At 41.6% G+C, this 72,089-nt stretch overlaps 1 protein-coding gene across 1 annotated transcript; it reads right to left on the bottom strand.

The window, feature by feature from the left end:
• Nucleotides 1-22,829: 22,829 nt before the first annotated feature.
• LOC140908806 (uncharacterized) lies at nt 22,830-42,886 on the bottom strand. The gene is made up of 3 exons (XM_073336678.1): nt 42,304-42,886; nt 41,507-41,716; nt 22,830-22,849 (listed from the first exon to the last, which is right to left on the bottom strand). Exons 1-3 carry the CDS (start codon nt 42,884-42,886, stop codon nt 22,830-22,832), a joined length of 813 nt encoding a protein of 270 aa, XP_073192779.1.
• Nucleotides 42,887-72,089: the final 29,203 nt, after the last annotated feature.

Here is a 72,089-nt window from a genome sequence, read left to right as displayed (position 1 = left end):
ATACTAAAAATATTGAATCAACTCCACCTTGCCAAAACAAGTGCCACATTTGACTAGCTATACTTCATGGGGTCATACTAGTTGTTCATTTCAAGCACCCTGCTATCCAACAGGGTTCATGAACACTATGTGGAGGCTGAAGGTGTCACAAATTTAAACATATGATTATTGGTCTGAAAAACTGTACGAGAAAAGTGCATTGACGTTCCAGTCACTGAGTCAAGAAGCCGTCATAGTATCGGGGTTCTGCTCAGTGATGCATGGAGCAGTGGGAGACTTTAGGTAGCCTTTTATGGCTCCCAGCCCTTAGGCTGGAATAGATTAAAGCAGCACAGGGGGTACTGTAATTGATGCCACCTAACAATGTTCTAGATCAGTGGTTCTCAAAGCCGGTCCGCCGCTTGTTCAGGGAAAGCCCCTGGCGCACCAGACCAGTTTGCTTACCTGCTGCGTCCGCAGGTTCGGCCGATCGCGGCTCCCACTGGCCGTGGTTCGCTGCTCCAGGCCAATGGGGGCTGCGGAAAAGGCGGCCAGCACATCCCTTGGCCCACGCCACTTCCCGCAGCCCCCATTGGCCTGGAGCAGCAAACCACGGCCAGTGGGAGCCGCGATTAGCCGAAGCTGCAGACGTGGCAGGTAAACAAACTGGTCCGGCGTGCCAGGGGCTTTCCCTGCACAAGCAGCGGACTGGCTTTGAGAACCACTGATCTAGAAGAAAGCACATGCCTTCTGGAAAGAACCAGAGTAGAGCATAGCTCAGCCACACCCCATCCCCAACATATCCCCTATGTTAGGAGCCCTGTACATATGCTGCACCATCTGAACTATCTCCTATTCTGATGATATATTCAGAATCAGATCTGGCAATTTTCCACTGCCTTTGAACTTCAAGGGTCCTGAACAAAACAGAACCTGGCCCTCCATGACCAACCACATAATGCAAATAATGAAGAGTGAATCATTTGTGAACAACCCATTGTCTGAAGGTTATTTGCCCAACTCATTTGGCAAATATTTGTAAGTGACAAATAAACCTGAAGAAAATCAGGATCAAGTCATGAACACCTCACTAAACAAAGAGGAGTTAGTTTGAGATGGTCAACATTTTTCATTTGAAATCTTTTTGATGAAAAAAATGTCTTATTTGTCAAAATGAACATTTCACTGGAAAATGTCTGCTTTTGGATACATTTTGTGGGGTTTTTGTCAATGAAATAAAACTAAAACTGAAATTTTGGTTAGTGGATTTTCAGTGAAATTCCAAAAAACTTTAAAAGAATTTTGACATAAAATTTTTCATCATTTTTGAGGGGGGGTGGGGAACAGGGACCAAAAACATCTTCCAAGCAATTCTAGTTAATATTATTAATAATAAACAGTTTGGCCAGCTCTAGTTGCAATAAACTGGTGTAGGCTCTATATAGCAACTAATGTATAGTTATCAAAATATAAACCATTCTAAATATGTGAGCTTTGCATCATCCCTTGAAAGGTTAATAAATCTAGGTGCTGATGGACTAAGGATGGGAATATATTCCAGAGGCATTCTATGACTCATTGAAAATAGCCTGTCATTTCCTTTCCTTGTTAACTAGAGAGCTGCTAGCTAGGGACACCTCCACTAATTGCCGTTATGACTCTGTCATATTGAGTGAGAAGAACTTGCAAATGTTAGGTAGACAAGTCCTAAATCTTTTAGTTTTTATAAATTATAACCAATAACTTACCCTACACCTAGAAATGAATAAGCAGCCTGTTCAGATTAGAGTCCTTTATATAAAGCACTGTTTAATTAATGAGCAACCACATTCTGCATTACATTAAGATTATGGATTCTCAGTGTTGCTCCATGTGAACAGTTGCAGTAGCCTAGTCTCAAGGTGGCAAATGTATGGATAATTGTAGCAAGGTAAATATCTGATAGAAAAATTGGCATTCCTCTTATCAGGTGCAGATGATAAACAGTGCTCCAGGCCAGAGCTTCTATGTTAGCACTGAGGATTGGCCAACTATTGAATACATTTCCCACAGTATGTTAAGTTTCCCACATGCATCAAAATGGTGGAAGTACTCTTTTTGTCAGGTGCACTGTTATAATCTTCATAACTCTTCTGGTTGCTTTTCCCAACCCGTACAACGTTACCTCAGTCTTATCTCAGTCGTTAAGCCTTCACCAGTTAGTCTGCATGGAAGCTCCAATTGCCATACCTCGGAAAAACTCTATCTTTGTTCAGCCATCTCATCACAGTGTGCAGAGTCAGATCTCCTCATGCTACATAATTTTCATCAGGCAGAACTTAAAAACGACTGCACTGAAGGCCTGTGACTCAAATGGATCTACAGGTTTAGCATTACCATAGGAGGAGGAATCAATAGGCGGACTATGGGCCAAATCTGGACTGCCAGACACCTTTTGAATGGATCCCAAAATCTTTTTATTTTCTTATTATCATCATTATTGTTATTATTTTTATTATTATTTTCTCTGGACCTTGACTATACTTTGACCAAGAAATTTGGACCTTTTTTCTGCCCTTCATGAAGCTAAATTTTCTGTATGCGATTTTCAAAAGCACCTAGGTGACTTAGGAGCAATAGTTACCTTGAAAGTCTATTGAATTTGGGCTCCTTAATCACAAAAGCACTTTTGAAAACCTTACTCCCCTGTTTCTCTCTTAAATGCACTCTACACAGCTTGTCTACATAGGGAAGTTATTACAGAAGAAGACAGGGAGTAAATTTAAAGCATTATAGCTATTTCAGAACAACTTCTTGTGCAGATATCGTCTCTTATCCCTTAATAAGAGTGTCCAAATGGGGAGTGTCATGGTCCCTTGGTGTGGGCTTTTGAGGGGCCCCAGCTTTTCCTGGCTGATCCTCCTTAGCTTGTCTTCAATCAGGTCAATTCCTGGACCCTCACCTCTAATTCAGGCTAGAAGTCCTTCAGTTTTAGGCTTACAGTCTGCTTTTGTTTCTTGGTTACTTTCCTGGAGGCAGCCTGGTGCAAGGCTGCCTCCTCTTGGCTGTCCCAGGCCTTTGTGCCTCCCCTTTCTTTTGTCTACTCTCCCCTTTTTAGCAAGCCTTGTTCCCTCCACTGGTTATAGCTGCGGGTGCCTGTCTCCTTGACTGGCAACTGTGTGGGGGTGTGGTCAAACTGCTTGATTGTAAACGTAAGAGGTTCTCCTCCCCTATCTGTCTATGCTCAGTATTGGGTTTTTAGACCCCATTACAGAAGTTATTCCTGAACAGCTCTAGTGGAATAGTTATTCTAGAATAGCTATTTCAGTCAATTTTGGTCAAGCTTTTAGTTTCTCCGGAGACCTCATCTCTCCCTTCCCCAACTCATCACCAGGTTGCTCTCTTCCCCCTACAGTGGGTGCAGTGAAGAAGGTTACTTACTTGAACAGCAGAGGTCAGCTTCATTACTCTCTTCTCTCTACATAACACCCAATGGAAGAAAGGAGATATTGTTGCAGCCCTTTCTTCCCTCTCCCACTTTCCTTGCAGGATGGAAAATGCAAGCATTTATTTTAATATTCCATTTTTCCTACAGGAATCTTTGCAACCTTTTTTCATCCACTCCCTGATTTAGAGAATGCTCTATTTACTCTGGTCAGCCAAGCAATAACCCTCATGTCATTTAAATCCTTCCTCACTTCCGCAGTGCTGACCACCATAAATTAGTCAATAAAACTCTTTCTCACTCTCATCTTAGTTACTTTGTTGTTGTAGTTTTGTTAAAAAAAAAAAACACAAATTCTCCAGAACCACCAAAACATTCACACCCAAAACTGAATAACCATGCGATCCCATTACTGCAAACCTCATCCTCCTATCTTTTTTCCCCTTGTCTTTGCCACACATGCTAATTGTGTCACATCTAAAATGTAGGCCCTGCTCCACTGACTTCATGGAGCCTGCATGGGTGTAAGTGTCTTCCCACTTGGACAAGACTGCAATGTCAGAATCCTGGACAGTAATCTTTTTGGGATAGAGGCTAGACTTTTCATGTCTGATGAATAGCACTCAAACTGGTTGGGAAATGACATTATGTGGTTATGTCAACCAAAAACCAGAAAATGCATTTATTATATTTTTTTTCAAACATTTCTATTTTTTCAAAAGGCCATTTTCTATTTGAAAGGGGAAGAAAAGCTTTTAATGGAAAATATTGACCGGCTTTATCTAACACACATTTTAGGAGTTTAAAATAATAAATATTGTTATCACCACTGACTTTTTTTAAGAGTAATATTGTTTTATTGCTTTATTGGATTTTACTTATTTTTAAATGCTTATATTTTACCTTTTATGTTGCCTCTAATTACAATTTTAAGCATTAGATATTCTGTTTTCATTCACATAGATTTAATAATTCAGAATGAGGAATAGATACACCCCCCCTGGAAAACATATTTATGTATTGTGACAGGGTCGGGCCAGATGGCTACAGGAGAGTGATAGAAGGCAGATATATTAGCCCCACGTTAAGTAGGTCCCTTTTCCCTGGGTAAGGTAACAGGGAAGGTTCCAGAACAATCAGGAACTTTCTAGAAACAATTAAGGCAGACAGGCTGATTAGAACACCTGCAGCCAATCAAGAAGCCACTAGAATCAATTAAGGCAGGCTAATCAGGGCATCTGGGTTTTAAAAAGGAGCTCACTTCAGTTTGTGGTGCGTTCGAGGAGGTGGGAGCAAGGGGCACAAGAAGCTGAGAGTGAGAAGGTGTACTACTGGAAGACTGAGTAGTACAAGCATTATCAGACATCAGGAGGGAGGTCCTGTGGTGAGAATAAAGAAGGTGTTGGGAGAAGGCCATGGGGAAGTAGCCCAGGGAGTTGTAGCTGTCACGCAGCTGTTACAGGAGCCACTGTAGACAGCTGAAATCCATAGGATCCTGGGCTGGAACCCGGAATAGATGGTTCCTCCCATCCCTCCATCCCCCCCAACTCCCTACTTGATACCAGAGGAGTTGACCTGGACTGTGGTTTCCACCAGAGGGGAAGGTCTCTGGCCTGTTCCCTGATCCACTATGTGGATCAGCAGAGACTGCGGGGATTGTTCTTCTTCCTTTCCCTATGCTGGCCAGTGATGAGGCTAACTGAGTGAACAGCAGATTTGAGCCACAAAAGCGGCCAACTGAGGGCTGCCGAGAACCTCTGAGGCGAGAAAATCCGCCAATAAGCGCAGGACCCACCAAGGCAGAGGAGGAACTTTGTTACAGTATCTAAGCCAAATTCTTTCTAAATAGTCTGGTTCTCCAGGTTTCCTAGAGGCATCAGTGCATTTGTAAGCATAAATCAAATTGTTATTCACACTTTTTCTCCTCATGAGCAGCTCAAGTGTTTTTATTGAATTCAGTCATGGATAAATGACAAATTATAAAAAGTAAGTAAATATTTTTTATAAAAGTTTTTTGCTGAGTGACTTAAATCACTTTAAGTTATGAATATGTGCTTTTATGTAGGGCTTTTTGGCTAAGAATAAACTAAAGTGTGTATTCAGTGAATCTGTTCTGTTTAACAACCTGCCAACAATGTTAATAAAGGTATTTATGACATTCAAGTGGACAGTTGAACATAATGCATTATAATTCTGACTGCTTAGGGGTAGGTATACGTTATGAAGAAAGTATGCGTGAAGGATAATTTGATTCTATTACATCCACAGTCTGTAACAAACAAATACAGCAGCCAGGCTGCTACATTTTGTAAAATCTTCTCAAAAAAATTTACCTTTTGCCCTATAAAACCAGAACACACCTTTGAAACAGAAGCTGTGACTTAAAACGACCATCACAATTCTAGGTTTTGTTTTCACAAAGAACTTGACAAGAGAAAAAGAATCAAATGACAGCTGTTCCTCTCTTCCCTCTGATATGTTTACAGAATCAGGCTCAAATGATATTAAGTTCAGTGTAACTTTTCCCTGCATAAGGACTGAAATATATAGTCTGTGATGGCAGAATTGTCAGTTGTACAACTGAATGGAAATTCCCTTGGAAAGATGGTTTGTGAGGTTTTCCTAAGTGACTACTTGGAACATGATGTAAAAGGTAGTATTTTTTAATGTAAGAGGGTTCTAGAAATTGTATAAACTGGGGATGTTGATATTCTGTGAGTATCTTCCTCTCTCATCCAAATACTTTGCTTACCCATCAATACTGGTGAGCAAACACAGCCAAATTCTTCAGTCACTTATAAACGTTTAATTTTCATTAAAGTACATGGGAGTTGTATGTACATACAGCTGTAGGCAGAATTTGGCCCACTGGTGATATATGATTCCCAAATGACCAATAAATTGGTGTCCGCTGGAAAAGAAGTGATTTTGAGACTGTACCATTATTGGTCATAATTTTCAGACAATACCCTAGCTTGCCCTGGGCCTTGTAAACATCTCCATTTTCAGATGTATTTATTTGGTTTCTAGGAAGTAAAAGGAAACTCAAAATTTAGGATTATAAATGCAAAAACAAATATGAAATTCCACTTTCTCCAGGTACCCTTAGAAGAGTTAATGTTCTTCACACAAAATAATATACAAACACATTGCAACATATTAAGGTTCAAATGTTGGACAACATTCAGAGGAAAAGACAAAGGTTCTATTCAGGAAAGCAGCTAAGCATGTGCTTATGTCCCATTGAAGCCAATGGGACTTAAACACATGCTTAAGTGCTTCACTGAATTTGGGTCAAAATGAGAGGGACCTAAAATGCTAATAAAGCAGAAGTCCCAGAATGATGTGGGATTACTATAGCATACAGCCAAAAGCCTTTTCTATAACCTCAGTTTCATGTTTAGGCTTTTGTGGTAGCAGTATTATTATAATAAGTTGAAATAAAATCAAAATGTTGAAAGATCGAGATAGGTAAAAATCTAAAATAAGGTACAGATCCTAAGTATGAATATACTCAACAGGCTGTCTACAGAACTGAAGAAAGCACAAATGTATTGACTGTGTCTGGAAATACCAAAAAAAAAAAAAATAAAGGGGGAAAAAAAAGTTGGGCAGCTGTATTCAACAGAGAGCGTTAGAAACAAAAAAGACAAAATACTGATGACCCAGATTATCATATTTCCCAGACCTTATCAGAAAATCAACAAAATCCCAACTTCTTGCCAGCAAACATTTCTATGTCTTTAATAAAATGAATCTTCTGCTGAAGAGGTACCTCTGTGTCTGAAGGGTGGTATCTGATTTTAACATCTATGCAATTCTATGCTGGTTAATGTAATGACAGTATGTGGCATAATTCCTCAGTTAAAAGTTTTTTTTGCGGGAGGGGGGGGAGTTTTGTGTGTGTGTGTCAGCTGGGACATCTGCTATCATGCAAAATGGCAGCTGTCCAACATGAACATTTGAAGTAGATTGGAGCATCAGGCATTTCTGGTGTCTGACTGATGCTAATTTATACTAATATATTTCTTCTGCCTTTTTTGGTTTTGGAAGGAATACGCTGAAGCAATGCTGTCACTATCCTCAGTAATCCACAGTAGAGAGCAAATAGATATTAAGCAGTGAGCAACAGTGCTGCAATAGTTTATGTCCAAACATTATCATCATAAGTTTGCTTATTATACTTCAGCATCAATTCCAGGTGCTATACATAAAATTGCATAACATCTTCTATTGTAACCCCGGTTTACAATCTCATAGATTTATAGACTTTACGGTTAAACAGGACCATCGTGATCATGTAGTCTGACCTCCTGCACATTGGAGGTCACAGAACCTCACCTACCCACTCCTGAAATAGACCCCTAACCTCTGATTGAATTACTGAAATCCTCAAATCATGGATTAAAGACATCAAGTTACAGAGAATTCACCATTTACACTATTTTAAATCTGCAAGTGATCTGTGACCCATGATGCAGAGGAAGACAAAACCCCCCAGGGTCTCAGCCAATCTGACCTGGGGGAAAAAGCCTTCCCAATCCCAAATATGGTGATCAGTTAGATCCTGAGCATGTAGGCAAGAACCCTGGCAGATACCTGGGAAAGAATTCTCTGTAGTAACTCAGAGCCCTCCCAATCTAGTGTCCCGTCTCCAGCAATTTAGGATTTTTGCAGTCACTCATAAATTACCTAACACTTCATCCTGTATGCTGAAATATTCCAGGTTTAGTGTCTACTTGAAGGGTTTTTCCCTTTTAACTTCAAGCAAAAAAAGTTGAGCTGTTGTACATCACAAGAAAAGAGTTTTAAAACAAAAATGTATATTTAATAGCCCTAGAGCCAAAACACCCAAGTTAAGCATCTGTTTAAGTGCCTTGCTGGAATGAGGCCAGAATTTGGACTGCACCCTTTAGGGAAATTCATGGTTTCTTAATGAGAAGGAAAATTGACTAGCAGAAAAACATCAGTGGTTTTCTGTAATTATTTCAAATTAATCCCATGAATTATTATTTATTGGTATTTTTGTAGCACCTAGGAACTTTCAATCCTGAATCATTGTACAAACAAGTCACAATAGAGACAATCCCTGCCTCAGTTTATAGGCTGCAGATAGGACAGATAAAATGGGATAGATGAACAAAACAGACAAATTGGATAGGGGAGGGTTGAGAAGATGAGGCATCTGAAAAACTAACAGTTGAGCAGAATGCAGAAGTCACAGGAAGATATCATTCTTTTTATTAGATTGAATACTAGAGCAACAGATCTTGGGAGAGTTCCTAGTATTTTATGCTAATATATACCCTGAATCCCTTTGTTTTTTAACGTCACTGTCACGCTCACAACTGTGAGTGCCTACCTCACAAGCGGACAGTGTCTAACCACATTGGCTTTTCACTGATGATGGTGAATAAAGAATGTACTTTTGAGTCTCTGACACAATGTACTTTTGAGTCCAGTCCTCACACACAATGGCCATTTGTTTTGGAATTAGCATTTTTCTGATAAAGTCCTTTGTTAGCATTCCATAAGGCTTCTTTGATGTCTGATGAGGTCTTTAGTCACAGGAGTATTCACAATGTAAATGTTTGCTATCACGTTATGTCAGGACACAGATAAGTATAAACAATGTATGTAACATCCCATTAGTTTTATGAAGTTTAGACACCCAATACACTTTTTTTTTCTCTCTCTCTCTCTTTTTCAGCACTCTGGAGAGTAGGAGATTTAACAATCACTTTGATCTATGCTAATATGCAAGTGAATTGGCCTGAATACACTCTGACATGACCTGATCTGCCAGTGTCATAATCATCATAATCTTTCATATATCAGTGTTCTGCAGCTTTTTCTAATTTAGATTGAATTTAGTAATTGTGTATTAAATTATCATAGGTGCACTCCTGTTTCTACAATTTCAAGCTCACCAGAGTGAAAATCACCTCTGGTGCTTTTCTTAAATTTGGAGACTCTTCGAACACACGGAGTCCAAGGATCATGACCATAGACACAATGACAAGTACAAAGTCTTATCTGTACTACAGATTTTATGAAAGCAATAAGTAAAGTTGCAATACCCAGGCATATAGAAATCCTACAAAAAGCCATGCAGTGACTAAGACTGTGGTCATACATCCTCAAAGATTTTCGAGGGTCTGGTGGATCTCTCAACAGACAATCATGCCAGAGGGATGGTTTCTGCTGGAGTTTTCCGTGGGGTCGTCCCATGGGGTTGTCCTGTGGGGTCTTCCCACTTCTACCCAACCAGAGAACCTCTTTTATATTGTTGTTCTGACCATACCTAATAACTTATGCATTTGCATGAGAGATTCAACCCTCTTTTCCTTATGTGTACTTCCATAACCCATGAATGTTGGGGTGTCCCATTTTTCATAAGTTGTTTCTTAGTTCCTCTTATTCTCACTAGCATCTATACACAACATGTACCCTGCAGTCAGGACAGGATATTCCATTATGGTATAATCAGGTGTCTCATGATCTTGGACAATATCTGGATGCTTATTGTAATCTAGTTTTTTGTAACTTTACCTATTGGCACATCTTTTACAGTAAACTTGTGACCTTACTGGCATACGGTTATTACTAGGTCATCCACTCATGTCAAGCATTCTTAAGCTTATGGCCTAATATGGCTAAGCTAAAATGTTACAGGTTTCAGCCCATAAGCCTTGCATTCCAGCCCTGCTTCACTTATATATCTAGTACACATTTGTCACTCCTAAATACTTGTAAATCTTATACTTCTACAATCCTACAATTTAAATCTATTTATTTTACATTAATTATATATGAAATAACTTATGAATTGACCATAAGACTACATAACACACTGATAAATGGGTGATAAAATGAATAAATTGGCTACTGTTCTTATGAGAAAACTCATTGCACAGTGGATACTCTAACCAAACAGCATATCATCTTTGTGAAGAAGAAGAAGAAGAAGAAGAACCTATGGTAAGGTTTGCTAATCTGGGCATAATTTATTGCCATTCCTTGTGCAAATAAAAAAAACCTGCCTGACAAAATAGCCAATAGTTCGTAAATTATGCAAGCAATTGCTTTTGCATTTTGGACTGCTTCATGCATATGCCCGATTTTAAAAACCAGATCCCTGGGGGCTACATCTGATTTCATTTACATCAGCGTAAATGATGCATCTGACGAAGTGGGTATTCACCCGTGAAAGCTTATGCTCCAATACGTCTGTTAGTCTATAAGGTGCCACATGACTCTTTGCCGCTTTTCCATGGATATCAGTGAAGCTACTCCTGATATATTTTGGCATGAAGCAGAATCTTCTCTATGAATTGGAATTATACATATCTTTAGCATATAAAGGTATATTCTGTGTATACAAAAATGGTTAAAAATATGTTATGCATTAAAATTGCTTAAGTAGGGGGGAAAAACCACCAGCCATGTGATGATCACAATACAGTCATGTTAACCTAACCATTCACACCTGCTCTTTGCAAAACAAAATACAATTAGGACTAACTGTTCCCCCTCCTAAGATTCATAAACCTACACAAGGCGGCTCTGCCCTGGGATGGGAACTCTGAATGGGATTCCAGGCTCTGAACTGAGATTAGATTTAATTACAGCAATTAATTATCTCAGTGGGGGCAGCACATGTATTCAGCATTACAAATTATCACAATTATGGATTGTGATACCCCTCTTCACCTTACTTCATAGGTCCTTTCCTTGACTTTAGTGGAACAACTCATGGCCCATGGAACTATTCAACATGAATAAGAGTCTCACAACTGGCCTTAATGCATGGCGGGGAGTGGGCGGGGTGTGTGTGTGTGTGTGTATAGAGTTATTTGATTTAAAATATTTGCACTGATTACAATAAAGTTTTATAATGGTGAAAGAAAATTAATTCTGCAAAACTGACAATTTATGATAGATTTCCATATACCTTAGCACAGGTTACTTGAACTTCATCACGCCGCTTTCAGATGTACTGAGTATGCCTTTAGATTGTAAGGTAGTCCCACAATAGACACTTTTTATATAAAAATCGTTAATTAAAAAAAGGAAGGCTGATAACCATTAGTTATTTTGAACATCCTGTGAAATGTTTCCCTCCTTTTCTTCCCCTTCTTTCCCCCAGAAATGAATATGGCCACAGTTCTTGTCACTGACTTAGTTAACCTGCTCTGCTGATCCTCTGCAGTAAAGCCCTTTAAGATTTCCTGCTGCTTGTGAATAAACTAACTCCATGTGTGAGTCAAGAACATGAGTAGCATGAAACAAATATCATGTGGCTCTCTTGATTACAGGGAAATCTAAGTGAATTCCTTTGAAAAGCTTCCTTGCGAGAGACGGCAGGAGAGCTCTGCAGTGAAAACATGAGGAATCTCATTGAAACAAGGTATTTATGTTCCCATTGAATACATAGCTCCGTTCCAAAACAGAGCAATTTTTTTCCATACCTCTTAATAATACATTCTGAATTAATTAGCTACACAATAATAAATGCAGCAGGAAATGGAGAAGAACCCACAGACTAAAAGAAATTAGCTTGGTTTCATTTGTCCTGTTATCACTTGCTCCTTTTTGAGTAACCTCCTTTACTAGTTGGTTGTAGTCTCTGAAACTGTCTCTCCAACAGAGAATTGAATGATTCCTAACTGAACTAGTGGGATAGAAATAGGTCATTGTGTCCATACTAACCCTGATGATTCATGTTCGGAACCACTGCAGGTTTGCCCCACCCCACCACTGGTGCCATTCCGAGCTGTTCCAGATGCAACACGAGGTGAGTACCGTTCTCAGATTTCCCGGCATTGGTACCAGAAGCAGATGTATAGTTTCTATGGTACATAGTGCACAATAGCATCTGTTCACACTTTATTGTTCTAAGTTTGTTATTTTGCCTACTTTAAATGACTTTGTCCAGCACAAGGAGCTACACTTGCCTTATGAAGGGCAGGGGGCATGCCCTACAAAAGGCACAGTGGATCCCTTAGATCTCCTGCTGGACCAACTCTGGAGCTAAATACATTATGAAGAGCACATCCTGCCAGAAGGGGAAGAGTCTGATTTTATCATTTTTCACTCAGTCTATATTTTTGTTTTTTTCATGTTGTTCTCTTTTATTGTCTTTGCTAGTTATGCTTATGGATGCTTTGTTTTCTAGCTGATCTAACTGATCTTTTCTCACTTGTGTACCCTCCTGAGAGTCAGACTTGGGAGTGTCTGAGTCCAGATCTGGCTAGCATGCATCCCTCCAGGCCCCTCCATGTGAACCATATAGTTCTACTCACTTTCCTTCCCCTACCTATTTTGGCAGAGCCCTGGTATCAGTCCTGGAGAGATGAAGAGAGGCAACACGTGAGTGCTGGTGCAATACAGGAAAGTAGATTAACTTGAGGGGAGAGAGAAGCTTTACTGTGAAGTCCATTGATTACCCTGCTTTGGGATTTTTTCTCTCTCTTTTTCAGCACTCTGGAGAGTAGGAGATACTGCTCAGAAAGGGTCTGAGTCTCCAGGGCAACCCTGACTAAAAGGAAACATTTGGGTGGGAATGACTCTATGCATGTGTATGTGTGCTGGTCTCCATGGGTGTATCAGTCTGTCCATGAATTAACCATCTTTTGTTGTTGCTGTTTGTATTTTCCAGATGATCCCCTGTAGGATCCTAACTAAAAAAGTTTTTAAATTGTTATTTCACAGTTTTATTGTTGCTCCGTTAGTTAGGGTGTCTGTTTTGGGAGGTTTATTAATTTCATTTTTGGAGGGGGTTATTGTGAATAATTTTTGAGTTTTATGTAGATGTCCAAAAAGCAGTGGTTTTCAGGGGTTTCTCTATTATATACATTTCTCATTGCAGTAGTATATGATTAACATATACTTACGCAGGCCAAAAGAGAATTTGAAGAGCAACTAGCAAAAGATACAAAAAGTAATAGCAATTTTTAAAGTATTTCAGAAGCAAGAAGCCTACCAAACAATCAGTGATTCCACTGGACAATCAAGGTTTTAAAGAAGCTCTCAAAGAAGACAAGGCTGTTGCGGAGAAGCTAAATTAATTCTTTTCATTGATCTTCACTGAAGAGAATGTGAGGGAGATTCCCACACTTTAGCCATTCTTTTTAGGTCACAGATCTGAAGGACTGTCCCACATTGAGGTGTCAGAAGAGGAGGTTTTAGATCAAATAGACAAATTAAACAGTAATGAGTCATCAGGACCAGATAGTATTCAACCAAGAGTTCTGAAGGAACTCAAATATGAAATTGCAGAACTACTAACTATGGTATGTAACCTATCATTTAAACCAGCCTCTGTACCAGATGACTGGAGGACAGCTAATGTAACACAGATTTTTAAAAAAGGCTCCAGAGGCGATCCTGGCTATTAAAGGCCAATAAGCCTAACTTCAGTACCAGGCAAAATAGTTGAAACTATAGTAAAGAACAGACTTATCAGACGCATAGATGAACATGATATGTTGGGGAAGAGTCAACATGGCTCACCTCACCAAACTATTGGAATTCTCTAAGGCAGTGGTTCCCAAATTGTTCCGCCGCTTGTGCAGGGAAAGCCCCTGCCAGGCTGGGCCGGGCCGGGCCGGTTTGTTTACCTGCTGCATCTGCAGGTTCGGCCGATTGTGGCTCCCAGTGGCTGCAGTTCGCTGCTCCAGGCCAATGGGAGCTGCTGGAAGCTGCAGCCAGTACGTCCCTTGGCCCGCGCTGCTTCCAGCAGCTCTCATTGGCCTGGAGCAGCGAACTGCGGCCACTGGGAGCCGTGATCGGCCAAACCTACAGAAGCAACAGGTAAACAAACCAGACTGGCCTGGCAGGGGCTTTCCCTGCACAAGCGGCGGAACAATTTTGGGAACCACTGCTCTAAGGGCATCAACAAACGTGGACAAGTTTGTTCCAGTTGACATAGCATACTTGGACTTTCAGAAAGCTTTTGACAAGGTCCCACACCAAAGATGCTTAAGCAAAATAAGCAGTCATGAGTTAAGATGGACAGTCCTCTGATGGATCAGTAGCTGGTTAAAAGACAGGAAACAAAGAGAGGAATAAGTGGTCAGTTTTCACAGAGGAGAGAGGTAAATAGCAGAGTTCCTCAAAGATCTGTACTGGGACCACTGCTGTTCAACGTATTCATAAATGATCTGGAAAAGGGGGATGAATAATGAGGTGCAATATTTGCTGATGATACAAAATTACTAAAGATAGTTAATCCAAAGCAGACTGTGAAGATCTACAAAGGGAGCTCACAAAACTGGGTGACTGGGCAACAAAGTGTCAGATGAAATTCAATGTTGATAAATGCCAAGTAATGCACATGGAAAACATAATCCCAACTATACATATAAAATGATGGTGTCTAAATTAGCTGTTACCACTCAAGGAAGAGCTCTTGGAGTCATCATGGATAGTTCTCTGAAAACATCAGCTCAACGTGCAGCAGCAGTCAAAAAAGCCAACAGAATGTTAGGAACCATTAGGAAAGGAATAGATAATTAAACAGAAAATATCATAATGCATCTACGTAAATCCATGGTACACCCACACTTTGAAAACTACATACTGTTCTGGTTGCCCCATCTCAAAAAAGATATGTTAGAATTGGAACAGCTACAAAGAAGGGCAACAAAAGTGATTACGGGTATGGAACAGCTTCCACCCAAGGAGAGATTAAAAACACTGGGACTGTTCAGTGTAGAAAAGAGTTGACTTAGGGGGGGATCTGATAGAGGTCTATAAAATCATGAATGATGTGGAGAAAGTGAATTGGGAAGTGTTATTAACCCCTTACACAACACAAGAATCAGGTGTCATTCAATGAAATTAATAGGTATCACATATAAAGCAAACAAAAAGAAGTAGTACTTCACACAATGCACAGCCAACCACTGGAACTTGGTGCCAGGGGATGTTGTGAAGGCCAAAAGTAAACTGAGTTCAAAAAAGAACTGGATAAGTTCATGGAGGATAGGTTCATCAACACGTATTAGACAAGATGGTCAGGGATGCAACCCCATGCTCTGGGCATCCCTAAACCTCTTACTGCCGAAAGCTGGGATCAGATGACATGGGATGAATCACTTGCTAATTGCCCTGTTCTGTTTTTCCCTCTGAGGCATCTGGTGCTGGCTACTGTCAAAAGACAGAATGCTGGTCTCGATGGACCATTGGCCTCACCCAGTATGGCCATTCTTTTACTGTAATAAGTAATCTCTTTGTAATGTCCCCTAGTGCCCTTCAACATGGTACAGTTTCAAACAGAACTATGTTAAAGCGCACTGGAGAACCTTTAGTGTACAGCAGCATGGTCTACACAGAGCAATTAATGTTCAACATGTTAGCGTGCTTTACAAATCATACCCCCGTAGTCAGCATTACTGCTCCGTGGAGACAAGCCCTTAGACACCAGTAACCATTTCTGCTGTTTTTCTGGTGTTTATTGGATAAACACAGATTTCTTTTTTGTTTGTTTTGTATCAGGCTTGTTTTATTAGTGTTTACTAGTTAAAACTGAAAAGCAGAAGCCCTATCTTCACTGCACAGGGATTCATGTTCAGAGGGTAAAGGACTGGGTAGAGCCAGGAACAGCTGAGCTCCATGTCAGTTGCTCTTGGGCCTGGCTTGAATGGGGCACTTCAGGGGCTAGGAGAGTAGAAACCAGCTCTGGGTTCTGCGTGCAGCTAGCCTGACAGGTGACAGAGCCAGTATTCTGAACAGTCCCAGTTGCCACTGAAGAATGGGCCAGAGCATTCTTGGATATCCCTGGGAGGACTTTTGGAATGGTTTGCGCTATTATGACAGCTTCAACCTGTCCACACTGTCACTAAACCAGGGCAGGCTGAAACAGTTCTTACTGTATTTAGTCCTACTGAAATAAAATCCAGTCTAACTAGTATACAGCATGCATGTAAACCATTGGAGGCATATTTGTATTGGTTGTTAGGGGGATTAGAACTGATCTTTGAATTGTATATTTCTCTAGTGTAGACAAGGTCTGATTGTGTGGATGTTGTCCACCAGCACAGAATTTGTTTCTGTTTGTCCCAATTTCAAAGTTTTACATTTCAGACAAGGGTAGGACAAAGTCATGTTAAGAATTGTAATATTTCTTGATCCAAGCTTGAACATGTACTGGTTGATAGCGTTTAAGCATTTTACTGGCAGGAAATCAGAGATCACCTCACCAGTGACAACTTTCATAAAGTAAGCATTCTCTTCTAGGGAATGTTCATCATGACTTCCTGGCATCAAGGCTGTAGTGATGACCAAATAGATATAACGTATAATCTGGCTGCCCCTCTAACTGCTGCTCCTAGCTCTACCGCTGTGGATGGTGTCCTGGCAACAGACCTTGTGCGTTCCCCTGCACAGGGGAGGAGGGCAGGCTTTAGAAGACAGCAATAAATCCATTAAACCCTCTCCGAATATTACCTATTTGTGTGAGCCATTATTGTTGATGCCATACAGATGTTTTGCAGTCACAAGTGGGAGGTGGTGGTGCTTGCAATTATAAATGATAAGAGCACAACAAAAGTTTCCTAGAGTTTTATCACACAACAGAGCCAGGAAAAAAAAAAATTGTCGCCACTGAGCAACATGAAAAAAATACTACTGTTTTAATACCTCCTAATTTCATTTTCTTCCCAGTAAAAGCTGGAGAATAGCGTGACATGTACTTTGGAGGATTTTCTTTTCTAATTTTATTACAATTGCTACTTAGTAATTGGATAGCAAGATAGAAAGAGAGATAAATATGACTATAAACACAGCAAAAGCAAATGAACTTCAGCATTGCTATGACACAGAACAATAACAATCTCCTGTTATTTATGGCATCAGCACTGCATTATCCCTCTGGACTATTACTGCAATAATGGACTATACATTTTACTTCAGCTTCAGTTACTTGAGTAATACATCAATATTTGCTACGACCGCCAAGATTTTCATAAAGACAAGCAGTGATAAATAAAGCACCCATTCCAGAAACATACATCAGGAGCATGGAGCTAAAAACTATGTGCTCCATTTCCAGCTGACTTAGAGGCACTTATTAAAAGGAATCCCAAAAGGAGGTGGTGCAAAAAAATGATAAATTGAATCAGAAGTTTAGGAACATGAGATATAATTAGAATGTTAAATCAGCTTGGGACTGTGTCTTAATATATAACTGTGATTGTCTAGTGTGCTATATGCGAAGAAGTGGAATCTCAACACTTTCCCACACGAGCAGTGGGGATAATGCAGTAGGGTGGAAGAGGAGAAGCGGGCTGCAGTTTGCAAGTATAGACCTGGGGGGTTTTAAAGCCACAGCCCATCCTAAATCCATTACATCCATTATACTATGCATCACATTCCTTCTAACAGATACATAGTGTCTCTGTGTGTATTATATTAGTATATAAATATATATCTTAGTAAGTGCAATTTTGCCTGATTCATGAAGATGGCCAAACTGATTCAGAGTAATTCAAATTCCTCCACACATAGGGCTGGTTGTTTACCTGCAGATAGATTTAGAGCTGGTTCTACTCTGTGCTTCAAGGGTTATGTGGAGGCAGAAGGGAATCCCCCTGTTCCTGGCTTTGTCAAGCAGCACCCCCTAGAGCTTTCCCTCCTCCGTGTCTGGTATAATAAAAGTTCCCCCTCCTGTTTCAATCTACTTTAACCACTGACTCTACTATATGTAGTATATTTTATTGCCTAGGGACAGCTCCATGTTTGATGAATGTTGCTGGTGTGAGTGACTGCAGGCTATTGAAAGACAGACATTTTCTAGTTTGCCTATGGCATATAAGTCCCTAAAGCAACATTTTCTCAGCAAAATTCTCTCAGTAGCCTCCTTTAGTATTTTTTCAATAGGGTGCCACCATGCCTTTGCTGAAGCATTGAGTAACTCAAAGGTTGAACTACTGCCAAAAAACTCCCAAAGAAACAATATGAGTCTGTGTCAATTGCTAAGATTTCCTTGGCTTTAAATATGTTTTCCTTTAAAAAAACCAGGCAAATAGCATCAAATGCTTTCTCATTCCATTTAGCATCTCTGACAACTCTCATTTGCTCTTTCCATGTAAAGCAAAAATCCCATTAATTTCAATTTGGAGTTTCAGAGGAAAATTGCAAGGATCTGTGGGAAGGGGAAGGAGCCCACATTACATTTGAGTAGAAACATTTTGACCTGCATTTGACCTGCAATTTGAGATCTCAGATCAAACATTAAATTTTAATGGTACATCCTGGGAGAACGAAATATTTCAGTTCCTACAATCTGTATACCAACTAAGCCAAGCACATAATGCATCTTCAGGCTTATGGAAACTAAAATCCTGACCCTGCACTCATTAAGTCAATAACAGTTTTGCCATTGGCTTCCTGGGGAGCAACATCAGACCCTAAATGCAGAAATCTTATTTTTAGTGCATTGCAGAGACTTTTTCCCCAGGCATGCCATTTCATGACACTATAAATTGGTGTAACTCCGCTGTTCTGTTACTATCAAAACAGAAGGGAGAAATAGAGATAAAACTAAGAAGCTGATAATACATCAAGAGCAGTCTTTTATTTAAAAATGTGTTAATCTCAAAAAGTTCAGGGGTTTTAGCCTCTGTTCTTATATATGGGACTATTTGTATGGAATGAGTCATATATCCATCAAATTCATACCCAAGAGACCGCTTCTCTGCAGGTACTACCAGAAATTAGAGATGAGCAATAATGCACAATCAATAATTTAGTCATACCATTTAGTTTGTTGCTAAGCTCATGGAATAGCCACAAATAGATCAAATATGTTTCTCATTTGGATACCTTTTTAAAATCTTTGTCTGTGGCTCAATCACAGATTATTCTAAATTTGAGCTAGATGAATAGCTTCAAAGATTATAAAACCCAAAGGTATCCTTGTGACCATCTATTCTAACCTCCTCCATAACATAGGCCTTAGGATTTCCCTGAATTAATTCCTGTTTGAACTAGAGCAGATCTTTTAGACAAATCATCCAATATTTCCAGTGACCGAGAATCCACCACACCCATGGGTCAATTCCAGTGTTTAATTACCAACACTGTTAAAAATGTGTGCTGCATTTCTAGTCTAAATTTGTCTAGCTTCAAGTACCTTGTTATATCTTTCTTTGCTAGGTTGAAGAGCCTTCTATTATCAAATTTCTGTCATCCCCCCCCCCCCCCCGCCTCCCATGTAGGTACTTATAAACCGTAATCAATCACACTTTAACCTTCTCTCTGATATGCTAAATAAGTTGAGCTCCTTGTGTCTTTCACTAAAAGGCATGTATTCCAATCTTTTAATCATTCTTGTGGCTCTTTTCTGAACCCTTTCAAATTTCTCAACATCCATTTTGGAGTATGGACACTAGAAATGGATGCAGTATCCCAACAGCAGTCACATTAGTACCAAAAACAGAAGAAATATAACTTCCCTACTCCTATTCTCCTGTTTATACATCCAAGGATCACATTAGTCCTTTTGCTCACAACGTTTCACTGGGAGCTCATGCTCAGCTGATTATACCCCACATCTTTTCTCAGAGCCACTGCTTCCCAATACAGAGTCCCCCACCCATCATTGCTTCATTACAATTGATCAGCTAAGTCACATGGTTTTGTCTGAGTTCCCGGAAGAAAGGAGCATGCAAGCATTTTTATACTGATGACTGAAATCCATTTTGAAATTTATTTTCTGTGACCATCCTGTCAGAAAACCAGAAGAGTTGAATGTTTTGTCAGAAGCAAACACAAATGGTGTAAAAATGGCCAAGGTTATTTCATTTTAAGTTAATATTCGTGCATGTTATTTGGCTTTATTAACTCAGCATGCAAATCAGTGATAACAACAAATTAAATCTAATCTCTTCAAGAAGGCAAACAAACTCAAGCCATCTCTGCTAAATCCAAAAACACTGAGTCCACTCTGTCACACTAGTGTCCTCATGCCTTCCACTTATTTTTTATAATGAATGAGTTGATGCAGAACTTAAATCCTTACTCATATAACCTCCTTAGGTACTTATTTGTTTATAAAAATCAGATTTCCTCATCTTCCAAAAGTTTATAATTTAATAGGAAACAACCCAAGCAAGAGGAGAAAACACTCTAATTCTGTCTTTTGATGTATAACAAGTGCATCTCATTATATGTATTATTAATTGGTTGATAATACAGACTTAGTTAAGTAACTATTACAGAATTATTTAATTTTCTCTCAGTATTCTCTCTAGAAAAAATGTTAAGGCCAAATTCTCAGCTGATATAAATCAGCATAGCTTCATTGCAGTAATTACAGCTACACCAGTACATACCAGCTGAGGATCTGGTCCAAAGAATTCATACATTCTGGTTGCTGACTATGCTGTTGCAGAGTAAGCTTGGTACTTCTTTCTGTTTCCATTTGGCTGCAATTTCACAGTGAAGAGTTATTAACAGATGAGAAATGTACCTCCAATTTTTATTTTCATAGTTCTCTTTCAGTGGGTGCCCTTGTAGGATAATCCAAAGGATACACAGCAAGTATGTACTTGTGTATTGTCAAGGCTGAAATGGTAAACTGCTGTAAAGTATGAATCAAGAAACACAATTTGACTGGCCCCTTCACCCAAACAGCTTGAGCTCCTGTAGACTTTCCTTTTTCCTCCTTTCACTTTTCCTAACTATTCTGGAGTGCAAAGCCTGACTCCCTGTCTTTGCCCATAGAGATGACATACTGAGAAATGAATTGAGAACATGCTGAGGCAAAATTTTCAGAGGCATATTTCACACAGAGATTTTCTGGGAATATTTATCAGGTTTCTGCTGAATGGTATTACTAATCTTTGGATCATGAAGATCTTAATTCACTCACTGCATTTTTACCATCAACTGCCTGCCTAGATAGAAAGGTCAGATAATGTATCTTCTGTATTCCCACCATCCCTTATGCTGTCAGATAATGGTAAGGGATCTCTCCCAGAAGCAGCAGCTGTAACATATCTGGAAGTAACTCTAATCATGATACAGTCAGGTTCCCAACATATTGTCATTGTTTTTTTTAAGATTTGGGGGCACAGTTGCAGTGCAGTTTGGGGAGTACCTCAAAGGAGAGGAAACAAACAGGACTGGGCATCTGGTCTCAGGAAGAAGAATTTTGATAGTGAGGGACTTGAGGACAATGTTATGCAGGGAATGTGTCCTCCCATAGAGCAGCAATAGGTGCAAGTAACACCCTGAATAAAGAGCAACACTTTTATGAGGGTAGGAGAAGAGCCAAATGTGCAGGAAGTCTACAGGGCAGTGTTGCATTGGGAGTTCTCCCCTGATGCCAGATATATGCCTCTAGCAGGGGGATGATGTGTAATGCACGATGCCACCATGGCGCTAATGGTAAGACCTAGCCTCACAGTGGCATCATGAAAATAGATATCGCACTGCATTGACTTCCCTGGAGCTACACTATTTTACATTAGCTGAGGATCTGGCCTATTATTTTTATTCAAATGGATATTGAGCAGGAGCAGCATGACCAATGCAAGTTCTGTTTTCAGGTGGTTACGTTTCTCAGAACAAATGTGAAACTTGCGATTTCCCTCCATCGTATCATGGCCGGCAAGGGCAAAGTTCTGGAGGGCTTATCTGAACAAAGTCCCTCTACAAACTGAAAATATGACTGATGTGGGTGTGTGGGGGGGTAAAGGGGTCAGGGCTGGGGTCTGGGAGGTGCAGGGGTCAGGGCAGAGGGCTGGGTGTGTGTGAGGGGGGTGCAGAGGTCAGTGCAGAGGGCTGGGGGCGTGGGCTGGGGTCATGGGGGTGCTCCAAGCCCCCTGTCCAGAGCGGCTCATGGCAGGGGGCTGGAGGGGATATGTCCTAATTCCACCCCACTTCCCCAAGGCCCCGTCCCCACCTCTTCTCCGCCTCCTCCCCGGAGCAGTGAGAGCACTCCAGCTCTGCTTCTTCCCCTCCCTCGCAAGGGCCATCAGCTGATTGGTGGCAGGGAAAGAGAGAAGGGGGGGCAGGAACCCAGCATGGCAGGGGAGGGGGGACCTTGGCTGCCCTGCAGCAGCAGCCAGCAGGACCAAGCTTCTTCACCCTGCCCCCGCGCGGAGGGCGAGTGGAAAAGAGCAGGCCGGGGCAGGCAGGACTTTTAATGGCACGCTGCTGCCTGCCGCGGTCCCGGCCTGGGTTCAGCAGTGGGCTGAGCAGGGCCAGGTGGCTGGGACCTGGCAGACACCAGTGTGCCGTTAAAAATCGGCTCGCGTGCCATCCTTGGCACGCGTGCCATAGGTTGCCAACCCCTGCACTATTCCCTGATGCAGCATGTGGTGAAGGCAAATAAAATGGGACTATTTTAGTTTTACATGCTGCTTTCTGCAGACTGTGTTATCAAAACAAACAAACAAAAAATTCAAAAACCTACTCATTTTCTCCAAGTGTAACCTAGAATACAAGCAAAACCAGTATTATTTAGAGTAATACTCATTTGCATTAACTCTAAAGAAGAATTAGTAAGAACTTTGAAATTCTGATTGTCTTGTTAAGAGTAAACACACAATTTAGATTCTTGAAGATCTAATTAATAAATCCCTGATTGACACATAATTGAAAGTGTGATCAGCTGAACATAGCTGCTGGTTGTGGTGTAGCTGAGCCATCCTAGTGGTACGGTACAATACATGGTATAAAACCGTCATCATAATATTTTAGTGGTTATATGAAATACAATTATGCAAGCAAATTCCCAACAGAACTGTCTGAAAGCAATTTCAAAGGTATTTTTATTAAAAGCTATTTTCTTCCAACTTGCTTATGTTATGGTGGGAAAAGCTTTATGCCTTGAAGGATTTCTGAATGAAAGGGACAATTGTAGGGTATGTCAAGCTTTCCTCAATTATTAAGAGCACATCTGACACTTCAGTGAGTTGGTTCTCTCCTCTCCTTCCCACTGAATAACCAAAAAATAAAAATAAACAAAGACTCAGGGGGATTTTCCTGTGTTTGATAACTGGAAAATATTGATCCATTTCACTTTCTGTGTAGACACCATGTTACTGTTCGCAAGAGTGACCTGAACTATATCTTCTGATCTCCAGTCTTACACCTTCTAATTAAAGGCCTGCTCCTGCAGGATGAATGGGAAGCCCTCATCTAACTTGAGTCTGGGACGCTCAGCATCTATCAGGAAGCATTCAGAACCTTGCACGATCCAACCCTAAACAAATAGATGTTAGCAGACAAAATTAAAAGCATCAAATCTCTTACTATTCTGATTAAAAAGTGGAGTTCATAGTTAAGGGACTGGGCTATCTTTCTATTTAGATTGTTCATCACTGTAGTAGTCATAAGCTCCTCTTTAAAATAAGCTCAAAGTAAGTTTAAAATGCTACAATTCTAATTTGGTGGCACTTTGCAGTCACTTTGCAGAGAAATTCATTCCTACATGGGGTGCAAGGCAGCAGAGAATCAGACCCCAAATGTGTAGTAGCAGCAAACGGGTATTTCTTGGAATGACTGGAATTGTATCATTATTATTTATTTGTATTGCTTTAAGCACGTAGAGGCCTCACCTGAGAGCAGTTGGTAGGCAGAGGTGGGCAAACTACGGCCCGCAGGACCATCCTGCCCAGCCCCTGAGCTCCCGGCCCGGGACGCTAGACCCCGGCCCCTCCCCTGCTTTCCCTCTTCCCCCGCAGCCACACTGCCGCGCGGGCAGCACCCTAGCCCACAGCTCCTCTCAGGCAGCACAGCGGCGTGGCTGGCTCTGGCATGGTAAGGGGGTCAGGGAGTTGGATAAGGGGCAGGGGGTCCCCAGGGGCAGTCAGAGGACAGGGAGCAGGGGGCAGTTGGATGGGGTGGAGGTTCTGGGGGTGGGCAGTCAGGGGACAGGGAGCAGGGAGAGTTGGATAAGGAGTGGGGTCCCGGGGAGTGGTTAGGGGCGGGAGTGTGGATAGGGGTTGTGGCAGTCAGGGGACAGGGAGTGGGGGGGTTGGATGTGGGGGGATCTTGGCGGCGGTTGGGGAGGTCCTGGGAGGGGGTGGTTGGGGTCAAGGAGCAGGGAGGGTTGGATGGGTTGGGGATTCCGAGGGGGGCAGGAAGTGGGAGGGGGTGGATAGGAGGCAGGGGCCAGGCTGTTTGGGGAGGCATAGTCTTCCCTACCTGGCCCTCCATACAGTTGCGTAACCCCAGTCTGGTCTTCAGGCCAAAAAGTTTGCCCACCCCTGTGGTAGGCACTGTACAAACACATAACGCTTCAAAAAGCTTCCAGTCTAAATGGACAAGACAGACAAAGGGATGGAGGGGAAACAGAGACACAGAGAGGTGAAGTGACTTGGTGAAGGTCACACAGCGAGTCAGCAGCAGAGTCAGAAACAGAATCCAGATCTCCTGACTCCCAGTCCTGGGCCCCACATCCATCAGAAGCATCGGAGCTGTCTGTTATGGGCGGTGTCACCTTTGTCAGTGTTGTACCGTTCAGGGTTTCCCTATACCAAGAGAATTCCTTGCTGGCTGCTTACGCACCCCTTGAGTGGCTAGGGTTGACAACAGTCCCTTATTACAAAGGACATCCTTTATTTTGTCATCTCTGTACAAGACCAGGAGTTGCTGAGTGCTGCAAAAAGAAGCAAAAAATACCCCTGGCAAATGTGTATGAGTACTGCTTATGATAATTAATTATATCAGGAGGAGGGGTGGGGCAGGGGTGCTAAGAAAATAGTCCCTTATTTTTGAAATACAATGTTGGCAACCCTAAGTGACACAGAGGGATTTAGTCAGTAGAGAATAGTGGAGAAGCCGGCCCTGAATTAATTTTAGAATTCCAAGGACCCAAATTATCACCTACTGGCAGTGAGTCAAACTATACTTGCCTCTGGCTGTACTCAAGTCACTCTGTTGTAAAAGCTGCACTTTCCGGGTTAATTGAAACCGTTTTCTCTGCCGGCAGAGAGATGGCGAGTGACAGCACTGGGATGTTGTGCGGCTGGACGCTAGTTATAGCAATTATGCTCTTGAGTAGTTTGGGTTTAAATAACTCTATCAGCCCCTGAAAAGTCAGTCTGTTGTGTGTCAAGTAAACTTTGTCCGCTTTGTCTGCTTTGTCCTCTTCGGCAATGCTTTTGTATTGCTTTTTTCTTTTTTTTTACATTATATGGTACATACAGACACATTGGGTCAGATTCCCTGGTAGTCTCTGGTTGCTGTGTGGTGCTCTGGCGATGTCAATGAGCTGTAAACCCAGTTAAACTGTCCAACTGAGCCAGGTTTATGATTATGCAAGGCACTGCATTTAGCCATATGGAATGGAAATCCATCCACCCCATGAAAAAACTCGTACTATGTGTTCCATTCTGTGCATCTGATGAAGTGGGCTGTAGCCCACGAAAGCTTATGCTCAATTAAATTGGTTAGTCTCTGTAGTGCCACAAGTCCTCCTGTTCTTTTTTTTATGTTTATGATTGTGTGCCACTGACGTAGCACAAAGCAGCCAGAGCATACCAATGAATCCTGATCCATTGTCATTGTGTATTATTCCAGACAAGATCTCATTTTCCATCAGCCTCAATTTGCAGAGTGAAAACTAAACAGTGATGAAGACAGAGCCCAAACATTTTACCTTGGTCACAGTATGTTTAATCCTTTTTCAAATCTGCACCAGGAAGGTGTTTGCTTCTTCAGACCCCAAATCCATCTTGCACCATCTGCACCTTCCCCAAGGTGATTGTGTGATATCCACAATAATATTTAGCATTATTATAGATTAGGGAATAGCTTAAACTCATTCTAATTACTGGGTCAAGATGATTAGTGCTTTAAATGCCTTTAGTCCTGAAGTATAAAGATCCAGCAAGACGACATGCCCATTTTTATGTCCTGTTTTATGTTTAGAATCTCCTAAATACAATTAGATAATTAGCACGGAAGGCCTTGCAGACAGTATTTCAGCAGAGTTTTAGCTATATTAATGATTACCCAGTGCTGTGCACAATGGTTTAATGAATCTATGATCCATAGAAAACAGGGCAATTTTTTGGCAGCATTCTCTAGCTCACTTTGGAATTGTGAACAGGGAAGTTAAACAGGGATTTCCAGCCTGTATATGGAAAGTGGATGGGGTAGACTGGGCCTTTTAGCTCATAGTCTAATGCCAGTGTTATTTTGCTAATAGTGATTGGGGGAATGGCATTCTTTTTGGATTACAAATGGAGAAGAATATGCAATATACAAGGGGCTTTTGATCATGGTGAGAAGTTGGGATGGGGGAAGATTGCCTGGTCTATTTATACATAGTAACAGGAAAGATATTGATCTTGGTCTTCTACACTCTGCACCAGATGAAGTGAGAGGGTCGGAACCTTGAGCACCAAAGGCAGAAAACAAAGTTTTATACAGGCAGGCTGAAGCATAAGTAATTTCTCCAAGACAATGCTGAGGTGCTGTGTTATAGGCCAAGAGAACCTTCCTATTAGCCTCCATTGAACCTGTTTAATTCTGCCCTAAGGAGCCATCCAGGGCAATTAAACTTGAGTACCTACAGTTCACAAGGGAATCAAGCACTACAAGGAATTGTCATCCTACTTCACTGAAAAGATCATGCACGTTTGGGAAGGCTTCTCAAACAACCTGAATTTGCCCAGAATCACATTCTGAGAGGTCCAGAATGTCTGCAAAATTCAAGCTGTTATTTAAGAAAACATTAAGTTCCTAGCTTTTAGGGTTTCTGGAAAATCTTCCGGGTATAAAATAGTAATAGTACCTGTAGACAGAGAGCATGGAGCAATAACTCAAAGAGAGATGCAAACTTCCCATATTCATCTCAATGAGAATTTAACCCTAGAGACTACTGATGACAACTTAAATGTCAAAAGAAAAGGAGTACTTGTGGCACCTTAGAGACTAACCAATTTATCTGAGCATAAGCTTCCGTGAGCTACAGCTCACTTCATCGGATGCATATAAATTCTAAGACTCCATTCCTGTTCTGTGATGCTTTGGCCGGGGACAGAACAGGAATGGAGTCTTAGAATTTATATGCATCTGATGAAGTGAGCTGTAGCTCACGAAAGCTTATTCTCAAATAAATTGGTTAGTCTCTAAGGTGCCACAAGTACTCCTTTTCTTTTTGCGAATACAGACTAACACGGCTGTTACTCTGAAACTTAAATGTCAACACTGTTCATAATTGTAGCAGAAATAACTAATTAATGTGCTTATATCCATTGTGATTGGATACTGCAGATGTTAGAAAAGAAAAAAACCTATTGAATATATTACTTAGTCCCCAGATTTGTTATCTCTCGGGAGAGACAGAGTATTCCTGAGACTGGGCAGAGTTGGAAAGGAAAGAACATCTGTGTGAGCTGATCAGTGGGTTGCTTCAGCAGCTGGGTGGGTTAGCTTGAGGAAGACATAGTTTGCAGGTAATTTTGCAAGCCTTGCTAGTCTCTGAAAAGGTGATTGAGGCTCTGCAAATCCTTTTCTTCACTTTTAACATCTGGTAAGCTGCTATTTTATGTAATTAAAAATATTAAACTTTGGAAGGGATTGAGAAATTTTACTTACAGCTGCTAGGGAAGGAGAATGGATGAACGGTCTTTGCGTGAGGTTGGGGCAGAATAGAGGTGAAAGGGAATTATGGCCTTTGTCTTTATGAAAGGGTGGGTAAAGTTGAGAGAAGGTTAGCATGGCTTGTTTGGAGGATGTTAGGAGAGGCTAGAAATAAATGACAAGTGCTTTTGCCACAATAAGTCCCTGTGCAGGGCAAATTTAATTGATGCGATGCAACATGATTATGACAACAGTACTGGCATCTGGAAGCCTGTCTGCACTAGAGCTCAGGTGAATTGGTGTTATCAATGGTGGAAAATGGGGGTAGGATATCATTGTTTACTTGACTTAGGATGGGTAAATCTATCCAAGTAAATTAAGAAATGAACCAAACTTTTAAGTGACTAATATCACAAGTGTCCCCATAATTCAAAAATGTAGTGAGACCAAGGGGATCTTATCCAGTTCCTCATAGTATTAACTTTGAGTTTAATGGAAGTGTCAACAGAGTGAAGTCTGTAGATTTGGCCTACTACATAGATAAATAGATAGATATAAACATTTAAAACTTCACAGCAAACCTAGTAAAAGAAGCATACATGATTATGACTGCCTGTTTTATTGCTTTTGTTGCCACTGTTGTGTTCTCTCTCTTACACTACAATTTCTCACCTTTGTATCTTTCTGCATCTTTTTTATTTCTAAAAAGCAGTGACACACATAAGCAGTTACTTTCAACATTGGTTTAGCTTACCTAAAAAGTGTCCAATTCTTTGATTCTTTGAACAGTAATCTTAGCCTCTCACTTGATTTCATTACCCACAAGTGCTTGTACAGTAGCATGCTTCCCATATAGTAACAGCATGTGTGGACTGTAATTCAAACAATAACAGTTATGGAAGTTTTATACAGATAGGAAAAGGGATTGTTAGACATAGATTGGCTTGTAATTATAATCCATTTTTGTACAAAGTTGTTTTAGCATTAACTAAAACTTGGGTTTTAGCATAAAAATTGTATGTAAGGGATGTTTTGTTTTTAATTTGAAAAATATTTGTTGATTGCAGAAAAATATTTTAAATGCTTGTTGTTGGGTTTTGGTTTTGCTGCTAGGGACTGAACAAAATCTTTGGAGGTTTCCAGTAACTAATCCTACTGTTGTTTAAAATGTACGGGAGATTTTTTTACTGTCTGACCATTTGATACTGAAGGGTTGTGTTTATAAAATTAAGAACTAGTACCATGAGGACTCATTGTGTAGTATTCTTGGGGCAGTGCTGCAAAATGCAATGTGAAGAGGAACATGTGAAAGGGCTGCTATTTTTAATGTGATTGGAGGATTAAATTTAACCAGTAGGAGAGGTTTTGAAAATGTAATTTGTCTCCCGTATCTTGAACCATATTCTAGCACACATGCAAAGTTAAGAGTTTGGATCTGAAATCCTGATGCTGCTGTTGGGTGGCCTGCAACTCCCTTATCATTTTCAATAAAGTTGGTGCTTAATTATTTAAAGAAGGTGACCTTGCAAACCAAAGAAATCTTGATAGCTGTTAAAAACAAATTGCTGCATTGTTTATTCTTCAGCAATAGAAAATCAAAAGTCAGCTTAAATATTTAAAGACCATATTCGTAAATTTATTTTAAAAATATTTGCACAGACAGGTCACGTTCTTTCTTCTCTGTGTTTGTGTATGTGTAATCCTAATGCAGACTATACAGAATTTTGTGTAAAAGAAAAAAATAATGGTTTAGTTTGCAGTTTCTAGAGAGATACACCGTGAATTTAATGTAGCAATAAAAGAACGAGCATGGGGTAAATACATTTGCATGCAGTCTGGGTTTTGTAGTTCAGATGGTTTCTATACATCAATATATAAAACAGTCTGTACACATCATTCAAATGATTATTTTTATTATTTGTTTTTATTGCCATAACATTTGGGAGCACTAGTCATGGAGCCCATTATGCTAGGTGTTGCACAACACAGAACAAAAAGATGAAGGTCAATTCAGGATCACAGATTTCTTAGGAAAAAAGCAGGACAACAAAAGCATAGTAGGAGTTCCTCTCATCAAAATGTATGGTGGCTGTCTTCCAAATATTCAGTTACACATTTCCCAGCACTTCTGTGGGTGTCGGAATGGCATGTCTCTGATTCAAATTAGTCATCCATTGCAGACTGTGACAGACATCTGGCATGTATTCTAAAGCATCTGTTACAAGTAGCCACTATACATATATATATATATATATATATATATTCTCTCTGGGGACCACTAAAATGTTAGCCGTGCAGAAGACAACTGGTGCATCATACATTCCAGGAGTCTTTTAAACAATTCCTGTATAGCATCAAATGTAATTCTTTAGAGGAAAGGTTACATTCCTTCCACAGTTCATTTTGTAATGGAAATAAAGAATAAGACAATAGAGTAAGACAGTATATCATTCAAAGCAATTTGGTTAATGCAAAAATATTTTTTTAAATGTTAGAAAGCCTTTGACCCAGCTCTCCCACATCCTGGGTGTGTGCACTAACTACCGGCATAAGGAGGGGCGAGGAGAAGGGAAAGAGCACCACCACCTCCTCCTCTGTGTCTGTGCTTGGCACCTCTCTCTCCTGCAGGGCCCAATCCTGTAGACATTTTCAGAGGCTGCCTCCTGGATCAGACACTGCTGACGAGATAGGAAGCTAGCTGGAGGATCCTTCCAGATCTTAGGCATTGAGCAATTTAGTGATGTCAACACTTAGACATGGCCACTGGCAGAAACTTCATAGTCTAGGGAATTTAGGTACCTACAGTATTAGGTGGCAGCTGAGAAGGGGTTTTGAGGATCTAAATTTTGGATTTAAATGCCTAAAGTGGCAGTTAGGCCCCTAAATCTCTTCGTGGATCCAGCCCTCAGTGTCTAAAATGAGTCAGTAGGATACCGAGCTGTTTTGAAAAACGGGATCTCTTTTGAGAGTCTGATTTTTAACTTTGTTTGAAAGGATTGCAGGGTCATTCATGTACAGATGCAAAAATTATAGACATGTAATCCATAATCCTCAAAGGTAAACCAAGCATTTATAAGTCAACAGTGGTATAAAGGCCATGCAGAACTGATGTGGAGGTATGCTAGACATATTTGCTAAAAGTTGAAGTATGAATGTTCAGTTTACATTTAAGGATTATGGATTACATTTCTATAATTGTATAGTATTTTAAGTCATAATTGTGATTCATTCTCCACAACGCATAGAATACAAGCAGTAAAAGAAAAAGCAGACAGAAACCGTTAAAATCTTGGATGCACAAATATTTTCTAATTTTTTTTGTTGGGATCGTAATTTTTCCCAGACTTAGACTTGATATTTTAAAAGAATATTGTATAATTGTACCAGCAGCTGAAAACTTAGAGTGCAGATAATAATTGAAATGAGCCTGTCTTTCAATGCAGAACAAAAACCTAACTACTTACAGCTAATTGGCAGCATTTATACTTTCTTCTCTGGCAACACACTCTGAAAATTACCATCATCTAACCCTTTAGGTATCATTACACTGCTTGCACCCACTTTGTTTTAAGTGTGAACCTCATTCCTAGGGGAACCATCATTTGTCCCATCGTAGGAAAAACTGCTGGTTTTCAGGACAGTCCTGGGCTCCAGGTCGGATGGCTAAGAAAAAAATCAATTCTTGGTGTTTGCTCAGCTCCAAGACACACAGTCATGGAGATCCTGTTACAGCTGTGCTGGCTGCCTGGGCCTGCACTGCCAGGGCCTAACTCAGCACACAACCTGCCGTCCACTCCATTCTAGCACAGGGAATGTGGCCCATAGCCTGCCTGCTATAGTGAAAGGTTTCAGAGTAACAGCTGTGTTAGTCTGTATTTGCAAAAAGAAAAGGAGTACTTGTGGCACCTTAGAGACTATGAAGTGAGCTGTAGCTCACAAAAGCTTATGCTCAAATAAATTGGTTAGTCTCTAAGGTGCCACAAGTACTCCTTTTCTTTTTGCTATAGTGAAGTTCATCCAGTGTCCACCTGGCACTGACTAAGCTGGGATCAACAGTTACCATTCTTCCCTTCTCAACTCAGCATCCCACATCTCCAATCTCAATTACCTCCTCCCTCCATTCTTCTTCCTCCAGACCTCCCAACCCAGCAGCATAAACTGCTTGTCACTACTGTGTAAACACCAGAGGACATCGGCCTGTATCCACCATGGCCAGCAAAGACTGAAGAACACCCATGGACTGCCCCTGCTGCTGCAGGTAGGGGGACACCTAATGGAACCTCCATCAGGTGCTGGGGAAGGAAATATGGTGGATCTAAAGGAGTTCAGTTGGAAAGGGTGAGGAATTTTGGAGAAGAAAGACTATGAAGTACGTGCTTTTTTGGAGTAAGGGAGGGGAATATTTTACTTGGGGAATTTAACGTGTATCACTGGAGGTGGAAAATGTTTGGAGGATTCTTTTGTTAAACATTTGCCAATACATCATCATCAGTTGATACAATAAGATCCTTAGTCACTGCCATGAACTTTTACTGTCACACATCTAGATTTGTTTGTTACTTGCATATGAATCTTAATCCTACTTGTGTACCTTGAAAAAATGTCTACAGTAGCAACCCTTCTCCTGCTGGCCAACTTTTCTGATCAATGGGGCCAGCCTGTCACCCCTGTTCCAGCCACTATGCATCACTTAGACTGTGTAGAGTGGCCAGTCTCTGGCCCCGACTGGTGTAAATTTCCACAGTGTTGGTGCGCTCTAAAATAAATTACCACTATGCTTTGACGGACTAGATTTGTACTGGTAAATGTCAGTAAACATTGATTTCACTATACACACACAAACTAATGAAAAAACATTCTCATCAATATTAACTGAAATGTACAGATAGGCAAAGTAAGAATAAAGCTGCTTGAGAACTTATGAGAGTTTGATTTAAGGATATTTACTTTGTATTTGTTGACATGTGATGTTGACAGTTTGTGTTTTAAAGGTTCTAAAGCTTTAACTTTTTGAATCTCAACATCTGTCATTAAATAAGTATTGTCTGACAGCCCCATAATTCCCCACAACTGTGAAAATTTAAAGAGATGCAAGTAATTTTAAAAATGCTTACAACTCATAATTTTGCACAACGGTGAAAATGTAAATTGATAAAAATGCTTAAAAATAAACAGCAACATTATCAATCAAAATTATATTTAAAAAAAATTCAAATTCTGCCACACATAGTTACATCTGACAACTCCATTCCCCCAATGGCCCAGGTAACATGCCAAGAGCAGGAGAGAGCATTTCATGGGAAGGTGTGGGGCAGAGTGTACCCATGGTGCACCAGTTCTCAATGGCATATGGTCCCTTGTGGACAATATCCAGCTGGCACAGATTAGATCAGAACTTCAGCTGCTTTAATTTATGCCAGGCCTGGGCAGTTTATGTTCTCTGATTGCTCCATCATTCTCCCTGTCTCCTGTATCGAGTGAATTTCTGTGCAGGGAAGAATCTGGAACTAAATATTTTGACTTTTCTAAACTGCTGATATTGTTTGTTAACATAAGAACTCCTGGTTCTGCCTGAAAAGAGCAACAATCTCTGTTTTCAGTCCTGACACGCTGCCTCTTTCCCTCACACTGACAGGTAATTTAGAAAGCTTTCCCTACCTTTTTTCTGTCTGCCACATAAATGAATACAGTCAAGAAGGATCAGAATGTCAGAACAACTAAACCAAGTGAGAGAAGGAAATGGCACTAGAAAAGGGAAGAGGGTTGAGGTTCTTTAGTCACCAAAGATGATCACCTGAAAGGCAAATCCCTAACTCGAGTGCTCTTCCTTATCCTGCAATATGACCTATTATCCGCATCTCACACTTTCTGACTTACAGTTCCATTTCTGGAGATCTGACAATCTTATAATTTTCTCATCAGTGTGATGTGCAAGAAACATTTATTTTTTTAAGTAAATTTTCTACATTCAAGAGAAATATAACCCAGCCGGAGTAGACAGACAGCAGGATTTCATAACTCGGATTTTTTCCTTTAAATATTTATTCACCAAAAATCTATTTTTAAGAATATGATTTTTATTTATTTTGATGCCCTGCCTCACCTTTTCTTTTTAGTTGCTGTCATGTTTTATGTTAACTTCTACAAGCAGGAAGCTGAAGTTATGTTAATGCAGGGCATGGGAACCAACATACTGCCTCTTCCTAATAAATATTGCAGATGGTTTGGGAATGGGGTAGTGATTAAAGCAAGAATTATAGGACCAGGCTACAGTCTATTTTAGCTGTCACACACCTCACAAAGATGTCTCCCTTGAGACAGATTTCACAAAGGTGATTCTTTAGTATTCTAATAAAAAGCAGGAAGCAATAGAGCAGTACACGACTGAAATACTCTACTAGTGTATGTTGCTGCAACGCAGAAATTGAAACAGTCAAGGCGTGGCGGGGGTGGGGCCTCGGAAGAAGGGGTGGAGTGGGGGTAGGGCCTGGGGCAGAGCAGAAGTTGAGCACCCCCTGTCACCTTGGGAAGTCGGCACCTCTGCCATATAGCTAACTGTACAGGTAGCTCTGTGACACAAACCATCTTGTTTCAGAAGACCTGACTTTCATGTGTCTATATTTAGGCGAGGATTTGCTCGTACATGACTAGGGCTGTCTATTTTAGTAATTATACTCTAAACAGATAGGTAGGACAGAGTGCCAAAAAGAGAGAGGGCCTGATTCTCTACTGCCTTGAACCATGTATAGTCTGACCTGTGGGTGTGGGTCACTACTGTTCAGATACAATAACATTCTACACCTGCTTTCCATTGGTGTAAACAGCTGAGCTTCATATGGTACAGATCAATGAAGAATCAGGCCCATGGCCACAAGCTGGGATGCGTTGACGTTAGTGCACTGGACTGGCAGTCAGCACACCAGAATTCTATTCCTGACTCTCTGTGTGACCTTGGCAGGTTGCTTGACCTCTCTATACCTCACGGTACTCATCTGTAGTATGGGTCTAATAAAAGTTATGTATCTTGCAGAAGTGGTGTGAGGCTTAATTAACATTGATAAAGCACTTGGAGATAGTCTTGAATGAAAGGCACTACACTGATGCAAAGTATTATTGTTAAATGGCTAAGCAGGAACATCATAATTACCAAAAATATTCCACATTGATTAAATAGACTGCATGTAAATTAACTACCAAAAGTACTGAATGTTATGGTATCATCTTATATGCATAGTTTACTATAATTTTCTTAGAAATCTACATATTCCTTTTAGATTTGATATAAGAAGAGCCTAAGGACATATTTACACCTTATGTAATTGTAATACACAGCAGCTACTATAATATAATATAATATATTTTCCTTTCAAATAATGGGGGAAGTGGCAAAAGGAGTTCTTGTTTGCCCACAGCTTCCTCTCTACATGAAACTCCCTTGCCTTGAGCCCAGTGTTCCCCTCCCTCCAACAGACTCAGGCTTAAGTCTTCTGAGGAGGTTTCTCAAAGATGTGTAACTTCCACTCCTGCTTTGATTTACTCTCTTCTGGGGTTGGTGGCTCCTTTCTTGCTCCTCAGGATCTAGTACTTAGTCTCTGCACCCATCTTGTGCCTTGAGGGTCAACCTGCTGATCTTATACCATCCCAGTCCTAGAAAAGTCTTTTGTGGTGGCTGTGAAAACTGTGGTCCACTGTACAGCTTGCTAAAAAAATTGTGTCTGAAATTTTTTTTCAGCAAAAATTGCAGATTCAGCTACACCAAAAAGTTTTGTATCAGTTCGACCAAATTGTTTGTGTTGAACCCCCACTCCTCAAAATTCAAAAAATGTCCAGACATTTTGTTTTGACAGTTTCAAGATGAAATGTTCCAATTTTTCAGTTCAAAGTGGCTTTTTGTTCAGAAATTGTCTTCAAATTATTTTTAAATGACACAATAAGCTCAAAATTGAAACAGAAAATAATGTTCGACCCAAATATTTTTTTTTACTTTTCAATTTGCCAAATGTTTTAAAAAATTCCATTTTCCATTTGACCCAAAACTATTTTTTTCTCCAGAATTTCCAGCAAATTTAAAAATCCGTTATTCACAGAGCTGTAACCTAGTGAGGCTAAATCACTTGCCTTGTGGTCTTGGGAAGAAGCCTATTAGCCAGAAGACCTTGGTTCTAAACCCAGTCCTGATATTAGGTTGCTGTTCAACATTGAGCATGTCAGTGAAAAATCATTTGTTAAATGGGGTGTGATGCAGTGTAAATCCCACACAGGTCAACAAAGAAGGGTTAACAGAAGTCCCATTAGCTTACCTTGTTGCACCTGAAGGGTTTGTCAGGCTCAATTTAGTATCAGATGCCACTGAGGAGGTCTGGGTGACTGCCATAAAGGAAGGAGTTCAGAGCAGTAGTAGGAGGAGATTCAGAGGTAAGGAGGTCCTGTGTCCTTTCTGTATGGAGCAGGCCCTGAAGAGAAACAGGATAAAAATCTTCTTCTATGTGGAGCGGCTAAAGAAGGACCCAGTTGTGAAAAGGTGCTATTTTTTTGCTTCATGTCACTTGGTGAAGACACAGGAAGTAAAGTAAAATCCCTTAAGTGGGGCAGAAACTTTTGTTGTTATTCACTACCTGTATTTTAACACTGGTGAAGGACATTTTTCAGGACTTTGATGCCCTTGATACACTAGAGGGACCTGTCTGGAGGAGATGGATAACAATGCCATAAGGGGTTCTCTGCAATGGTAAAACCGTTATGTGGAAATAACGATACTCACCCAATTCAAAGAGGCACTGTGACAAGTAAGCTAAATAATATTTTAGAAGTGAACGTAAGTCAGGAGTTCCTGGCTTCCAGCTGTCTGCTTGATTAAAAAGATCTGGTGCTCTCTAGGGACCAGCTGTCATCATTGTGTAAATTCAGTCCTGCACATTTTCAAGCAAAAGCGTCTTCCCTGTTTTGCACCTTTCAGTGTGAAGCAATTCCAGTCTTCTGATGTTTTGCAAAAATAATGGAAACCTGGTTGAAAACTCCATACTGTGTTTTTTCTCCACAGTGTTTCATCAATTTCATCCCACTGGAAATATCTTGGCTGTTCTGACAAGGGAAAGAGACCTGAAAGCACAAAAGGAGTTAGGCACCTAACTCTCAGTTTTGGGACACACCTGCTGAGCCTGGTAGGTGCTTAAATGCACTAGGTGTCGATGTTTTTGCAGTAAAAGTTCCCTGCCTGCCTATGTTTCTGCCTCTGGGCAAGTATACTGCTACCTCTCTAGACACCCGGTCACCTATCTCTTGCCTAAGCCACAGAGTGTGTCACAAAATGCGGATAGATAGGCATTTGGCCACCTAGTTTGCTTATGGGGCCTGATCCATACAGCCTTGAAAATTTGCAGCTATCCATGGACCATGTTTGTGGCTCAGATGCAGATATTAATTTTGTGTCCACACAGGGTTCTACAGATCCAGTAAGTGTTTTTGGGGGGAACCTACCAGATCAGGCCCCTTAGGGTATGTCTACACTACGAAATTAGGTCAAATTTATAGAAGTCGGTTTTTTAGAAATCGCTTTTATATATTCGAGTGTGTGTGTCCCCACAGAAAATGCTCTAAGTGCATTAAGTGCATTAACTCGGCGGAGCGCTTCCACAGTACCGAGGCAAGCGTCGACTTCCGGAGCGTTGCACTGTGGGTAGCTATCCCACAGTTCCCGCAGTCTCCGCTGCCCATTGGAATTCTGGGTTGATATCCCAATGCCTGATGGGGCTAAAACATTGTCGCGGGTGGTTCTGGGTACATATCGTCAGGCCCCCGTTCCCTCCCTCCCCCCGTGAAAGCAAGGGCAGACAATCATTTCGCGCCTTTTTTCCTGAGTTACCTGTGCAGACGCCATACCACGGCAAGCATGGAGCCCGCTCAGGTAACCGTCACCCTATGTCTCCTGGGTGCTGGCAGACGCGGTATGGCATTGCTACACAGGAGCAGCAACCCCTTGCCTTGTGGCAGCAGACGGTACAGTACGACTGGTAGCCGTCATCGTCATGTCTGAGGTGCTCCTGGTCGCCTCTGTGAGGTCGATCAGGAGCGCCTGGGCAGACATGGGCGCAGGGACTAAATTTGGAGTGACTTGAGCAGGTCATTCTCTTTAGTCCTGCAGTCAGTCCTATTGAACCGTCTTATGGTGAGCGGGCAGGCGATACGGACTGCTAGCAGTCGTACTGTACCATCTTCTGCCGAGCAGCCATGAGATGTGGATGGCATGCAGTCCTTCTGCACCGTCTGCTGCCAGCCAAAGATGTAAAAGATAGATGGAGTGGATCAAAACAAGAAATAGACCAGATTTGCTTCCCCCCCTCCCCTGTCTAGGGGACTCATTCTTCTAGATCACACTGCAGTCACTTACAGAGAAGGTGCAGCGAGGTAAATCTAGCCATGTATCAATCAGAGGCCAGGCTAACCTTCTTGTTCCAATAACGACAATAACTTAGGTGCACCATTTCTTATTGGAACCCTCCGTGAAGTCCTGCCTGAAATACTCCTTGATGTAAAGCCACCCCCTTTGTTGATTTTAGCTCCCTGAAGCCAACCCTGTAAGCGCCCCTCCCAGCGTCAGAGCAATGGCAAACAATCGGGCATCTGAGAGTGCTGTCCAGAGCACTCACAATGGAGCACTCTGATGGGGCTAAAACATTGTCGCGGGTGGTTCTGGGTACGTGTCGTCAGGCCCCCGTTCCCTCCCTCCCTCCGTGAAAGCAAGGGCAGACAATCATTTCGCGCCTTTTTTCATGAGTTACCTGTGCAGACACCATACCACGGCAAGCATGGAGCCAGCTCAGGTAACCGTCACCCTATGTCTCCTGGGTGCTGGCAGACGCGGTACGGCTTTGCTGCACAGTAGCAGCAACCCATTGCCTTCTGGCAGCAGATGGTGCAATACGATTGGTAGTCGTCCTCGTCGTGTCCGAGGTGCTCCTGGCCACGTCGGCTGGGAGCGCCTGGGCAGACATGGGCGCAGGGACTAAATTTGGAGTGACTTGACCAGGTCATTCTCTTTAGTCCTGCAGTCCTATTGAACCGTCTTATGGTGAGCGGGCAGGCGATACGGACTGCTAGCAGTCGTACTGTACCATCTTCTGCCAGGCAGGCAAGAGATGAGGATTGCTAGCAGTCGTATTGTACCATCTTATGCCAGGCAGGCAAGAGATGAAGATGGCTAGCAGTCGTACTGTACCATCTTCTGCCAAGCAGCCATGAGATGTGGATGGCATGCAGTCCTTCTGCACCGTCTGCTGCCAGCCAAAGATGTAAAAGATAGATGGAGTGGATCAGAACAAGAAATAGACCAGATTTGTTTTGTACTCATTTTCCTCCTCCCCTGTCTAGATCTCACTGCAGTCACTCACAGAGAAGGTGCAGCGAGGTAAATCTAGCCATGTATCAATCAGAGGCCAGGCTAACCTCCTTGTTCCAATAACAACGATAACTTAGGTGCACCATTTCTTATTGGAACCCTCCGTGCAGTCCTGCCTGAAATACTCCTTGATGTACAGGCACACCCTTTGTTGATTTTAGCTCCCTGAAGCCAACCCTGTAAGCCGTGTCGTCAGTCGCCCCTCCCTCCGTCAGAGCAACGGCAGACAATCGTTCCGCGCCTTTTTTCTGTGCGGACGCCATACCAAGGCAAGCATGGAGGCCGCTGAGCTCACTTTGGCAATTAGGAGCACATCAACCACCACACGCATTATCCAGCAGTATATGCAGCACCAGAACATGGCAACGCGATACCGGGCGAGGAGGCGACGTCAGCGCGGTCCCGTGAGTGATCAGGACATGGACACAGATTTCTCTGAAAGCATGGGCCCTGACAATGCATGCATCATGGTGCTAATGGGGCAGGTTCATGCTGTGGAACGCCGATTCTGGGCTCGGGAAACAAGCACAGACTGGTGGGACCGCATAGTGTTGCAGGTCTGGGACGATTCCCAGTGGCTGCGAAACTTTCGCATGCGTAAGGGCACTTTCATGGAACTTTGTGACTTGCTTTCCCCTGCCCTGAAGCGCATGAATACCAGGATGAGAGCAGCCCTCACAGTTGAGAAGCGAGTGGCGATAGCCCTGTGGAAGCTTGCAACGCCAGACAGCTACCGGTCAGTTGGGAATCAATTTGGAGTGGGCAAATCTACTGTGGGGGCTGCTGTGATGCAAGTAGCTCACGCAATCAAAGATCTGCTGATATCAAGGGTAGTGACCCTGGGAAATGTGCAGGTCATAGTGGATGGCTTTGCTGCAATGGGATTCCCTAACTGTGGTGGGGCTATAGACGGAACCCATATCCCTATCTTGGCACTGGAGCACCAAGCCGCCGAGTACATAAACCGCAAGGGGTACTTTTCGATAGAGCTGCAAGCTCTGGTGGATCACAAGGGATGTTTCACCAACATCAACGTGGGATGGCCAGGAAAGGTGCATGACGCTCGCATCTTCAGGAACTCTGGTCTGTTTCAAAAGCTGCAGGAAGGGACTTTATTCCCAGACCAGAAAATAACTGTTGGGGATGTTGAAATGCCTATATGTATCCTTGGGGACCCAGCCTACCCCTTAATGCCATGGCTCATGAAGCCGTACACAGGCAGCCTGGACAGTAGTCAGGAGCTGTTCAACTACAGGCTGAGCAAGCGCAGAATGGTGGTAGAATGTGCATTTGGACGTTTAAAGGCGCGCTGGCGCAGTTTACTGACTCGCTTAGACCTCAGCGAAACCAATATTCCCACTGTTATTACTGCTTGCTGTGTGCTCCACAATATCTGTGAGAGTAAGGGGGAGACGTTTATGGCGGGGTGGGAGGCTGAGGCAAATCGCCTAGCTGCTGGTTACGCGCAACCAGACACCAGGGCGGTTAGAAGAGCACAGGAGGGTGTGGTACGCATCAGAGAAGCTTTGAAAACCAGTTTCATGACTGGCCAGGCTACGGTGTGAAAGTTCTGTTTGTTTCTCCTTGATGAAACCCCCCGCCCCTTGGTTCACTCTACTTCCCTGTAAGCTAACCACCCTCCCCTCCTCCCTTTAATCACAGCTTGCAGAGGCAATAAAGTCATTGCTGCTTCACAGTCATGCATTCGTTATTCATTCATCACACAAATAGGGAGATGACTACCAAGGTATCCCAGGAGGGGTGGTGGAGGAGGGAAGGAAAATGCCACACAGCACTTTAAGCACAGCACTTTAAAAGTTTACAACTTTAAAATTTATTGAATGACAGCCTTCTTTTTTTTGGGCAATCCTCTGTGGTGGAGTGGCTGGTTGGCCGGAGGCCCCCCCACCGCGTTCTTGGGCGTCTGGGTGTGGAGGCTATGGAACTTGGGGAGGAGGGCGGTTGGTTACAGAGGGGCAGCAGTGGCAGTCTGTGCTCCAGCTGCCTTTGCTGCAGCTCAACCATACACTGGAGCATTCTGGTTTGGTCCTGCAGCAGCCTCAGCATTGAATCCTGCCTCCTCTCATCACGCTGCCGCCACATTTGAGCTTCAGCCCTGTCTTCAGCCCGCCACTTACTCTCTTCAGCCCGCCACTTACTCTCTTCAGCCCTCCACCTCTCCTCCCGGTCATTTTGTGCTTTCCTGCACTCTGACATTATTTGCCTCCACGCATTCGTCTGTGCTCTGTCAGTGTGGGAGGACAGCATGAGCTCGGAGAACATTTCATCGCGAGTGCGTTTTTTTTTCTTTCTAAGCTTCACTAGCCTCTGGGAAGGAGAAGATCCTGTGATCATTGAAACACATGCAGCTGGTGGAGAAAAAAAAAGGGACAGCGGTATTTAAAAAGACACATTTTATAAAACAGTCGCTACACTCTTTCAGGGTAAACCTTGCTGTTAACATTACATACATAGCACATGTGCTTTCGTTACAAGGTCACATTTTGCCTCCTCCCACCGCATGACTACCCCCTCAACCTTCCCCCCTCCCTGTGGCTAACAGCGGGGAACATTTCTGTTCAGCCACAGGCAAACAGCCCAGCAGGAACGGGCACCTCTGAGTGTCCCTGAAGAAAAGCACTCTATTTCAACCAGGTGACCATGAATTATATCTCACTCTCCTGAGGATAACACAGAGAGATAAAGAACGGATTTTGGTTGAATGCCAGCAAACATACACTGCAATGCTTTGTTCTACAGTGATTCCCGAGTACGTGTTACTGGCCTGGAGTGGTAAAGTGTCCTACCATGAAGGACGAAATAAGGCTGCCCTCCCCAGAAACCTTTTGCAAAGGCTTTAGGACTACATCTAGGAGAACCGCAAATGTTAGGGCAAAGTAATCTTTTCACATGCTTGCTTTTAAACCATGTATAGCATTTTAAAAGGTACACTCACCAGAGGTCCCTTCTCCACCTGCTGGGTCCAGGAGGCAGCCTTGGGTGGGTTCGGGGGGTACTGGCTCCAGGTCTAGGGTGAGAAACAGTTCCTGGCTGTCGGGAAAACCGGTTTCTCCGCTTGCTTGCTGTGAGCTATCTACAACCTCCTCATCATCATCATCTTCTTCGTCCCCAAAACCTGCTTCCGTATTGCCTCCATCTCCATTGAAGGAGTCAAACAACACGGCTGGGGTAGTGGTGGCTGAACCCCCTAAAATGGCATGCAGCTCATCATAGAAGCGGCATGTTTGGGGCTCTGACCCAGAGCGGCTGTTCGCCTCTCTGGTTTTCTGGTAGGCTTGCCTCAGCTCCTTCAGTTTCACGCGGCACTGCTTCGGGTCCCTGTTATGGCCTCTGTCCTTCATGCCCTGGGAGATTTTCACAAAGGTTTTGGCATTTCGAAAACTGGAACGGAGTTCTGATAGCACGGATTCCTCTCCCCAAACAGCGATCAGATCCCGTACCTCCCGTTCGGTCCATGCTGGAGCTCTTTTGCGATTCTGGGACTCCATCATGGTCACCTGTGCTGATGAGCTCTGCATGGTCACCTGCAGCTTGCCACGCTGGCCAAACAGGAAATGAGATTCAAAAGTTTGCGGTTCTTTTCCTGTCTACCTGGCCAGTGCATCTGAGTTGAGAGTGCTGTCCAGAGCGGTCAGAATGGAGCACTCTGGGATAGCTCCCGGAGGCCAATACCATCGAATTGTGTCCACAGTACCCCAAATTCAAGCCGGGAACGTCGATTTAAGCGCTAATCCACTTGTCAGGGGTGGAGTAAGGAAATCGATTTTAAGAGCCCTTTAAGTCGAAATAAAGGGCTTCACTGTGTGGACGGGTGCAGGTTTAAATCGATTTAACGTTGCTAAATTCGACCTAAAGTCCTAGTGTAGACCAGGGCTTAGGAAAGCTCACACAAAACAGGTAAGGGGAGGACTTTGTAATAACTCTTAGCCCATTTGTTAGTGTACTCACATGGGATGAGGGAGACTCCTGGTTCAAATCCTTCCACTCCCAGGGAACTATTTGACACCTCTCAGGTGAGTTCCCTAACCACTGGGCTATGGGATAGTCCCATATGGAGTCTCTTGTGTTGAAGTTGTTACACTTTTTGGATAAACAATGGAAAAGAAATTGGAACCAGGGGACTGGATCCTTGGTCTTCCATTGCCTAGATGAGTGCCCTAATCACCAGGCTATAGAGTCATTTCCATCTTTCTCTCTGGCCCAAGTGACTCTTTAATGGTGTCCCACATCAGACTATCCCATAGCCCAGCGCTTAAAGCACTTATGTGAAAGGTGGCAAATCCCAACTTCTCTCAAGTGAAGTGGGGGACTTGAAACCTGGCTCTCCCACATTCCAGTTGAAGAATCTAAACACTGGGCTACATGTCTGAGGGATGCCTACCTTCCCTACTTCCCTCTCTTCACCCTGATTGTTGCTAAAATGGTGCAGGTGCCTAACACCAAGAGAGGGTTTGCAGCTGAGAATCCCAAACAGAGATAAGTGCTTCCTTGTCACCCAGATTCGGGTATCTTGCTCGAAGAGAGAGGCGGAGCTAAGCACAAACATGCCGCTGGTCAGCATCTCCCATTGGGTAACTTAGGCAGTTCCCTGTTTTGCTTGCTGGCTTTTGTGAATTGCAGTCTAAGGTACCTCTTTCTCCCCAGTCATTGTACGAGGCTTGGGCATCTAAACCCAGGCTCTGTGAAGCCCAGTACATTTTCCAGGTGCCTAAAAATTAGGCATGGTGACCTCAGCATTACAATGCCCAACTCCTTTTGTGGATTCAGACCGAAAAGCCTAGTAATTGTGAAGACCTAGAGACAGAATATGAATTTACATATAACAGTGTGAACCCAAGTAAATCTATTGACATCACCTGTCAATAGAGTTTATTGGTTTTACGTGAAAGAGAATGTAGGCCTTGGCAAGAGAATTGTGTTTCAATGATGTGTCATGATGGAGTGCTTTTGAGATCTTGAATTCAATCTGCGGTCAGTGGAGTAAGACTTGAAATAATGGTCTCTAATTAATCAACCAATGTTTGAATTGGGGTGTAGATTATAGCATATCCCTATAACTTGTTGAGAAAAAGCTGAAACACATGAGGGGGGGAAATAATTTGAGGGCTGGAGTATACTGGGCATAAGAAGTAAAACTTTTGTGAAGTATGTTCGTACTCATTAAATTAGTTATTACAGCTGGGTGAAAATTTGTTAAAACATTTGTGTGTATTTTTTTCACAATTTCACACCCATGACATTTCTGTCTTTTGTAAAATTTTTCAAGATTGGCAATTTTCCTCACTTTAATCTCAGAATCTGACCAACAGGGTGGACTGTTGGGTTAAGATAAAAGAAACAGGAACATCCTTGTGTGAATAGCTTTTAAACATTTGTATATTTATTCAGCAAATTGGGCTTTGCATTCTCCAGTGGGTCCACAGACGGTTCAGTATCTGAACAGGATTCTTTACTCTAACTACTGATCTACACTACAAAGTTTTAATGATAAAACATGCCTTATTTTCACATATCTTTAACCACAACATAGAAAACCCCAAGCTGAAGCTTGAATTTTACCTGTTTTCCAGCTTGTATGGACTTCAAGCTCTTAACCTCCCTAGCCAGACTGGCATTAGCACTGCGCACTGGAACTTGATGTCTGAATTACTTGAATAAGTTTTCTTACAATGCTTGCTTGGGCACCATATCAAGTTTCAATCTAAGAATGTGAGTATCTGAGCCTACTGACATGTCAGCAAATACTTAGAGCTTGTCTTCATGTACAGCGGCACTGCTGCAGCAATTTAATGAAGACGCTACTACACCCACAGGAGATCTGCTCCCATCGGTGTAGTTAATCCACCTCCCCGCGAGGCGGTTGCTCTGTCGACGAGATAAGCTCTCCCGTTGACATAGCTCTGTCTACACGGGGGGTTAGGTCGGTGAAGGGTGTGAAAAATCCACACCCCTGAGGGACGTCGTTATACCGATGTGGGTCGGTTGTGTAGACCTGGGCTTAGTTTGTACATGCCTCATTCCTTATTTGAGCACAGTTGATTGTATCAATACAGTATTCATCAGGATCAGAAACATTATCTTCTGCCACCAATAATATGAATATATATGGGATGGATCCGAATACATTTGGAAGTGATTGTATTTATTACACTTTCACAGCGGTGACCTTTTGCAGGACCATTTTCTGCATCAATAGCTTTTTGTGTTTTGTGGCTTAATATGTTAGAAAGATGTTCCTTGTGTTTTTCCTCCCTGATTATTGCAAACAAGATGAACTTGATTTGGCTGAGCACCAGTGTTGTGTGATTCAATTTAAATTACTATAATCTACCAAAACTTATTTTAAACTTTCTCAGATAAGCATTCCTCTTAACCAAACATTCTAATTAGCACTTTGTGTTTAACAGCTGTTTTCCCTCCGGTCATCTTAAAAACCATAAGAGTAAACTCTTGTTTTCAAGTCATTTTGTCTTCAGATTTCCAACATTTAATTGCCTTTCTCATATGTTCTTCCCTTTAGCAACAAGGCTACTTTCCTCTGCTTTCCTATTCCCTCTTAGCATAGTCCTAAATAAGACTGAAGCATTTTGTATTATTTTTAAGCATCCAGTACTTAGTGCACTTTTTTTTTTAATCAGATCACCTCAGCTTGGCCATTACTCTATTCAAATGAACACATAGGCCTTGAAGTTGGCCATCGAGCACATCTATTGTGTTTCTCTTAGATTACCCAGAGGATGTTGTTAATTAATTCAAAAATACTATACTACATTCCTGTATAATAATAGGAACTGTTATATCAAATGACAGGAACTGTTCAACAGCTCCTTAAAGCACTAAAGACAAATTAAATTGACATGCCAAAATACGATATTTTTTTTTTCAACAGAAAGTACTGGCCAGAAAATCGCCCTTGGTAGACTGCATTCTGTCCAAAAGGGGTGAGATGAGGGAATTCTTATTTTGAATATGATAGTATCCACTGACTCCAATGAAGTTTGGGGAGCTGTTGTGTTAGGCACTCTTCAAACACATAGTAAGAGACAGTCCTTGCTAGAAAGAGATTACAAGCTATCTAGACAGAGTAGACAAATGGTTAGAGGGGATACAGAAGCACAGAAAGGTGAAATGACCCACGCAGGGTCAGATTGCACATCAGTGGCAGAATTAGAAATCAAATTTACGCCCCCTGACTCCCAGTCCAGTTTCCTCTCCACTAGAGTTTTTACCTGGCTACCACCTCTATTTTATTTTGAAAGCACTGCAGTATGCAGAATGACAGTAGCTGATGAAGAGCGGCCTGAGGCTGTGCTGGTACTGAGTTGATTATGTCTTGGAGGAGAATAAAACTGCACCACCTCCATATCAGAACTGCCAGTTGTTAAGAGTGAGGTCTTTAACTGGGACTGCCAGCAAATGAATTCCAGATATTATACAGTATAGTAAGAACTGATTTACTGTACCAGGCACACTCATGCTGCTTTGGGAGCTGTGATTGCAGCAGGTGTTGACAATACCTGAGCTAGCTTTGATCTAGCAGGGCCTACAACACAACCAGTCTCTGGGCAACCTAACCAGCACAATTGGCTTGCAGTAGGCTACCTAATTGGCTATATCGCCTGATTGGTTAGAAGGTTCAGCAGACCGGCCCTTAAACACAGCAGCAGTTCACTGGCTGCTCCCAGCATTTGCCTATGGCTGAGATTGGACTCAGCCTTGCCCGATTCCAGGTAACCAGGTTCTGGCCCTCAAATCTGATTCCTTGGCTAGTGATGTCTGCTCTAACCACTAGGCATGACCACCCGCAACCCAGTCACTGAGAGTAGGGAGGATGGGACAAATTCATGCAGTCCTCTGTGCAGCTGCAGCTTTGCTGCTATTTCAAGAATCTGGCCTGAGTTTTTTGCGGGGGAAACCCACAGCAGACAATCTGGCCTGAGTTTTTTGCGGGGGAAACCCACAGCAGAAAATTACTTTCATGTAGTTTGGGATTTCATTGTGAAAATTTCCCACAGCTTTACTAATACCTCCAAGATTACAGAAAATGAAAGGTTTCAGAGTAACAGCCGTGTTAGTCTGTATTCGCAAAAAGAAAAGGAGTACTTGTGGCACCTTAGAGACTAACCAATTTATTTGAGCATGAGCTTTCGTGAGCTACAGCTCACTTCATCGGATGCATACTGTGGAAACTGCAGCAGACTTTATATACACACAGAGAATATGAACCAATACCTCCTCCCACCCCACTGTCCTGCTGGTAATAGCTTATCTAAAGTGATCATCAAGTTGGGCCATTTCCAGCACAAATCCAGGTTTTCTCACCCTCCGCCCCCCCCCACACACACAAACTCACTCTCCTGCTGGTAATAGCCCATCCAAAGTGGCAACTCTCTTCACAATGTGTATGATAATCAAGGTGGGCCATTTCCTGCATAAATCCAGGTTCTCTCACTCCCTCACCCCCCTCCAAAAACCACACACACAAACTAACTCTCCTGCTGGTAATAGCTTATCCAAAGTGACCACTCTCCCTCCAATGTGCATGATAATCAAGGTGGGCCATTTCCAGCACAAATCCAGGTTTTCTCACCCTGGATTTGTGCTGGAAATGGCCCAACTTGATGATCACTTTAGATAAGCTATTACCAGTAGGAGAGTGAGTTTGTGTGTGTATGGAGGTGGGGGGGTGAGAATACCTGGATTTGTGCTGGAAATGGCCCACCTTGATTATCATGCACATTGGAGGGAGAGCAGTCACTTTGGATAAGCTATTACCAGCAGGAGAGTGAGTTTGTGTGTGTGGGGGGGGGGGGCGGAGGGTGAGAAAACCTGGATTTGTGCTGGAAATGGCCCAACTTGATGATCACTTTAGATAAGCTATTACCAGCAGGACAGTGGGGTGGGAGGAGGTATTGTTTCATGGTCTCTGTGTGTATATAATGTCTTCTGCAGTTTCCACGGTGTGCATCTGATGAAGTGAGCTGTAGCTCACGAAAGCTCATGCTCAAATAAATTGGTTAGTCTCTAAGGTGCCACAAGTACTCCTTTTCTTTTTGTGAAAATGAAAGAACATTACAAATACTCATTTACTTTTCACCTTGACACTGTTTGTTTCTGGAGTAAGCTTGGCTCATTTTGGACAGTGAAATAACTTGGATAGCTTCACTTTCTGGTTCTCATGTGCTGTGTGCTGTAAGACCCAGCTCTCTACATATGCCTTTCCCTAATAGCTGCAGAATGGACCAACCACATTTCTCTGGTAAACAGACAACTGCAGAAAATATCCACCTGAGAAATCAATGGTGTAAGGATGGAGGCATGGAGAGCCTAAACCTTTCAGACAGAAATTATGCCTTTTAACTATAGGAGTTCAACAAGACATAGAGGCAAAGAGGTTTGATTCAACACCACATTACTCCAGGTTTATGCCAGCTATGATTATGGGTATATTATAAATACGTAGGGCCCAATTCTGCTCTCATTTACACCAATGTAAATCTGAAGTAATGTCCTGTGTTACCACAGACTTATACAAATGCAAATTAAAGGAAGAACTGGCTCATATTGCTAGTTGTAATAACAAAATATTTTGTTTGTGTTTCCAGCAGCACAGGGTAACGTGAAATAAAAAAAAATATTACCACAATCTCTTTAATTGACTTTTTAAAATTATTGGAACCATTGTAATTAATATTATTACTTTGGGACAGAAGAATAGAAACAACAAACTACAGTTTTTTAAAATAGTAAATAATGTGCCTACATGCTTAACAGTGTCTCTTTTAAAAGTTATCAAACACATAAGAAATCATTAAAAAAGATTAATCCTTTCTATAACTAAATATGTCAAATTGTAGAACAAGTGACTCACCTCATTTTGGTAAAGTATCTGAGGATTAGTTTTATTGTCTCAATTTAACATTTGAGCTGCTTTTGTAATTCATATAATTTATTGCACTAAGCTATTTTAATATATATAATGACTTATTATAATAAGAGTTATTTAGCAAAGGGAAATGAAAATAATATGAAAATGAAATGAAAATGAAAATAATAAGAGTTATTTAGCAAAGGGAAATGAAAATAGCATCTATTATGAAAGTTGACTTTTAACGTTCATTATTTTTTCTTTTGATGTAATTTACCTTTTATTTGTTTTGCTCAATGCTGTAGTAGGCTAATAATGTAATGATGGTGATGATACATGCCAGAATGTGTCTCTGTAATGAGGCTAATTTAACATCTTGTGCAGTCAGTGAATGACATGTGACGATCTGTTTCTCATAGGTGTTAATAATATACTTCTGTCAACATCCTTGGCTAAATGAAGTGAATTCATTCAATGAGTTATTCTTATTATCTGTCTGTGTTATTGTCTCACTGTGTTTTAAATGTTTGTCTAATTTTATATGATCCAGAATACACATATACATGCGCTTAGGGTTATACTTTGTGATTACTGTAGTTGAAGTAATCGTTACTACTTCCAGTTCATAAAATTAAGCATGTGTAACACTTCGCAGGTTCAGGGCCTAAATTATTTTACAACAGTCCGTCTGACTTTTAAGTTCTCTAGACATAAGAGAGTGGCCATCCAGAGCACACTATAGACCAGATCTTGCAAACTCTCACACACATCCTTAGCTTTGCTCATGTCACGTAGACCTCAGTGGAAATGTTTTCATGCCTAAAATTAAGTATGTGAGTAAGTGGTTCGCAGGGCTGACGCCTTGACTATGATACAAACAGCAAGCCATATCTGCAGTTTGTATAAGTGTATCAGCCTCACAATGCAATGCATAGGTTAATAACACTTTCAAATAAGTATTAAATGTAGTTTTAATGTATACAAACAAAAATTACATCCAGCAGTGAGGTCAGGCTGAATTCTGCAACATATGATATGATCAGAAGTTACACAGGTCCTCTGATAGCCAATGCTGTGCCCTGGCCATAGGATCATGCCGTAAAAAAAAAAAAAAAAAAATTCTTCATGCTGGGAGGGCAGAGAAATCAACAACAGATGATGCACTCTGGTTGAATTATAGCGAATAAATAGGAAAGGAATTTAAGAACAACCTCTGAACTGAGGAAGCTAATCTCTGATGTGTAGGAAGTACTCACAAATTATTGTTTAATTGAGTAGAGTCTGGTTTAGGAGTTAATCACTGATAAATCCAACAAAACAGAAATTTAGGGAGAAACTATTAAAGAAAATATCCAACAAATTATTATTTTTTTTCTCAAATTTGGATTAAAACATGTCAGTGTTTCACGTTGACATTTTTTATTTAAAATAAAACATTTTGACATTCAGAAATCAAAAGGTTTATTTTCATTTTGTGGAACTGACCTGAAATGCTGGACCTGAAATGCTTGATTACAGAAGTCCCAAGGTGCCACCCCCTTCCCATCCCCCACCCCCCGCACATGGGGCAGAAGCCCCGATTTCCTCCTTCCCCTCCCCCCACGGTGGCTGAAGTCTGGAGTTCTGAGCTCCCTGCCCCAGCTGAAGCCCCAAGCCCCGCCACACACCCGGCAACCAAAGACCAAAGCCCCGAGATCTCCCTGCTGAGCCCTGGAGGTTTTTATAATATTTGGGGGGCCCTCAGAACCAAACAGTTATGAACCCCCAGATTAAACAATCTTAATGAAAAATCAATGCAACTCTATTTTTACCCCTCTATTTTTAAAGAGGGCTCAGTTGTCCTCTTACGTACACTAACATAAACAGGATATAATACCTTCAATGTCAATGTAGTTGAAGTGGTGTAGAACTGCTTTGACTGGAGAACTGGGCCTTTAGCTAAAGTGCTCCTTCCAGCTCTATTAAATAACTTATGAGCCAAACATTTCTTCTTACAGAAGGATTCTCTATGAATTCTCTTCTCTTGCCTCTGAACCACTATAAGCCCTTTTCTACTTTGTGAACAGAACTAGATGGCTCAGGGGACAAGGGCTGGCCTACGAAGCCTTTGATAACCACTATGGTTCAACAATTCAAGCTGGCTGACAGGTTGGTTGTGACTGAAACTGTTAACATGTGATGGCTGTTTCACGGCATATGTGAAATTAATTGGTATTGTCTCATTTAGTCCCTAGTGAGAAGTTCTTTACATCATATGCTCTAGCATCACAATTGACACTAATTGGCGTCCTTATTTTATTGGAACTTTGGAAGTCTCAGAAGAGAACCCACGGACTGAATGGATAGAAAGTCTGAACTAAATTTTCACCCTTCAAGGTGCCCCTCCAGGGCACAGAGCTGAGAATACATTGGAAGTGTATAGAGAGGGAACTCTGCACTGCTGTAACCTGTCCTATATGTTAGATGTGGATAAACAGCGAAGTTCAAACTACAGGGCTTGCGAGGCACAGTTCATGTGAACTAAACACACCATAGATTTTTTTGGAGAGATTTTTGCCCTACCAATTGATAATTCCAGTCACTTCTGTCTAAATTAGAAATTGCTAAGGATCACAATACATCAGCGTTTGGACTTTTTACACAAGCCGTACAGAACTGCTTAGTAGATATTAAGTCACTGATTAGATCTAGCAATCTGATTAAGAGACGTGGTCACAGAGCAGAATATGCTTTGTCTCTGAATTAATAGAGACTCCTTGCTTTGGGGAGTTTGCAGTCCAAGGATCAGATCATGTCTGCTCATGTATAAGTGTAAAAGGGGGTGAGGAAGCCATCAGGAACCCTCCGACTGTATTTTTTTCCAAGAGTCATTTAGATTTTTGGTGATTGTTGCCCATCAATCTGCAATTCCCCATCAGGCTGCAAGTGCCAGGGGATTCATAGCATGGCCTGTGACAGTAAAAGATATGGTGGGTTGCGGGTAGTGCAGTGGCCCCACCTCCCATCAATTGCAACCAATGGCCTGGGTTTGACATTTGAGGAAGCACCCCTTGCACTCTTACAGTGTGTGGCGGTTGTGTGCACTCCCCTGGTTCACTCAGAAGCATTCTGCTTGCCTATCCCCTATGCCTCCAGCCGCAACCACTGGTGCACTGTACTGCAACACACACCTATTGGCAGTGACTACTGGAGCCATAATCTGACCCCTAGCAGACATTAATACACACACCTAGTGCCCAGTGTCCAGGAATATTAGCTTCTAATAGCTGTTAAAGCAGATAAGAGAGCATGGAGATCACAGTTACTGAATTCTGGGTAAGGCTTTTGAATGGAGTGCAGACAATGTGACTGGAAAGGCCAGTCTACAACAATGGATTACACTTGGTCAAAGTTTTGTTTGGAAAAACTATGCAAATATTTAATTGATGAAAGGCACAACTTTTCAGTTTATTTTTAGATTTATAAAATATGCAAACAAAATACAAACAAGTTGACCAAAGGCAACTTCAGCTATAACTGCCCAGCCAAACCTGCCCTCAGACAATGTATTCAGAACTGGATAGCAGAAATGTGCTGGAGAGGGTTCTTAGGAGTTCCTTTTTTCAATTCTACCAGCAAATTGAAATATTTGTATACACTCCAGAGATAAATCCTCTCTTGCAGGAATGATTTAGAGATACATAAATGGTAAACTTCATCAGAGTCAGTGAAATCACCCTACCAGACGAGACTTATCTCTGGAGCTCATAAAAGTGCTTCTGAAGAGCATATTTTTTTGTCCATAGAGGGGTCAGATTTCACCAAATGGCAGACATTTTAAAAAGTCTTGCTAATATTAACCATTATTTGTTAAATGCCAACAATGTGTTCAGAGCTGTACAGAACACAAAGGAAGACAGTACCCTTCTGAGGGAGCTTCTAAACTAAGCCTTTACACTGCCAACACTAAGGCATGTGTTTAGCTTAAAGCATGAGAGCCGATCTGCAACAAGATCATTGACATAATGGGCCACCAAGTGTGCAGCTTCCTGGGTTGCCATTTTTATGGTAATCAGTATCGTATATTCCCAAACCTGTATTTTGTAATGAAGTCCAAATGATGGGTCTTACCTTAACTTGATTTAAGATATAAACATTTTTGATAGGTTCAGTTAAGCTACCCAGAAAAAGGGTATTTTATCACTTATAGGTCTCCACAGCTATGCTTGGAGGAGAGGTCTATAAAACAAGTGATCTGTTTTATCCCACTGGGACTGTTACTATCAATCAATGAGAGAATCTGCTAGTTGCTCTATGTTACCAGGATGCATTCTTATGGGTAAATGTGGAACATGCTCATCTGTAAAGATGCTTCTGCTACTTTAGAGGCTGATACATCTTTTGACACTGACGATGATGAATGGTGTGTAATGTCAATCAAAGAGGAGAGGCTACCAAGTCAGAGGCTCCCTGAACACCAATCAATCTCATGGCTCTGAAATAGCCCTTTAAAGCCTTGACTTGTCTAAATAGCAGTTGACTAGCTAAAAGGCCATAGCATTAATTAATTATCATACTTTTGTTTTTACCATATACAATAGTATTCTGTTCTACTAGCCCCTTTATACATCACTTTTAAGTGACATTTATTTTGATATCAGAGATTATGATTCTGACTGGGATGGAATGCTGTGGAATATCATAATACGCGAGGGAGTCTATTTGCATGACTTGGTCACGTTACTTGGAGGGGCTCACAACTGTGAATGCCGGAGCAGACTGTCAGAAAACAAGGGCAGACACCCCAAACTGGTGGTATGTTCTATAATTAGATTTCACCAAACCAGTAACAAATATGAACTCCTGCATCATTATAACAGACTTACCATAGAGTCAGACAGTCCCCTCAGACTCTCCACTTATCTTGCCACTCACACAAACTTTGTGATAAAAGATCACTTAAATGAAAAATCCCACCACATCAGGTTTCTCCCAGTCCCAAAAGACCAGTCACTTACCCCAGATCAGCTTGTACTCTGGATCTTACACCAAAGGCAATTCTAGCAGCCAATTCTACTGTACACTAATGAAAGGTTTATTGGCTAAGGGAAAAGAATGGGAGTTACTGGAAGGTTAAAGGAAGTAAAATATACATACAAGTGAATCACAGTCAGTAACTCCAAATGGTGGCAGTGATCTAATAAACTGCCAGTTTCCCAAAAGTATTTCAGGGTGTCTCTGGGGATCTCCACTTTCTATTGGTACACTTCCCTGTAAGAGTCCAAACAGTTCAGAGATGAATCCATGAATGAACCTTTTTTAAATCCATTCTTATATCTTCTTTTGACAGGAGACAAGCTCACAGTGTCTCTCACTACCCATATGGACTTTTCTTCTGATGACGCTGAGTGAGGAATGCACTTTGAGTGTTTGACCTGTGGTCATCCCACACAACAGCCATTCTGATAAAGTCCTTCATTGCATTTCACAAGATTTCTTTGATGTCTGATGAGTTATTTAGTTACAGGAGAATTTACAAAGTAAATGTTTGCTATCACATTATGTTAGGACACCTATAAGTAAAAACAACCCAAATAACATCTTTTGAAGTTTAAACACCCAAAACACTTATACATTGAACAATCACTTTGATCTAATAAATGAGTGAATTGGCCTGAATACACTATGACATGACCGGGTCTGCCAGCATCACAACCTGCTGACAAAAGTGAGTAGCAAATTGTGCATGTCAACCGCACATATTCTTCTATCACAAGGGAGGTTGGCATCCATTTCTAATGGGAATAGTAGAATCTGATTTCTCAGAATTCTAAATACCACCAAATTCTAGTGGTATTTGGGATTCTGTGAAATCTTTAGAATTCCTCTAATGTTGTGGTTTTGTGAAACTTTATTGAATTTGGAATGAAAACGTTCATTATTTCACTCTATTACAGTTGCTCTAGATATTACTATATTTTTTATATTTTAAAATTAATAAAAACTGTCCAATTCTGTCTCAAGTTATATGCACAATTTTTAACAAAATGACTTTAATTTAAAGTCTGTAACAGTACCCTCACCTCACCCAAAATAAAATTATTCACCCACCAAGACTTATACTCCTAAGTCACTTAAGTACAATTGGGTGGTTGTTGTTTAGAAAATATGTATTTCTGCTAAAATGGAAGCCTACGCTGTGAAGACATGGAGGTCTGGAAGTAACCTTTTGCTCAGAGTCAGATATTAAAATGGGGAGTAGCCAAGAATTTACATTTTCCACACTCAAATGAAATTTGAAACTCAAATTTGTGGTTGCGTTCTAAATCTAGAATCCGCAATATACAAGAATGTTCTAAACATAATATTGCAATCTTATTTAGAATTCTTTTTCTGTAGATCTTAAGGCACTTCACAGAGGAGGATAAGTATCACTGTCTTAATTTAACAGGTAGGGAATAGTTGGGCAAAGAGAGGTGATGTAAAATGTAATAATTATGGATTGGGATTAGCCCACAGTTATCTTGACTCCAAGTCTAGTGATTTCGCCACTGGACCACATTGCCTTCCTAAAGAAGGCTGAGTATGTTGCTACATTGCAAATTCTATATTCATGATATTTGACTTATAACAACTTTTAACACTTAATAAAGTTACAAAGTGGGTTTTGTTGTTGGTTGTTTTTTTCCAGCTACTAGTCTATATATCTTTATTTAAGGACCACTAAAATGACACAAAAACTTAAAAAACAAGGCAGATTTATGGAAATAAGTGAATCATGGGTGATATTTCAAATTCCAAAAGGGGTTACAAAATAGAACCACATTTTTAGTTGTTATTGCGAGCATTTCTGACAGCAGAAGGAAGAAGTTTTGCTGAAATAAGGTATGTTTGTATGTATTTAATCCATGCTGGGAGTGGAATAATGATGATTTAATAGCTTAAAAGACAGATCAGTGGAGAATGTAATGAGAAAATGAGGGCGATATAATAAATATACTGTAATTATAAACTCATGCTGTATTAAATTTAAGCTTCTGCTAGCCTCTTGACCACGTCTTCTGATCTTTCATTAGTACTGTAATGGGGCCAGCCTTTTTTTTATAGTAAGTACTATTGATTCATGACTCTCTGTGTGTGTGTGTGTAAGTGTGTGTGTGTTGGCCTATATTCCCTCATCAACTTTTCTCTCAAAAATAGAGCAAGATAAGATTAATTTATGTACAAATGTATGATGTAAAAATATATGATGTAATGTCATCCCCATCAGGTGGTGTGGTGGCACTGTGACTGATGAGTATACCTAAGAAAGCAATTCTGATTTTGCTTTTCATGTGGAATCTATAATGCAATACTGAATTCTCTCCATGTTGAGGGTTTAGTTTAAAGCAGCCGTTATTTTTCTTCACCACATGATTGACTTTGAAATTATTTCAACCAGAGTAGTACTACAGGCTCCATTCTCACCAGAAAAGATAAGCCCTCACAAGCCAAAAGGTGGCATTTCCTCTTGCTGACCTCATCCTGTGCTTCAGAAGCACCTCTTCCACATGTGAACCCCACCGATCAAATTCAGTGGATAGAGATATTCTCTTTGTTACATTTCCCCCTTTATGGCTGCTTCAGAACTCAGATATTCCTTCTTTATGGCTGCTTCAGGACTCAGGAGGACTGCAAGTAGAACCCTGCACAGACTCTTGACAGCACAACCGAAGTTCGAACTACATTAGTCATAATATAGTGATTTTTTTTTAATATATATGTGATTTGTGTTTACAGGACACATTGTCAAAGGCACAAAGGTCAATTGATTGTGAGTTGTTTCATTGTCAATGGGAGTGAGATGCCTAGCTCCCACTTGTGCACTTGAAAGTCTCCCCATACACCTTTTATATAGTGTATAATGTAGACAACCTTAAAAGAATGACAGTTTTTAGGCCACATTCTCTCCTATTCTACTTGGAGTCAACGTTTCTGACTGACAGATGTGCTAAGGTGTAGCAATCCCACAAGGGGTTAATGGGCTGCGTGGGCTCAGGCAGCTCCACCCCACCACATCTGCAAGGCATGCAGAGACTGGAGGAGGAGCTTAAAAGGGGAGAACAGGAGTTTGCTTGTTACTAGGCTGGAAAGAGAACAGATCATGAGTCCTCAGCCCCTGAGGAAAGGGCTGACTGAAAGTGCTGCCCAAAGGCCCCTCCCTGAGGGATGGGAGGGCCAGATCCTTGATTTGCCCTGAGAGGGAATCAGTTCTCTCTGTTTATTTATGTTAATTCCCCTTTCTTTTTGTTGGTGGACTACTGTGGAAACAAAGAGACTTAAAAGTGACCTGGATGGAGGGCCAATCACAGGAAGAGACAGATGAGCTACTGGCAGCAGACACCCAGTCTGGGGAGCTGCAATGACACACCCAGACAGAAGGAGGTACCAGAGGTGAGTCAATCCCTTCACAGAGGTCAAAATGTAATATACAAAATGTGAAATAGTGGTTATTAATAAGCAATATTTCCCAGCTTAGAATATTACACAATGGAACTCAGGTAATATTGTGTATTAATTGTTAGTAAATATTGAATCTTTAATGGTGACCACTACCGCCAACACTAGGTGACAATCCATGCATTACACATGCCATTGAAAAAGCTGCACGCGGTTGTTAAGTTGCATATGTTTCAAGCTTGTATGTGTTAGTGTGGCAATGGGTCTTGATTACTGTGAAGAAGTTAGCTGTGACGCTTTCTTAATCATACTTCTTTTTCTGAAGTTGTTCAGTGTATGTATTCATTTTTCTAAGATTATCACTCTCTCCCAGAAACACAGAGTAGCTTTTATTGGCACCTGTTTGTTTTGTTAGTTTTGCTTCAAACCAAACATAAGGCTTAATTTTGATAAGCACCTCCATTTCTGCAGGTGCAGTCGTTCAAGTAGTTAAGCATCCAAATAATAGTATTTATATCAACAATTAATTGTTTGCATAAAACTATAGGTACAGATATTGTAGGGGCAAAATCATGCCCATAAATTGGAGACTTTTCAGAAAAAAATCACATATTTTCAATGGTCATCACCCAGTTCAATGGGGTACATAACAAATAATTTGTGAAGCAATTCCAGGTATTACTTTTCGTTTGTCAAAATTTCATCTGTCATCATGCTGCCTCATTGCCTAGCATTATCTTAACTATCCTGAATAATTTTGTGTCCTCTGCTAATTTTGCCATCTCACTGTCCACCCTCTTCTTAAACACTAATAAATATACTTTAACAAGTTCTCCTAGTATGGAATCTCATGGCTTCCCACCGTTAACATTTTGTCAGAATACATGTTCAATTTTCATTATTACTTGTAGATTTCTGTCTCTTAGGGCTAGTCTAAACTGCTAAATTAGGTCAGTTTAAATATAGAGCTCAGGGCAATGAAAAATTTCATGCAACATAACAAAATTGGATTAAGCCCCATGTAGACGCTGTTGGGTTGACAGAATAATTCTTCCATTAACCTAGTTGCCACCTCTTGGAGAGATGGATTTACTACCATAAGAACCCTTTTCGTTACTGTAGTAACTGTTTACATGCACCCCAGCAATGTCATTTCTAGTGTAGACATACCCTTAGCCAGTATCTAATCCATAGCAGAACTTCATCTCTCTTTCTAGGACTACTTAGTTTCCTTTGTAGCCTCCAGTAATATACTTTGTCAAAGACTTTTAATTTTATTTACCAGCTTCTTTTACAATGTTTTTGTTGACATGTTGAATGGATTTTAGTAAATTGGATAGGCATGAATCCTATGGTGGATTGTCCTAGTCATAGTGTTTTTATCTAGGCTGTTTAAAATGCTGTTTTTAACTGTGTCACACAACTTTCTGGGTAAAGAAGTAAGGTTCAGTCCTCTGTTATTCCTAGGATCACCCATAATGCCTCTTTAATGACAGGTAGATAAAACACTTGTTAGCGTCAATTACAGAACAGAAACTGAATTTTAATTAGTGCATTTTTATAGTAACTTCTTTCTTAAGTTCCTTGATTACACTGGGATGTAAATCACCCATTAGTGTTGGTTGTCAGCAGTGAATTTATCAATTTATTCTGGTATCTTCTCCTGTGACATTTAGTCTTCAATTATCCCAAAATTGGATTGATCTTAAACCAGGAAAATTGAAACACAAAAGGAATTTTGGAAAGTTACCAGCAGCTGAAAAAGAGAGTTAAAATGAAAATTGCCACTAAGATTGTTAGTGATCAGTATTACACCAATATAGGAGAGGCTTGGCTTTAGAGAACATGAGAGTCACTGATGAAAGCTATGTTCAGAACTCCATAGAACCACAACAATGTAATACTTTAGACATATACATATAAGAATTAAAAAGAAAAGGAGTACTTGTGGCACCTTAGAGACTAACCAATTTATTTGAGCATAAGCTTTTGTGAGCTACAGCTCACTTCATCGGATGCATTCCGATGAAGTGAGCTGTAGTTCACGAAAGCTTATGCTTAAATAGATTGGTTAGTCGCTAAGGTGCCACAAGTCCTCCTTTTCTTTTTGCGAATACAGACTAACACGGCTGCTACTCTGAAACATATAAGAATTAGTTATACAAATGTGAAGGAGGGGGGACTTGATAGGTGGATCCCTCTTTACACTCTTTAATTATTACAAGATTTTTAACACCTGTTTGTACTTATGAGCACACAGAGCACTGGTGTGAATCTGCATAAATCCATCTAAGTCAATGTTATAGTAATTTACACCATCTGAGGATCTTGTCCTATATTGACAAAGCTGGCTGAAAGGTAAATTTTATGTGTTATACAGGCTTTACCATATAATTGTAAAGAATCACTGTCAAAGAATCATTGATGCTTGCCCAATAATCACTCATGTATACTCCAAATGACTTAATTAATGTATCTCCGCTGTCCCAAAACATATGAACTGTGGAAATTAATTCTTAAACGTGTTTGCAAGTGATTTGTCTCAAACATCATCTAAAAGAAAACATCTGTGTTTTGCTAGAGGCAGATGCAACATTTCTTTAATTATTATCTCTGTCACGTCATTTACGGAGGGGGTAGAGAGGAAGAAGGAAATGATGTAAGAGTTTGGGGCATTTTGTTCCCGGTAAAAAGCTCTTTGCTTTCACTCTTATAAAAGCTTCCACTGTATCCTCTTAAATTGCTGCTTAAACTTACCTTTGTTCTGATGCCTACAAATCACTACCTTCTGGCATTTGTTAGGAAAGTGGTAAGCTGTGACTTCTGCTTTTGTGCTAAACAGTTCATTTTATTTTTACTTCATCCTTCTGGCTGACCAGTCTGTCTGCTTTGCCTACCTGTTGCCTTATTTCTGATCAGAAGATAGTGAGCTCTTGGGGTAAGGACTGTGCTTTCATTAATTTTCTATATGATAGGGTGGTTCCCAAGAGCTACCCTAATAGAAATAATTATCATTGTCCCTAGGGAGACAATATGTAGTCCATTGCTATTTAGCAGACAGGTTTTGACCTGGAGCAATTAGTGACTGCGGGGACTCTGGTCGGATCCTAAATCAGTGTAAATTGGCATAGCTCCACTGAAGTCAATGGAGTTTTGTGGATTATACCACCTGAGGTTCTGGCACCTCATCTTCAGTTAAGACAAACACGTCAGACCTCAGATCTACGTATCCAGTGCTTTTTCTGAAATCATGGCTCCAATTTTGATCCCAGTGAAGTCAACAGGACTTCTGATCCTCTTTGCTCTGCATATTGTGTTGGCAATCTCATTAAGTAGGTTAACTCGTGAGACTTCCTGCCTCTGGTAACATCATGAATGCTAGGAGAACAGGCTTTCTCACAGTATGTCAGTACTTCTGGCACTTGTCTGAAGCTAGGAAGTGCAGTGATATGAAAATGAAAACTAATGGGGCGAAGAAAGTGTTACTCAATTTCTCGACTTCCAAAAAGGTTCTGGATAAAATCAGAAATGACTTGAATCTTTCCCACAACTCAAACAGAATTTTTTTTTAAGTTGGAAGTCTTTGGATATATTAAAACTGGCTTGCAGATCCCTATCAACCTTTTCTCCACTAATATTTCCTGCACGATTTCTTTTATTTGTTGTATAAATGTTTCATGGTAGAATTCCAATTTATATTGTGGGCGGGGGAGTTAATCAAAAAATGAATTTCCTCCAACTGTTCTCCCTTGTGTTTTTATTTTATTATTATTTTTGGGATGTGCTCTAATAGACATCTATTAAATGTTCCAGCTGAATACCTCATTTAGTAACATAAGTTTAAAAATATCCCCTTGATTGTCTTGTTTACACAGTACAGTTTCACTGCATGAATGAAACAATAAGGGTCATGACTTTGACTTCCTTTGATATAGTTGTTGACAAGGCTGGAGTCACAAATGGAAGAATTGATCAGCTATCGTATAGATTTGGTTAAATGCATACAGTATCTATTGTACCACAATCAGGTTGATTGTGATTTAATAACAATAACAGTTAGTTAGAAAGTCTACTTTCCATTTCAAAATATTTTCTTTCTTCTAGCTCTAATGGTGCTCTCCAAGAGGAATAATGCACGTGAAAATTTTAAATTAAATATTCATGAACTTGGCATGACAAACTTCAGATGCCTTAAAACTATTTGAGATTAATGGTCTTCATCACACCTATGTTCCCTAAAAGTCTTTGTAGCAAGAACGCAGTTCCAGGCCAGCAAGCTGAACAGTGGTTCCCACCCTTTTTTGCTGGAGGCCCTGTATTGAGCTGGATTGCTCTCTAGTTAACTACTCGCTTCCCCTGATCACCATAATACCCCTATGAGGTAAGAGTATTATTATCCCTCCATTGACACAGACACAGAGTTCCTGATTCAATGAAGTACTTTAAGCATAAGTCAGAAACGTGCTTGAGTCATCCAACTGAAGTCAGTGGGTCTACTCACATATCTTGCTGATAGAAGGCCAGAGAGATTAAGTGACTTCACTATGGTCACAAAAGTCTAGACTAGCAAAAGTGGGAGCCCTGTATACTGTAACTGTAATACTTTACATTCATATAGTGTCTTTCCTTTGAGGACTTCACACTGCTTTTAACAGGTGACTATCATCATGTCCATTTTTCAGAGGTGGCAACTCAGGCACAGAGCTTTTCATTGATTTGCCAAAGGTCACACCCAAACCAGTGCTCAAGTCAGGAATAGAGCCCCAAAACTGTCTTACTTCAAACGTCATTCCTCTCATGTGCAGGTTCGCTAAAAATTACTGAAAGGCAAGGTTTGTGCTGAGGAGAGTATAACCAGGGGAGAAGCCACAAGGAAGGAGTAAAGTGGCCATATATTGGATGTTCCTCTTTAGAACGGTCTTTCTTCCCTACCAGCAAATCAGTGTTCATCATTTCTGCAGCAAATAGGGATCTAACCTGTGGTAAGGAGAGGAACCATATTTTTTACTTCCTCTTCTAAGAGTTTTAACCTATTGCAAGCTGTGGGATGAAGGCAAACAGATCTACTTCACTCTGATGTTTATCTTTCCGTTTTGTCATTGAGAATACTCTCAGCACATTTGTAGCAGACCCTCCACTGCACACTACAGGTTATACTTTTCAAAAGAACATGGCACCCCCAATGGGGACCAGACTTTCAAAACAGCTTAGATGCAAGATAGCCATCAGAACAAGTGTGCTTCTTTCCCAAAAGATCGCAGCATAATGGGGGGCTTTTGGATGCTGAGCACTTCTGAAAATCGGTCTCTGAACTCTTTGGAAAGTCTGACCAGAAGAGATCTGTTTCTGTCCAACCACCACAGCTCTATGTGGTCATTCCCCCTCAGGCAGGTCACATGGTAACTGGCCTAGCCATAGTACCATTGCTAATGGGAAGAAGGGAATGAATGGAAGCATAGACTGAGAGTATCTCAACTGTGCACAATTGGGGATCTGTGGGGTTTGGAACTAAAAATCGGCAGTTCCCTGGCTTCTGCAGCTTCCACTGGCCCTTCTCACTTTGGAATCCTTATGACTGCTGGGATGACTGGAAGGCAAGTGAGAACTCTGGCTTTTACAGAGTTAAACACCCTGCATGTAAGTTCCCCTTTGCACAACAAAAGAGTAAACAGGCCTGTGTATTGTTCTTGTAATTATAAAATATTTGTTGAGAGTAAATAATAAAGTTTGTCCAGCACCTACTGCTACGGGGTCTTAGTCCATGACTAGGGCTCCTAGGTGCTACACTAACACAAATAAATAATAAATATGGTAGCTTTTTCTTGCCCAGCAACTTACTCTAGAAGATATCTTGTGCTTAGGAGACTCCTGCTGTCTCAGATTCTATCAGATCATTGCAGAACTCAGTCCTTCAAAACAAAACAAAACAAAAAGACAGCAACGTAATAAAAATGCCTCTCTTGGAATTCTCTCGGACAAAGCCAATCAGTCATTCTATCCCCTGGAGATTCAGGATGCGCTGCCAGTGCAGAAAGAGACAATGTTGTGGGTAGGGATAAGAGGAGAGAGGGCGAAGGCTTACAAGGGGAAAAATAAAACAGGGTTTTGCCCATGGGGGAGCTAAAATCAACTTCCTCTATTGTCTTCATATAGTAGGTACCTGCGAGACAGACTCTTCTGTAGCTTCTCTAACTGTTTAGAGTCAGGCCATGAAAAAGGTTTCATCACCCTTCAACTAAAGCTCTGCTCGTCATCAGGAATGAGACGCAAAAATCAGTTCCCCTTAGAGACACTGTGTGATGGGAGAGAGTCCTGTGGATCCTCCAGGCCTTAGGGAAAGGGAAGCAATGAACACCTTTCATACCACTCTGGTACTTTGCCTCAGCAGTCACACAGCTAGAGCAAAAGATTTCTCTTCCACTAAGGCAGCCTATGAGGGGAGTGGAGCACAGCATACACAGATCCCACAATGTTCAGCAGCAAAAGCTCCTCTTAGCTCTGGCCTGGTATTTTCTTGTCTTCTTCCCTCTATTTTGACAATTATTTTTTTGAAATGAACTAGCAATTTCTAATGTTTTTATACATCACCCTTACATTTTAAATAATGGAAGAGGTTTTAGGGGGGGTTGAAGGTGGGAGGTTACCTGTGCTTTGCAAAGGCAGCCCTTAGTCTTAAGAATATATCTCTATAAACACACACTGAAACCATATCACATTGTGAATCGATTCCATACCTTTATAGATCCAAAATCACAAGCCTTGTTTAAAGCTGAAGGAGCAATACAACAAAAACAAATGCAATTACTATGGCATATAAATCAACGCATAGAGAACAATGGCTAGAACTGGTTCTTCAACTCCAGGGGAAAAAATTCTTCCAAAGGAGCTAAAGGATGCCTCTAGCTGCTAGTAGTAATAACAATAGAATAATACCTAGCTCTTATATAGTGCTTTTCATCAGTAGATCTCAAAGAGCTTGATAAAAGAGGTCAGGCCTATCATCTCCATTTTACAGATGGGCATAGAGAAGTGAAGTGACATGCTGGAAAATCACTCAGCAGGCCAGTGGCATAGCTGGTAAAATAATCCAGGTCTCCTGAGTTCCAGTCCCGTCCTCTACTCATAGGTCCCTTGAATCTGTGGGCTAGCCACTAGAAGGCAACCTTACATCTTCATCTATATTTGGCTTCTCCTGTCTTCAAATGTGTGCAGCCAAAAGCCCTGTGGGGAAAAAACCCCACCAGCTGGGTAGGTTGATCATTATACTGCTCAATAGCCTCTACTGATTCTGAAATGGCAAGTGTTTGAGTAGTTAAATTTTAAATACATGTTCGTAACTAACCCACACTCTCCAATCTGTCAGCCATCTGACACTTTATTGTAACAAACTTTGCAATGCATGACAGATCATTTTACTGTTTCTTAAGACATTTTTGCAGCCCTTACTCCACAGCTTTATGTATTTGACTATTACTATAATTAATGAACAAGAATGCAAGTAGCAGTGGATTCAACAAGCCTGGTAACGTGGCAGAAAAATACAAGTTAAATACCTCACAGAATAGAAGGGTCTGAGGCTCATGTAAGGGGCATAGTAATTTATTAGAGCAATATGATTTTTAAAACTTCACTGTAGAATTATTGGGAAAGTCTTTCTCCCTTTCTTGTGAAAAGACAGTTCTTTAGACAAATAGCTATGGCTCTGCATTTCAAATGGCTGAAGAGAGTCGGTTCCTTTACAGAGTAATTACTAGATAACAAAATTATAATCTCTGTCTGGACCATTGAACCTTGTTAAAGGTGATTTAAGTAGTCTCAGGGAAACTGAAAGCCTATTTAGAGAATAATTATTGCTGCTTAATATCTAAGTAACACAGTGGGAGTGCAAATCCTAGGTAGAAATGGTATAATAACACCACCATTTCAATTACTTGTGAGTAGCCCCTATAGTTTTCTTCAACAGAAATCTACCGCCATTTGTGATCTCCAAGATCATATTGGGCCAAAGAATATATGGTCTGATTCTGCACTCTTGAAGTTAATGGGAGTTTTGCTATTGGCTTCCATAGGAGCAGAATAGCGGCCTTAAAGTATTGCTCGCACACAAGTGCATCCGAGAAATTCTGTGCTTGTTTTCTATATGAAAAACAAATGGAAACTGCTTTTTCATTTGTCTTATGTTAAAAAAAAATTGGCGCAGTGGGGCATATCCTGGCCTGTGTTCCAAGCCTGAAGCTATGTCTATACTAGGAGTATTTTACTGGTATAGGAATACCAGCATACTATACTGGCAAACATCTCCTAGTGTAAGCACAGTTTTACCAGTATAATAAAACCACTCCCCATGAGAGAACAAGCTATGTTGGTAAAAGTGAAGTTTTTCCCAGCATAACTGTGTCTACAGGAGGGGGTTCTGCTGGACCAGGACAGCTCCGTCAGTCAGGGATCACACCTCCTCCCCCACTGATCTGCAGGCACAGCTATACCAAGTACGTAGTATATTCACAGACTGAGCCCCACTCCTTGGTGTAAGAACTCTATAAGATTCAAGAGAGGAATCTGCTCCAGCCACTTCTACAACCCATAAGGCTACAGTAGCTTCTGTCCTGCTGTGCCTTACTCTGTTTGGAAGGTGGGGAGGAGGTCAGTGTATCCACATAATCATGGGTCCACCAGGTCCCACACTTGTTCCTACCCCCCTCCTCAAAATGACTCACTACACCAGCATGGGAGGAGCCTTTTGCTAGGGTGGGCTCAACCTGTAGAGCGCAAATTCCCTACGTCAAGGTTTCAAACACCTTCCCTCCTTTCTGCTAAACAGATGCTGTGGATAGGGCTCTCTGTGGCTCTACTAGTATTTCCTCAGTAAGAAAAAATTACAGACCAGATTCAACGGTATGTGATGCAAAGTAGCCACAAACCTGGCTTAGCTAGACACTCTAATTGCAAATCTGGCCTGAAATAGGTTTAAGTGCAATAATGCACTGTTGCAGAAATAAATCAGAGCAGCTGAGCTGTTCAGCTGAAAATAATAGGACATGTATTTACCATTTTGCTAGAAGCTACAGCCACTGGCAATTTTCCCAGCACAAAAACAAATAGGTTTTTGACTCAGTTGTACAGTTTTTATACAGGAAAACAGATTCCTTCTGTCATTAATAACATTAATTGTATTTCCTCCAATGCACTTTATTTTTAGAGTCATACCAAAATAGATCTGATTAAAATAAATCAGTGTTTGGTGTATGGCTGTTTGCATGATGAAGTTGCTCAAGTGTTAGTGTATCAAGCAAATTCTGTTTACTGTTCAAGCATAAATTCTTTGCAATATAGACCACAAAACATGCATAATCAGATATGAAGAAAATCTCATTTTATGGTAACCTTAGTCTACAATTGTATCCTGACACTGCACCCCATATTCTTCATAGTGATATTATGATATGAGTATAGCATAATTATGACGTATTTTATGCAATACAGGTTGCATAAGGTGTTTGGAAAAGTTATGATTTGCTGAATATGATTATCCTATTTGTATGCATGTATCATTTTTGTATCTGAATTTATAAATACAGACTATGTAACTGTACTTCAAATGTCAGTATTTTTCCACAAACTGATCTGGGAACCAAGTTTTGAAACAAAGGGCTCCGGTCATATGCTAAAGCTATATAAGGCAGGGAGTGACATCTTCTGTTGTTCTTCACTCCCCACACAAGAAGACTCATAGAAACACCTGAGAAACAAAGACTGAACTGGAGGAAGTACAGTACTTAACCCAGGCTAAGGGAATTTCTAGCCTGTGTGGGAAAGACCTGGGGATTCAAAGCTGTAAAGCCAGTACAGCTTGTCCCTTAAGAATCTGTAGCCTGCTTGTATCATCAGCCAGGTGAGAATTTGCTAATTTCTATCCTATGTTTCTAATAGTTTAGGCTCAGGTTGTGTTTTTGTTTATTTTCTAGGCAATCTGCTTTGCTCTGTTTGCCATCACTTAAAATCTATCTTTTGCAGTTAATTTGTTTTATGTTTTAATCTAAACCTGTGAGTTTGGAGTGAAGTGCATGAGTGAAGGCAGCTGAGTAATGTCATGGGAACAACATTCTTCCTGTCAGGATCAGGATTAGTGTTCTCAATATGTGCCCTATGATGACTTGACTTCAACTCCATGTTTTTTTTAATAAAAGCAACTAAGCTCTCAAGTAAAAACCTTAGAGGATGGGGTAGGTGTAGCCAGACAGCCAGCCCCCCCCCTCAGACCAGCATTGCTGGAAACACAGGAGGAAGACGGAACAGAGCACTTAACATATATTCCAGCACAGCCTTTGAAGCTGTGAAAGCACAGGTGTGCTGCTACAATGTGCCTCTGGGAACAGATACAACGATTAATCTCACAGCAGGCAGAGGCCCTGTGACAGACATGGCTCTTAGCCCCTACTAAATAGCGTGATGCACACACACCAACATCCTAGGTGGGAAAATATTTACCCTAATAAAAGGAATGTCCAGTAGTCGAAACTTATTGTTTCTCTCCCTTGCAAGTGTAAACTACTCTTGCAAAAGCTGGCGTCACCCCGACAGACCAGCCTCAATTTGGCATAAGAAAGGAGAAAGAGAATAAAGGAGTACAGAGGTATAAGTAGGGGACCTACAGCACCATGATTTTTGAGTGCTTTTCACTATCTATCTGCTGGTCAGATAAGTGACAGCCTCCCAAGGCTTCTGCAGCTAAGAGGGTCCCTATGCCTTGTCCCTTATTCGTCTTTCCGCGGAATTGAGTGACCGATCCTGGCTTGGCACCGCTGGAATCGAGAGATGCAAGGAGGGTAAGAAGCACCCACACCTGATCTCCTATCTTTAGTGTACACATATTTTGAAATAGAGCTCTATACTTTGTTTTCTTTCTTTGGGATTGTGGCTTCAGTTTTGTAACTTGTTTGTGTGTGTAACATCTCTACATTTAAATAAGTAGGCACTAGCAATTTTGTAACCACATGATTAGAATCTAGCTTAATAAATTTTGGTAACCATTTGTGCATAAGCCTGACTTGTTTTCTCTGGTTTACTGTAAAGCAGCCAACACAATTAAAGAACCTCAGCCGTTTTGGCTCTAAAGCCTGGCCATTAGGTGAGAGAACTAAGAGCCTAGCGTTGAGTTGTGCCGCCTCCACGGGGCAAACTCTTGGGGCACCTGTCAGTCAATCCTGGCTGCCCGCTGCGAAGGAGCTCTGAGCTCTAGCAGTTAAAGTCACGGGTGTGGAGAGGCTCTTAGTGCTGCCATTGGGGCACCTGTCAGTCAGTATTGACTGCCCGCTGCGAAGGAGCTCTGAGCTCTAGCAGTTAAAGTCACGGGTGGTTAGGACCTTGGGGCATCCGTCAGCCTAGCCCGGGCTGCCCGCCGCGAAGGGACAGTGCGTCCTAGCGGTTAAAATCACGGATGGTATAAACGGGCATAGCTGGCACCTCACCAAACATCCTTGGCCGTCGGCTAACAGTAGGGAAGAGAGTTTCAGCCTTGCTCAGATGAATGGAATAGAGGATGGATGGAGACACACTTCTCACAAACAGAGACATTAGAGATGGACGAGCAGCACTAGATTACTCAGTCCCATCTCCTGCCACTGCAATTTGTTCTAGGCAGCTAAATTCCCTGTAAGCTGCGAGGCCGCACCGCAGCCTATTTAGCACCATGCAGGTGCTCAGGGAACCCGCCCAGGGACCTGCTGTGGCCGAGGGAGGGGCGCCCCTGCCACAGCCCCAACTTACCCTGCAGCCTGGACCTGCCGCAGCCAGAGCGGCCCGGACCCAGACGTGGCCAGATCGGCCCCAGGTTCAGCCAGGGTGGTGTGGCCAGAGTGTCACGGACCCAGCCACAGCCGGATCAGGTCCAGGTGCAGCCCCAGGCAGCCTTCCCCCAGCCCAGACCTGCTGGGGCCAGGGGAGAGGTGCCTATCCTGCTGCCCCAACCACAGAGCTCCCATGGCACGAACAGGTGCCTCTTTCCCCTCGCCCCCCTTCCCCCAGCCCACGTGCTGCTGTGGGGAGAGAGCGCTGGAAGAAGTCCTCTCTTCCCACAGGAGCACCCTCCTGCACCCCAAACCCCTCATCCTGTCTCCACCCCAGAGCCCGCACCCCCAGACAGAGCCCTCACCCCTTGCACCCAACCCTCTGCCCCAGCCCTGAGCCCTCTCCCACAAGAACCCCTCGGCCCCACCCCCACCACAGGAATTTTGTGATGTGCACCAATATATTGAAGGTGATGTGTCACACATCACCTCCATATTGGTGCACATCACAAAATTCATTCTGCACATGGGTGGGAAAAATTAGAGGGAACATTACTATACAGGGTTTTTTTTTTGTTTTGTTTTTTTTAGTGACTTATCCAGTTTAGTCCTTAAAAGTCTAAGGAATGGACCTCACATCTTATGGGAAACAATTCCATACCCTCATAATATCAGGTAGGTTTTCCTGAAATTCAGCTAAACTCTCCTTTCTTAATTTCACCCCATACTATATATAAGGTATTTATATGGCCCCCCATTACTATACAGTCTGAGTACCTCACAATCTTTATTGTATTTACCCTTATAATGCAGCTGTGAGATAGGGAAGTACCTACTATCCCCATTTTACAGATGGGGAACGGAAAGGCAAATTAAGACTTGCCTCAGGTCAGACAGGAAGTCTGTGGTAGAGCAGGGACTTAAACCTGGTCTTCTACATCCTAGACTAGTGCCCTAATGACAGGAACATCCTTCTTTTTTAGTTTTCTCTCATAGCTGTAACTCTTATACTGCAATTTGTTTAGTCCTCTTGTTGGTGCTCAATAGCAGCCACAGCAGGAACCCAGAGACTGGTAATACAACTCTCGGCAATTTTGCCTCCCGCTCTTATTTGCCTGTGGAAATAATGTGGCTGCACTGGAGTGCTCAACAGTGCTCACCTCCTATGGCCCCCACCTCTGATCTCTCTCTCTCCATCCTCCCCTGAATTCTGTGGTGCTCTGTGTTTACTGAGCTCTACTGGAAATAGATCCATGAGGCAAGCAAGAAGGTAGTGATGATTCAAAGGGGGCACTGCCTGTGGATCCATTACACAGATATCCTTTCTGTGCATAGAGGACCGTCTCCATGCATGGATCCAGGGAGCATCAGCCAGACCACTAACTCTTCTTCACTGGTTTCCCAGATGCCTCACTAGTACAGAGTAATATCCAATCACTCATTCAGGTGCAGAGACTGAAACTGTGTGATGCTCGGCATGAGGGACCCAAACCCATGAGCCACTATGTTACCCCTCTCAGCCTGAGCAAGTGAAAGCTTTGCTGCTGCTAAGCTATGTGTCAGCTTCCTGACACACAACTGGTCACCTGCCCCTGCCAGCAAACTTCAGGATTCTGCAAGGTAATGATCAGTGAACCCCAATTCCTGAGTCCTCTTGAGACTTCTCTCTGCAGTGTCCAGTCCCTCTCACTGGCCACTCACAGAAGTTATTACTAGTTTTGCTACGGCCAAAGAGCTTCTACGCTTCTGCTGGGTCCAAAGAGCTTCTTCGCTCCACCTTAATCCATGGTACTTAGATGATTTGTAGCAAAACTAAGAATAAATTGCTTGAAATTACTTAATCTATATTCTTTGCCAATAAAGAGTGAAAGATATATGATTATGAACAAAACCAAAAAACCCCTCCATTTCTAGTGTCTACAATTCTAGTAAGATATAGCTTTGCCTAACATAGTTTCATACTCATACCAAGTTATTTGCATTCTCCAGCCTGGTTAGCAGGGGGAGCCATCTTTTATAGATATGAAGCACTGGCTTCCTTGTTCTCTCAGGCGATGGATAATCCCAAGTCTTTCAGCCATTTCTTATATCCCCAAAATTAATCCCTGTCTTCAAAGTGAGGAAGGCCTCTTGGGGACTCAGCTTATTGCATCCACCATGGAGCTGACACCATGTTAATTTTGCAGTCTCCTGTGATTTACAATGCAAATGATCTTTCTGCAGGCTCCAATGCAAATGAATACCTTTTGTCTCGGAACTTGGCCACACCTGGCTCAATTTGCAATTGAGACAAAGAGGTGTTTGTCTTTCTCCTTTGTCTAGGGAGGAAAAAATCCTGTTTTGCCTTCTGTGTCTGTTTCTAGATTCCAAATCATAATATCGCATATTATCCATAATTTCATGCACAGTGTTGTTACATACATTTCACACATTAAATGACCATCATGTTGTTAGTTTCCAAATAATATATTACAAGACCTTTAAAATAAATATCATGACAAGAGTGTGAGAAGGGTATTGAGCTGGTCAGGTCAGCTGAGATTTACTGTTACACATGAGGGTGCCTCTTGCCATCCGGCACTGGGGTGCTCTTAGGGTCACACTATGATAACTATGATATGATAACAGGGTCTCAGTTCTTCCCTTATC

Source organism: Lepidochelys kempii, chromosome 3 (genome assembly GCF_965140265.1).
Source record: "Lepidochelys kempii isolate rLepKem1 chromosome 3, rLepKem1.hap2, whole genome shotgun sequence".
NCBI lineage: Eukaryota > Metazoa > Chordata > Testudines > Cheloniidae > Lepidochelys > Lepidochelys kempii.
Note: the sequence above shows the minus strand (reverse complement) of the source record. Positions and strands in the feature narration are given on the sequence as shown.

Coding starts and splice junctions, on each gene's coding strand:
- LOC140908806 (XM_073336678.1), bottom strand. CDS start 42,886: ATGCAGAGCTCATCAGCACAGGTGACCATGATGGAGTCCCAGAATCGC. Junction 41,717..42,303: donor AGGTGGAGAAGGGACCTCTG/GTGAGTGTACCT, acceptor TTTCTCCACCAG/CTGCATGTGTTTCAATGATC. Junction 22,850..41,506: donor GAGGTGGAGGGCTGAAGAGA/GTAAGTGGCGGG, acceptor CTTGTATTCTAG/GTTACACTTGGAGAAAATGA.